We start from the raw sequence: 72,089 nt of genomic DNA on the forward strand, positions 1-72,089 counted from the left end.
TGTGTTCTCCACCAGCATCGGTGAATCTATGGCAGATAGGCTCAGGACCACGCAAGCAGGGTAAAACTTCAGACTCTACACAGTCCTCTACAAGACTGTATCTAGTGATCCTCCAGTCTTCTCCCCCTTAAATCAAGAAAATCCTCATCGCAGAGCAGGGTCTCCATAAAAACAGCCATGACAAGAAGAGCAGCAACCGATTTTCAACATTCAGATTTGGAAGTCACACTTTCACTAAAGGTTAAAAACTCAGCCTTTTGAGATATTCAAAATCTCATCAATCAAATTTCTGAAAAACTATTAATTGTGTGACTTAAATTAGTATTGAGTCAGTAAATTGTGGGGCTTCCCTGGTGACTCAGATGATAAAGAATCTGCCTGTAATGCAAGAGACTCAGCTTTGATCCCTGCGTGGGGAAGATTCCCTGGAGAAGGGAATGGCTACCCACTCCAGTATTCTTGCCTGGAGAATCCCATGAAAAGAATAACCTGGGGGGCATAGGGTTGCAAAAGAATTGAACATGACTGAGTGACTAACACTTTCTTTTCAATAATTGTAACGGTTGAGAACATGAATTCTGAGGTCAAACCAATGGCCTTGGTTCAAATTCTAGCTTCCATATTAGCATCTGGGTGACTTGGGGCAGGTTTCATAACCCCTCTGTTCTTTAGTTTTCTTAACGGTAAAATGAAGGTAAAGGCAGTAACTTACTTCATGGGGTTGTTGTAAGGATTAAATGAGTGTATTTATATAAAGCACTCAAACCAATGCCAAGGACACATGTAATATTATTACTGTACAGCTGCCACTTCAAATGCAACTGCACATCCCAAAGGCACCAAAATTACTTTAAAAACTCCAGCTTTATTAGATCTGCGGATTGCAGATGATTTCCTGAGATGGACTGAAGCATTTCACCATCATAAATGAAGGAGGCTTGTCCTAGGACAAAACTGTGCAGCTCCATTGTAAAAGCCTGGTACTCAATGAAGGATGGAAACCTTTGCCAAAATTTTTATGGGCCATGGTGATGACTGTCATCACTCAAATACTGTTCATGAGGCAGTTATTTTGGGCCCATGTTGTTTTTAGAATCCCTCATTGTTTGACAAGGCAACACCAAACTCACAAACCTCAGCTAGTCTGTAGCTGCTCAAGGAAGTTCCCGTGGTTCAGGGATCTCCTGATTCAGAATGTACATGATCATCAGGGGAAGATAAAAAGGTCAGTATCAGCAATCAGTCAGGGGTGGAAGAGGTTACTCTTGACCTCAGAGCACTAAGGGCATTTAATATCATTCTGAGGAGCCAACACAAATTTATCAGGCAAAGGATGAGGTGACGAGCAAGAAGATGGTAAGTCTGAATCATCTGGCTTACTGTCCACATTATTCAGATTCACTAAATACATGCCAAGGCTTCAGTTCTTCTTATCTAGAAAGCTTAGCCAAGAGTGCAATACTGGTTAATGGAAAGAAGAGGAAAATAATGTTTATTGAGCCCCCACTATGCATCTTTGGGCTTCCCTTGTGGCTCAACTGGTAAAGAATCTGCCTGCAAAGGGGGAGACCTGGGTTTGATCCCTGCATTGGGAAGATCTCCTGGAGAAGGGAAAGGCTACCCACTCTAGTATTCCATGGACTGTATAGTCCTTGGGGTCACAAAGAGTCGGACACGACTGAGCAACTTTCACTTTCTTTTCATGCATCTTTAATGTGCATTATCTGAACCTTGTGAAATGGGCTGGATTAGCCCCTTTTGACTTGTTGAGAAAACAGAGGTCTTCAGACAGGTTCAATCACCTAACCACGATCAGAGAAGTAAGTGATGAAGCCAGACCCTCAATAAGGTCCATACTCCAAGGCTTGTGCTCTCTTATTTATTTATTTTTTTGGCTGTGTCACATGGCATGTGGGATCTTAGTTCCCCAACCAGGGATCCAACATGTGCTCCCAGCAGTTGAAGCTCGGAGTCTTAACCACAGGACCACCAGGGAAATCCCTCCAAGGCTTGTACCCTGTTCCTGCTCTCCCTCGGACACCTCAGCTCAGTTGCCCATTCCATTACACCATGAGCTTCCTGGAAGCAGGATCTGTGTCCTTTTCACATGTATATCAGAATATACAGATATATGTATTAAATAAATATATATTAATATAGAGCCCTTAATAAACTTACATTGAACAAGTGAAATTGTAAATCAGGCAAAACCATAAGTAATCTGGATCCTTGAAAGCAATCATACAGAATAAGCACTCGAGTGAGTGAGTACTCAGTCATGTCCAACCCTTTTGTGACCCTATGGACTATAGCCCACCAGGCTCCTCTGTCCATGGAATTTTCCAGACAAGAATACTGGAGTAGGTTGTCATTCCTTTTTCCAAGGAACTTCCCAACCCAGGGATCAAAACTGCGTCTCTGCATCGCCTGCATTGGCAGGTGGATTCTTTCCCACTGAGCTACCTGAAAAGCTCTAAGAGCTCTAGGGTCCTCTTACAACAATCTAAGAAACTACCACAAGTAACTACCCAATTCCACAAAGTCCCACCAAGAGCAGCTGGGACTGCTGGTTATAACTGCTAGTTATACTGGAGGTCCCAAGAATATGCAAAGGGAAGGGTGGTCCATTCAAAACCCTACTACCCATCATGCATTTTCTTAGGTTTGACCCTGGGCTCCTACTGTTAGCTGATAACTCTTGCTATGAAGCCTGGAGTGAAGTCTAATTGGTCCTACATCAATCAGCTGAGCTCATGGATTTTAACAGCCAGAAATGTCATTTCTCCCTGCAGAACTTTCAGGGGGTTGGGCTGATCCCTGGCTGGTCAGGGTTTGGGGTTTTCCTAAGAGGCCAGCTGGGGGTAGATTCACATTAAAAATGGTTTGAAATGAACAGACAAATATACAGAGGGTATGAGAGCAAATTATGTGAGGAACAGAGAAATCTCTTGCCAAGATCCACATTACTTTGCCAACAAAGGTCCGTCTAGTCAAGCCTATGGTTTTTTCCAGTAGTCATGTATGGATGTGAGAGTTGGACTATAAAGAAAGCTAAGCACTGAAGAATTGATGCTTTTAAACTGTGATGTTGGAGACTCTTGAGAGTCCCTTGAACTGCAAGGAGATCAAACCTGTCCATCCTAAAGGAAATCAGTCCTGAATGTTTACTGGAAAGACTGATGTTGAAGCTGAAACTCCAATACTTTGGCCACCTGATGCGAAGAACTGACTCATTGGAAAAGGCCCTGATGCTGGGAAAGATTGAAGGCGAGAAGAGAAGGGGACGACAGAGGATGAGATGGTTGGATGGCATCACCTACTCAATGGACATGAGTTTGAGTCATCTGGGAGTTGTTGATGGACAGGGAGGCCTGGTGTGCTGCAGTCCATGGGGTTGTAAAGAGTCAGACATGACTGAGTGACTGAACTGAACTGAACTGATAGGAAGATGATAAACAAAAGCCAAACCTGAGAGTCAAGAGCCAGATCACACCCAGATCCATTGGAAGCTGGAAGGGACCAGTGAAGAGGGCCTGAGTCTGTTGCTGTGAACAAGAGGGTCTGGGTCAATGGCTGTGAACTTTTATAGTTCACTTTCATGAGCTAGGCAGCTGGGTTGGCCAGAAAAAGGAATAGAAACTGTGAACCACTCTTGCCCCTATCCTAACAGAGCCAACCCCCTTGAGAACCTGAAAAGCATTCAAATGTCCTGGTCTTTGCAGATCCCAGCCCCCAGCATGGCAGCGAAATATATCTGAGATGGTTCTGAAAGCTCTCTTGCTGGGCAATGGCAGGGATGAAGATGAATACTGTAAGTGAGCTGACCTTCCATGATCCATCTTCTCTATGTCATCAAGGACTCTACACTATGACTCTTCCCTTGCTTCCGGAATCTGCTGGGATTGATCCAGGGAAGAATGGGCCAAGAGTCTGATCTGGGTCCTTGCACTTAATTCAGTCCACAATCAGAACTGCACGTCCTAGAATCATTACCTTCCATGGAGACAATCCCATGCAGCAATAACTCTGCTGACAGAATTTATGAATCCATCATTAGTTCTCCAGAAACAATAAGGCTGTTTCTTGCCAGTACTCAGGGATGAAAGTATGTGCTGTGCATGCTGACAAACATCTTTTACAGTTTATAAATACCACAGCACGTGCTCCCTACTCCAATGGGAACAGATCCGGTTTGCCTGCTGCAGACAAGGCGCAATTTCATCAGATAATTGCTACTGGAAAAAGAGCTCTCTGCGTGCTTCATACATCTGGCCTTACAGCACCATGGAACTTCACAATAAAATGTATACTCACATTGGTAGCTTGCAGGATTCATTTGAAAAGAAAGCTGTGTTCAAATAAAGCTACGCAAAGCTTCAGGAGCCATGTTCATTGATTTTCTTTTTTTTAATGAGGCAGTAAAGTCCATCATAGATAGACACCATGTGTAGTTGCTTCTCTCTCTTGCTTATAAAAAGGCCTCATGATAGCTTCTTACTATGCAGTGTTTGTGGAACATAAGTGAAGCATTTTACATCCTCACAACCATGACCTTGTTCCCTTTTCATACATTAAGACAATGAGGCTTAGAGAGGTGAAGTGGCTTTCCAAGTCCATTCAGAAAGAAATCAGCAGATCTGGATGTGAACAAAGGGTATTCTGACTCCAGGTCCAATGCTTTTTTTTCATCTTCAAATTCATTACATCTCAGTGACATTTTGTTTTCCTAAAGCCCTTACTATCTACTTAAAAGTTGACCTAACATTAAATGTGATTCTTCTGTTTTAGATTTATATGTCTTGATTTTGTATTAGCTTCAGTGTCTTTTCACACAATACTACTTCATAAATAATTTTTCTGCTGACACCTGTAAATGTCTTACAGGTGTCAGTAGAAATTGTATTTGATTTCATTAATGTACTACATCAGACGGAAAATACCAGGTCCTGCCTGGGTACCACTTGAGATAAATCAAAAGATGCCTTGCACTAAAATAACATGGAAGACCATTTACCGGGTGTATCCTATATGCCAGGCACTGCACCAGAAAGTTTATATTGACTAGCCAATTTAATCCTTATACTATCTCTCTGAGAAGATCCCCATGCATAGATGAAAAGATGAGACTCAAGAGAGGTTAAAGAGCTTGTCTATGATTACAGACCAGGCTAGGATTAGAGCTCAAGCTTATCGGATACCAAAACCCATGTTCTTATCCAATGTTCCTTTCTCCCAACCAATAAGATTATTGATATTAGCATATGATTGAAATGAAGGCTTCTTGGACTTCCCTGGTGGTGCAGTGGATAACAAAGTCCACCTGCCAATGCAGGGGATGTAGGTTCAACCCCTGGTCCGGGAAGATTACACATGCCGTGGAGCAAATAAGCTTTGCACCATAACTGAGTCTGTGCTCTAGAGCCCACCAGCTGCAAACTACTGAAGTCCTTGTGCCTAGTCTGTGCTCCACAACAAGAAAAGCCACCACAATGAGAACCCCATGCACTGCAAGGAAGAGTAGCCTCTGCTGGCCACAACTTGAGAATGTCTCAGCAAAGAAACAAAGACCCAGTGCGGCCATAAATCAATAAATGAAATGAAAGCTTCTCAGTAACAGTGTAATTTTTGGTATAGTAGACTGAAATGGGCCCTGGAAGATATCCAAGACCTCATTCCTGGCAGCTGGAACCTTACAGGGAAAGGTACTTCCAGCTTTGGTTAAACTGGAGATCTTGACATGGGGAGATTACCCTGAATTATCTGAGTGGATTCTAACAGCAATCACAAAGTGAAAGTCACTCAGCTGTGTCTGACTATTTGTGACCCCATGGACTATATGGAAATCTCCAGGCAGAGTACCAGAGTGGGTAGCCTTTCCCTTCTCCCAGGCATCTTCCCAAACCAGGGATCGAACCCAGGTCTCCCGCATTGCAGGCAGATTCTTCACCAGCTGAGCCACAGGGGAAGCTCTGTAATCACAAGCGTCCTTATAAATGGGAGGCAGAGAGAAGTGTAACACAGAAGAGGAGGCAATGTGATCACACTGGCAGAGACTGGAGTGGTGCACCCACAAGCTGAGGCAGCCATGAGAGGCTGGAAGATGCACAGAATTGACCCCCACTTCCCCAAGCCCAGGGCCTCCAGAAGCAGCAGCTCTGCCAGCACCTCAATTTTAGCCTCTTTTAGACTAAGTTCAAATTTCCAGCCTCCAGAACTGGGACAGAATCCATTTCTATTGTTTTAAGTCACCCAGTTGGTGATGGTTTGTCACAGCAGCCTCAGGAAACTATCACTCTTGGGAAAGTTGTTTAAGCACTCCACTAAAATACCTTCCTTCATTTGACCGTTGTTCAAATTGAGTAACACCTAATAAATATTTTATCTTCTTCTCTTACCTTCCTGGAAAAAAACTGAGTTAAGTTTTCAAAACTGGGATCCTTTAGAGAACTCAGGATGAGTTTAGAGATTTTTAAGAAGAGAACTCAGGATGGAAACTGAATAGCTCAGACACAGACATTCCTTATTCAGGGGCAGCTGTAGTTGGTTCCACCTTTAGGGAGAGTGAAACAAGGATGAAAGAACTTGAAACTGCTGTTAACAAGTGTTGAACGTGTTAGTTGCTCACTCTTTTGCGACGCCACAGACTGTAGCCTGCCAGGCTCCTCTGTCCATGGAATTTCCCAGGCAACAATACTACAGTGGGTAGCCACGCCCCTCTCTAGGGGATTTTCCTAACCCAGGGATCAAGTTCAGGTCTCCATTACAGGCAGATTCTTTACCATCTGAGCCGCCATGTTGGCAACATTTAGCTATAAGCTGTAACATTAAACGTAAGCTGTAAGGTGTGCTCTCAGCTGTAAGCTGAGCCTCTGGAGATTTTTAAATCTGGAGGAAATAGTTGTGTCTCAGATAATTTGCAGGTCTAAGCAGAAGTCACTTCAATTACTTCTTGAGGCTCCTTGCTTTCCTGTGACTCTTCTAGCCTTGATTTGTAGAAATTCTTACCTGAACCAGGTGTTCAAAGATGCCAGGAAACTGGAAAGTAATGGCTCTGCAGTATCTTCTAAGACTGTATCATTCAGAGTACTGAGAAATTATTTTTAAGTTTTCTAATGGCCCTGCAATTGTGTTTAGAAAAAATGTATTCTTTTAAATATACTGAAATACTTATGGATTCAATGATATGCCTGACAATTGCTTCAAAATAACCTGAGGAGGAGAGGAAGTGAATTGAGGAAGAGAAAATGTTTTGATAATAGCAGAAGCTGAATAGCAGGCTCATAATGCAGAAGACCTGGGTTCGATTCCTGGGTCAGGAAGATCCCATGGAGAAGGAAATGGCAACCCACTCCAGCATTCTTGCCTGGAGAACCCCATGGACAGAGGAGCCTGGCAGGCTACAGTCCATGGGGTCGCAAGAGTCGGACATGACTTAGCGACTAAACCACTACTACTATAGCTACATGATGGGCATCCCAGGGGACCTGGGCATGCACTCAGTCATGTCCGACTCTTTGTAACCCCATGGACTGCAGCCCACCAGGCTTCTCTGTCCATGGGACTCTCCAGACAAGAATACTGGAGTATTCATACCCTCCTCCAGGGTATCTTCCTGACCCAGGGATCGAACCCCTGTCTCCTACATTGGCAGGCAGGTTCTTTATCACTAACACTGTCTGGGAAGCCCCTCTTGATGCCCACTTCTTCCTTAAACTAGACATACAGATGGGACCAGCCACAGAGTTTGCCTAAGAAATTGAGAAATTCCTTTTTGCTAACACAAGGCAAACTTTTAACCTTAAACTGGACCATATTGAAACTGCTATTATTCTAAGTCAAAATAATAGCATGAATAATCCCTTTCTGGACGTTAGAAAACCTTCTTCAATAACATCAATCAATCTCTATAAAACAGGACAGGGATTTCTGAGCATGGAAGTCCCAAGGCAATGGCTCATCTTGATCCTCTAGACAGGGACAATACCAAGTGCCCCCAAAACTCTAAGTTAAATATCAGATCAACACAGGAGGAGGGGCTCAGGCTCATACAAAAGCAACTGTGACCAAATATTGCTGGCAACAGCAAACAAACCAAAGAGAGGACAAGCAAGCAAAGACACAAAGTCCACCTATATGGGCATCGCTAAAGCCCCACGGTAAAAAACGGGGATCATTGCAACTAAAGGCAGAAGATCCTTCAGCTAAAGAGGGGTGGTCAGCAGGGGTGGGGAAAGAAGCCCTGAAGGCAGAGATTAGCCCTGTCTGTGACTGGGACCTGTCCTCAATCAGTGAAGTTTTTATCCCTAAGACTGAACTGAACTCACCACGATCTGAGACCAATGATCCCCAACAGAGGATGTCACCTCCTCCAGGAAGCCTTCCTTCTCTCTTTCTCTCTCTCTCTCTCTCTCTCTCTCTCTCTCTCTCTCTCTCTCTCTCTCTCTCTCTCACATACACACACACACACATATGCAAGTCAATGGATTTATCCATCTCTCATCAGCCTTTTAAAGACTCCCTGAGGGCAATGACTGTCTCATTCTTATATTTTCAGTGCCTGCCCTGAGCACACACCCCAGTAAGCACTCATGTTGTGCTGAGTGGAGACACAGGAAACTAAAACTATTTCCAAAAGGGAAGGACTGGGAGGGAGGAAACCATGCCTGGTGGAATAGGTCCTTGGGTGCTCCAAGGACCTTCCAAAGCAACATAGGAACTGCTGTTGAGAATGAATCAACAAATCCAAGGAAATGGAGAAAGTGGCCACAGGGTAGGTACAGGAGTTTGAAAGAACGAGAAGACAAAATTCTACAAGGTTATCCGGTCCCACTGGAACAAATGAACCCCAGTGGCTGGGACTGATCAACTCCAAGAGAAGCCATGCCAGTTAGGGTAGGTTGCCTGGCTTCCTCCTCTACCCTCAGCACCCACTCCACCTCCAGAATCCCTATGCAGTGGGCATTCAGCCACTCACTCAGCTCCTCCCTCAAGAAGGAACCCCCATCTCACCACGTGGGAATGACCAACAGGTGACCTGAGTGCATCCCAGGAAAGCTGAGAGAGCCATAAACACAAGAAGAGTCTGCAGTTCAGTTGCTAGAGCCTTAACGATGAGGCACAAATTTCAACTGAAGAGCATGGCAGGGACTGAGGTGAGGCTCTGGGAGAGACAGTTCCAGCTGGCAAAGCCCTACCACTCACTCCACACGCCATCACGTGCTCTGGCCAGCCACCCCGAGGAATTAACGCATGATACCAGTGGAGATGGCTGGATAGCGTCACCGATTCAATGGACATGAACTTGGGCAAACTCCAGGAGATGGTAGGGGACAGGGAGGCCTGGCAAGCTGCAGTCCACGGTGTCACAGAGTCAGACACAACCAAGTGACTGAACAACAACAGGCAGAAACACAAGTCCTTTACAGCTTGTAAGAACTCAAGAGTAAAAGGATCCAGAAAGCTCTTCTTAAGGACCCACTAATTGGGAGATGCTCTGGATTCTTATAGAACCATAAGTTTCCCACTGCATCTGCCACTCAGGATCAGGGAAGGACCCTTAGAGGCTGCTTCAGCTTCTAGAAAACCCTGCTCTGTCAACAACTGTGTCAGCTTTGTGAGTCGGGAGGAGGAAGGTACACACGCCAGCATTTTCCCTTTCTACTCACGTACTGGAAAAATCAACATCTGACAGAGTTTGTTGCTTTTTGCCTCTTCAGATGCACACGGCCCTGACGCATCCTTAAATCCACTCCTGAACCCAGTGCAGCAGGAGGCAGTGCAGTTCAAGGGACAGGCTTCAGAATCTGGCTCCCAAGGTTCTGAGCCCAAGTCTGTTACTTGCCATGAGAACTCGAGCCATTTTCCTATGACCTGTGTCCTCATTTTTTAATTGTGGTAAAAGTCACATAACAGAAAATGTACTATTTTAACCATGTTTAACTGTACAGTAGCACTAAACACATTCATGTGGTTGTATAATTCTCACCATCACCCATCTCCTGAACTTTTCCTACACTGAAACTCTGTCCCTATTAAAACACTCACTCCCCACCCCCTCTCTGCTCTCCCCCATCCCCCAGACCCAACATTAATCAAATCTTGCTGCTAGGGACGTTGTAAGGAATAAATGAGATTATATAGGTAAAGCCTTTACATAGTAGCTTATTATTATTATTATTGCTGTTGCTGTTTATTACCACTACTATTGCTATTACTATGACTACTCCTATCACTATTACTATCTAAGCAGTCTTCAATTACTTCATTACTATTTAGGAAGTCTTAAATAAAATTGGGTTCCAAATCCTATTGCCATGCTTCAAAGTCAACATAATTATGCCAACATCAAAGGCATTTGGGAAAAAGGAAACATTTCTTCAAATGGGCAGTAGCCCACCAGGCTCCTCTGTCCACGAAATTCTCCAGGCAAGAATACTGGAGTGAGCCGCCTTTCCCTTCTCCAGGGGATCTTCCTGACCCAAGAATCAAACTCGGGTCTTCTGCATTGCAGGTGGATTCTTTACCAACTGAGCCACCAGAGAAGTCCCAGGAGATGACACATATACACGTAATAAGCCTTCAGATTTAAAAGTGACTATAAACCCTGTTAGTTGTAACCATCTCAAAAGTCAAAGAAACAGCAGGAGTGGTGAGTCAAAAAATTACCTTCATCAGATAACCTAGAGAGAACAACCTTCTTTCAACAAAACACATCTGCAAACCTAAAAAGTTGGAGCATAAATCCATGCAGCTCCTCCATTTAGAAGATCTCACAGGAAGAACCCAACCTGACAGCATGAGTTAGAGTCGCCATTGGTGGTGCTTACTAGCTCAGTCATGTCCGACTCTGTGACTGCATGGACTGTAGCCCGCCAGGCCCCTCTGTCCATGGGGATTCTCTAGGCAAGGAACTGGAGTGGACTGCCATGCCCTCCTCCAGGGGATCTTCCCAACCCAGGGATCAAACCCAGGTCTCCCTCATTGCAGGCAGATTCTTCACTGTCTGAGCCACCAGGGAAGCCATGCATCTCCAAAATTAAGATTTTAGCTACATTCTCTTCACATTGGCTAGAACTGCTGTCACTGCTCTGGAAATGAGTATGTACTAATATTTTTCTCCCATTATGAGGAGTAGAAACATAAGAGGTGGACATGACTGCCTCTCAGGCTATTTTTAAATATTGGCTCATTTCACAGCTGCTGGCATAGCTGTGTTCAGTGATTTAAGTCTCACTCCTCTGGCCACAGTGAGTCACATCTGTGGGTTTGGACAACATTTCTCTTTCCTTCCAGTCACTGAATGTTATCTCTGTCTGTGAATGTGTAGGTTCACTCTGCTCCACAATTTTCAGGTGATGAGGTTTTATTCTAGCAGTTGAAATTAGAAAATAAATACTGAAAATAGATCTGTAGGGGCACATGTTTTATGCACATATACCAATTTGAGTATGTCCTAAACGTGTACATGCATAATCAGGTTACACTGGAAAGTGTGGTTTAATCATGAACATGACCCTTCTACCTGCCAACCTCCACCAATGCTACTGAACAGAAGGACTAGCCCACTGCTGATGTATATCCAAAATTCAAAAACATACAGAAAGGGCTCTTGATGTGCTAAAAAGAGCATTTTCTCTACCAAGTCGACTGTGAACGTATTGAAATATAGTTACTTTACATCAAAACATACCACCAAGACATTCTCTGTACTGAATTAGGCAATTTATTAGGCTCCTATTGTCCATGTCTAGAGTGTGAACATGGATTGACATGCATTGTCTCATTTTGTGGATCTTACATGCATGTAGCCTCCAGCTTGGCCTTTGATTCTACTTGTCAGTTAGCTCAATGTGAGTAAATGATAAACACAGAATGATACAGAAGCCAGAGCAAGAAATCCCACCCAATACCATATACCATATTCTTTTTTTGCAAAATCAAAATCATATCACAACTCTCTTGTAAAAAATAAATTTCAGAGCAAGGCATTTCATTCGCCTCACTGAGAAAAATAAAGACGTTTCTATCATTTCAGAGCAATGAAATGTCCAACTATGGCTGAAGAGTACACCCTGAGAAGAAAATGATTTTAACGAACCCATTGAGGTTGATAAAGCTGTGTTAACCTAACATCGGGAAGGGACACAAGGTCCAGGCACAAAGTCCCTGCTCACGTTGGGGGTAAATTCTCCAAGGATGCTGTGTTATAAACATCCTCGTCTTCAATGCTTGAAGCATCTGTGGAGTCGGGGTCGCTCACCACGATTCCCACCGAAGAGAGACTGGTGATGAAGGCATGCATCCGCTGGGCATAAATGTCTCTAATGTTAAAGTAAGGGAGCTCCTGACACTTCTCTGGCGCGTCCTCACTACACTGGTCCACATCGATGTCCTTTTGCTTCTGGTAGTACTTGGAGAACTTGTTGAAGATAATGGTGATGGGAAGGGCCACCACCAAGATGCCACAGATGATGCATGTGCTGGCAATCAGCTTCCCCACCAAGGTGACCGGGTGGGTGTCTCCATAGCCCACAGTCGTCATGCTGATGGTGGCCCACCACCAGCAGACGGGGATGCTGGTGAGGCTGGAGGTGTGGTCGTCTTTCTCCACAGAGTAGATAAGCACAGAAAAGATGGAGATGCCCACCGACAGGAAGAGAAGCAGCAGGCCAACCTCATGGTAGCTATGCCTCAGTGTGGCACCAAGAGATCGAAGTCCCACTGAGTGCCGGGCAAGCTTGAGAATTCGGAAAATCCTCATGAGCCTGAGGATCTGGACCACCTTGCCCATGTTCTCAATGTCCTCACTCTCTTCCTCCTTGGTGTCTACAGCCAACGTGGCATAAAAGGGAACGATGGACACGAAGTCAATTATGTTCAGAGGGTTCTTCCAGAATTTCTTTTGACAGGGAGCGGTAACCAGCCGGATGGCCAGCTCGCCCGTGAACCAGGCGATGCACGCAATCTCCACGCCCTCCAGCACGGGGTCATCCACGTCCCCATCCTCGTTCTGGAATTCCGACATGCTGTGGATGCACATGGCCACGATGGAGGCCAGCACCACGCTCAGGGAGGAGATGGCAATGAGCTTGGCCGACAGGCAGTAGGCTGGGTTCTCCATCCGGATCCAGATCTTCTTCCGGAGCTGGCCGAATCGCAGCTTGTCAAACTTCTCCAGCTCCTTCTCAAAGAGAGACGACTCTTCGAAGGAGGAGTCGGTACTCACGTCGTTGCTCTTCTGGTCCCAGTCCTTCTCGTGGTTCTCCTCCTTGCGCTCCTGGTAGCGATTACTGCAGCAGGAATCCAGGAAGAGCTCGTTGATGCCCCAGTACTCAATCTCCTGGCAGAATGAGAACACGCACAGCTCCTCCATGACATGCAGCTTCCCTGTGTAATAGAAGTTCAAGACGTATCTGAACAGCGAGGGGTTGCGATCAAAGTAGTACTCTTTATCGGCCACGCTGTAGTCATCACACAGTTCCAGGATGGCCTCCTCCGAGTGGCAGCTGAGCAGTTTCCCGAGTCTGGTGTGAGGGAAGCGCAGGAGGGTGCTCTGGTCGACCGTCTGCTTAAAGCCCCCCACGTTCAAGTTGACAAGTTCCTCGTCTGGTCCCGGGCGATGGAAAAACTCACCAAACACCATGGTGGATCCAGGCAGTGGAGAGCTGGCTGGGAAGGGAGACGAGGGAGTTCACGCTGGCCCTGGAAGGAACACAAGATGGCGTGAGCCCTGTTCCGAGCAGCCCTGCCAAGCTTATTTTTAATCTGCCCTTTCCAGGATGATGGGCTACATTAAAAGCAAAAACAGAGGAACTTTCCTGGCGGTCCAGGCGTTGGGATGCCATGCCTCCAACGCAGGGGGTGCGGATTCGATCCCTGGTTGGGGAACTGAGATCCCACATGCCACATGACTCAACCAGAAAAAATAAATAAATGAAACAAAAGTCATCTTATTAAAAAAGAAAGACTACATACCAACAAAAAAAAAAAAAGTAAAATAGAAAACAGAATAAAAAAGAATACACTATCCCCCTTTGACTATAAGAAATTCAACATAAAATAGGGTTTTGGTTTTTTAAAAATGGGTTCATATATCCATTTTCTGGAAAAGACTGCCATGTAATTTTTATGAATTTCCAGTTCCTATTTCTCTATTTTTGAAGCATTCATAATAACATGCCATACCCCAAAAGCAATGCATTTGAGATCACTTACTCAATACAAGCATCTCCAGCCTCGACCATGAGGCTTCTTCATTTGGAAATGCTCAGTTCAGACATGGCAGGCTATTTGCTGCCTGGCTTGCAGCTCATCTCTCCTGTTCCCTATGGTTTGGTCAAGCACACTCAGAACCAGCTCTCTGCTCTCCACCTCAAACACAAGCCACACATCACTGGGGCTCAGATCAGCTCTTACAAAAGATGTAGGTTTCCTCTTATGTTCCCATGTTTCACTCCTTTTAGAGAAAGCTCTATTCCCCACATTTGGATATGGACAATCAAGAGGATATAATTACCTCCTTGTCCCATTAGTATCTTAAAGATACAGTTACACTTCATGGGATGGGGTTTCAGGTGCATCCACAAGGGAAGAAAGTGACTTAGGGAAACCTTTTTATGTTAATTGCAGTATCAGTTTCCTGACACAACTATGCTCTTCTCCTTCCTCCCTTCACAAACAGTCTCCTACACACTCCCAATCTTTGATACTCAAGTCTATATTGGCCCAGCATATACAGGCTATTTTAGTCTTGACTCTAACTAAAATGTACCAAAACTGTTTCTCAGAGAGAAAATAATAGGTTTTGACCATCATCCAATACAATGCTGATTCCTCAGAGCTGATGATGCAAATAAAAGAAAGGTAGGAGATTGTCATGTACTGCGTTCCAACCAAGCACTAATAAATTTTTGCATATATCATGTGATTTCATCCTTTCAATACTACACAGTAGACGTATAGGAAAGTAAACACTCAGAGAAGTCCAAGATCACAAGATAAGCAAATGGCAAAGCCATGATTTAAACCCAGGTTGATAAACTCCAAAGCCCACGCTATATCCACTACACACATACCCCTCCCACCTCTTTCTGGTTTTTTTCCTTATTATAACCCAATAACCCAATATAGGTAGTAGTATTATGACCAAAGTGAGTGAAGCATCTTTGGGTTTACTGGGGAACCACCAATGACCTCTGTCTAGAGAAGCTTCATAGCAGAAGTTCTATTTAAGTAAATGTTAAAGGTTTAAGCAGAGCTGAGCAATGAGGGCAAAGGACATTCCCAACATTGGGCATCAAAACGTGGGGACAAGTCAGACTGCAAAGACAACTGTGAATCAATCTAAAGAGTCTAGACATGGGACCTCCCTGGTGGTCCAGTGGCTAAGACTTCGCCTGCAGGCTGTGCAGGCTGGATCCCTGGTTGAGGAGCTAACATCCCACATGCCTTGTGGCAAGAAAAAACAAAACATAAGAGAAGCAATACTGTAACAAAATTCACTTAAGACTTTAAAAATGGTCCACATCAAAAAAATATATTTAACAAAATAAAATAAAGAGTCTGGACTTGATCCTGAAGATGAGACTGCTAAATCACCTTAATCAATAAGTGGACATGGCTGTATTTGTGACTATAACTTAGAAAGACCCCACTGACAGCAGGAGAGAAGACTGTTGGCAGGAATGACTGGTGCCAAGGGGATAGGGTTACAACAGAACAGGTGAGAGGACGCAAACTCATACAGCAATGATGTGTATAAAGAGGAGGTGACAAATTCAAGAATTTTATAGCTGTGAAAGGGTACCACTCAATATGCCAGCAAATTTGGAAAACTCAGCAGTGGCCACAGAACTGGAAAAAGGCCAGTTTTCATTCCAATCCCAAAGAAAGGCAATGCCAAAGAATGTTCAAATTACCATAAAACTGCACTCATTTCACATGCTAGCAAGGTAATGCTCAAAATTCTCCAACCTAGGCTTCAGCAGTATGTGAACACAGAACTTCCAGATGTTCAAGCTGGATTTAGAAAAGGCAAGAGGAATCAGAGATTAAATTGCCAACATCCACTATATCATAGAAAAAGCAAGGGAATCCCAAAAAACATCTACTTCTGCTTCATTTACTATGCTAAAGCCTTTGACCGTGTGGATCACAACAGACTGTGGAAAATTCTTAAAGAGATAGGAATATCAGATCACCTTACCTGCCCTCCTGCGAAACCTGTATGCAGGATAAGAAGGAACAGTTAGAACTGGACAAGGAACAATGGACTAGTTCAAAATTGGGAAAAGAGCATATCAATGCTGTATATTGTCACTCTGCTGATTTAACTTATATGCAGAGTACATCATATGAAATGCTAGGCTGGATGACTCAAACTGGAATCAAGACTGCCCAGAAATACCAATAACCTCAGACACGCAGATGATATCACTTTAATGGCAGAAAATGAAGATGAAAGAGGAGAGTGAAAAAGCTGGCTTAAAACTCAACATTCGAAAAACTAAGATCATAGCATTCAGTCCCATCACTTGATGCCAAATAGAAGGGTAAAAAGTGGAAACAGTGACAGATTTTATTTTTCTGGGCTCCAAAATCACCGCAGACCGTGACCATAGCCACAAAATTAAAAGACACTTGCTTTTTTCAAGAAAAGCTATGATAAACCTAGACAGGATATTAAGAAGCAGAGATATCACTTTGCCAACAAAGGGCCACATAGTCAAAGCTATGGTTTTTCCAGTAGTCATGTATGGATGTGAAAGTTGGACCATAAAGAAAGTTGATTGCCAAAGAATTGATGCTCTTGAACTGTGGTGCTGGAGAAGATTTAAGAGTACCTTGGACAACAAGGAGATCAAACCAGTCAATCCTAAAGGATATCAAAACTGAATATTCATTAGAAGGACTGATGCTGAAGCTGAAGCTCCAATACTTTAGCCATCTGATGTGAAGGGCTGACTCATTGGAAAAGACCTTGATGATGGGAAAGATTGAAGCAGGAGAAGGGGGTGACAGAGGATGACATGGTTGGATGGCATCACTGACTTAATGGATATGAGTTTGAGCAAGCTCTGGGAGATAGTGAAGGACAGGGAAGGCTGGCATGCTGAAGTTCATGGGGTTGCAAAGAGTCGAACATGACTTAGTGACTGAACAACAAATAAAGTGGAATCAAGAGGACTTGGTCATTGATTGGAAGGAAAAGATAAGGAAGAAGAAAGTCAAAGGAAGATGTGTTTTCTACTCTGCACAACCGGATGACATCATTAGAGGAAACATAAAGGTCAGGTAGGAATTTCTTGCCCTTATGTTTACAAAGAGACAAAGCTGTCAGCGAGACAAGAGAGTCCACCTCTGAAAAGGACACTCCAGAGAACACAGCCTGAAAACACAGCCCTCTGCCATCCACCCTAGGAGGAAGCTCACTGTGAGAGAGAATACAAGGCTATTTGCTCCATTTGCTCTGGACGCACCAGCACTGACAATGTTCCCATGAAACCAGAGACCACGGCCTGGCATAGCAAAACACTTCACAGATGTGCTGACCTCTCCAAAAGACATGATTTTTTTCCTGCCTCAGCTTTCTATTTTTAGTTAGAGATCTTCTTTGAAGGGCCTAAATCAAGAGCTCATGGCGTGGTCCAAATATTTATGGAACCTCAGATCTCTGAAAGCAGGCTTATGTTCGTGGCAAGTACAAGAGTAAAATGTTCCAAGGAATGAGTTTTAGCTAAGCTAGCATTAAGGCTTTCATGGACATTTTCTTCTGGTGGATTATTTTTTATCTCCTTAGCTTTCCCGGAAACCCACAGTGGTTGAAAGCCACTGTCTCCCTTCATGATACAACCTGCTGAAGTTAGTCTCATAATCAGAAAGTGTGCCATCCATTTCCCAACTGCTCCAAAATCACTTTTCCAAAGAACGTTGTTATCAACCATAATAGCCATCTTCCTGTTCTGTCCTCCTTGCTTTGTATTCACTCTATGCCAGTAAAAAGGAGCCTGTTCTGAGGTCCACACATTCCACAAAAAGTGTTAGTCACTCAGTCATGTCCAGCTCTTTTTGACCCCATGGACTATAGCCCACCAGGCTCCTCTGTCCATGGAATTCTCCAGGCAAGAATACTGAAGTGGGTTGCCATTCCCTCCTCCAGGGGAATCTTCCCAACCCAGGGATCAAACCTGGGTCTCCTGCTTGGCAGGCAGATTCTTTACCACCTGAGCCACCAGGAAAGCCCTCATTCCACAAAGCCTAATCACAAGGGCAACACACAGCATAAAACCAGGGATCTCTCATTATGGGACTTTTAGAGGAGAGAAAAAAGAAAGCATCTCTATATCAGATCAAAGGCTTCAGCTCAGAGGACAGGATGAGATTCTCCACATTATGGCTGCCAGAGTACACTGCTGATTTCTTTGGCTGCGTCTGGCCCACAGCACCCTATGGAGAGCAGGGAAGAAGAAGACCTCACCTTTATAAACTGTAGCAAGGTTCCCTTACATGAAGCTAGACCTTGCTCCTCACTATTACCTTGAGATTTTGCAGGTGAGGAAGCAGGATTAGAAGAGATGGGCATCACACAGCTATTAAGGGTTAGAGCAAAACTCAAGCCAGGGCTCCCTATGTCGGCCCCCCTGCTCTGCAGTGTGCTGGTTCACCCACTCGAAGGAGTAAGAAAAGCAGATAATGAACATCGTTATTTACAAGACTGCTATATTCAGGCCAGCATTTAACAGCATCGTTCATTCCCATTCAGAAAATACAATGCGTCAAAGGTATATTTATATATATATTCAATATATACCTATAGTATACTTTATATATAATTATCTTACATATATTTTATACATGAAGCTATACGTAAATGTACACATAAAGGAATGTATATAATATACATATAGTGTGAACCATATTTAGAGAAAGTTATACAAATACTAACTAAAGATTTGGGTCAATTTCTCTATAAGTGAGACAAATCTCTTTAATTTTGACTAAAAACACACAAAAAAACTTTTGATTATATACAAGTAAAATTTTGGTATGGAAAACTATGCCATAAGAAATGTTAAAAAAATATTTGCCACTTATATCACAAACAAGTGGTTAATATACCTAGCATATAAAAGGCTTTAGACTGAGAAGAAAAAGAGAAAAACAATATAGAAAAATGGGCCAGATATGAATAGACAGTTTACCAAAAAAAAAAAAAAGTCAATGGGTCTTAAAACAGGAAAACAATGTTCTACCTTGCTCGTAGTAAGATAAATGCACATTAAAATTACGGAGTAGTATTATATCTAATGGGCTTCCCAGGTGGTTCAATGGTAAAGAATTCACCTGCCAAGCAGGAGACATGAGTTCGATCCCTGGGTCGGAAAGATCCCCTGAAGAATGAAATGTCAACCCACTCCAGTATTCTTGCCTGGGAAACCCCATGGAGAGAGGAGCCTGGAGGGCTTCAGACCATGGGGTCACAAAGAGTTGGACATGACTTAGCAACTAAACAACAACAAATCATATCTAATACCAAAATGGGAAAAAAATACAAAAACTGAGCTACATACTCTATTACTAAGTATGTGGGGAAGCAGGTACTTTTGCACACTGCAATTGGGGAAACAAAATGAAGGGAAACTCTTATGAAGGGGAATTTGGAAATATTGAGCAAAACTGCCCAAAAATTAGGAGAAAATATTTGCAAGTTGTTGGGCTTCCCTGGGATTCACTCAGATGGTAAAGAATCTGCCTCCAATGCAGGAGACACAAGTTCAATCCCTGGGTCAGGAAGATCCCCTGGAGAAGGGAATGGCAACCCACTCCAGAATTTTTAGCCTGGAGAATTCCATGGACAGAGGAGCCCGGTGGTCCATGAGGTCGCAAAGAGTCAGACACAACTGAGTGACTAACACTTGACTTGACTTGATAGATCTAATAGGAGTCTAGAATCCAAAACAGATTTAAAAAATAAAAAACTCTTACAACAGTAAAAAGACAAATGGGCAAAGGGTTTTATAGACATTTCTTCAAAGATACATAAATGGCCAAAAAAACACATGAAAAGATGCTCAACGTCATTGGTCACTAGGAAGCACAAGTCAGAGTCACAATGCGATACCATTTCACACAGCTAGGATGGATATAATCAGAAAGTAATAACAATACAAGTCTTATGTTACAACACAGTTAAGTGCTTGTGACGATGCAGAGAAATTAGAACCTTCAAACATAATGAGTAGTAGTGGAAAATGGTGTGACCAATTTGGAAAACAGTGAAGGAATGATAGAATTAAAATCTCACCATTGTGCAACTCATAATAAAATAACAGATCTGAATGTGCTCATAAATGGCTGCTAAAACCCAGTTAAAAAACGAATAGGGAACTCCACAATGGTTAGCTCAGAGGAAAAATACCTGAACTCACTGTTCAAGCCAGTGTAACAAAAAGAGACAAGACAGAATGTGCCTCCTGATGGAAACACGTACACAATTCTGAACTATCCCAGCCAAAAAATAAAATAAGACATAAATTTGATCTAGCTCTAGGTCTAACAGTTAAAATCAAATAGGATATTTCAGAGGAACATGTTCAAAGATACTATAGGGATGCGATCAGCAAAAACCAGACTGTGGGAAATTATACAGGACAAATGATGAATCAAATAAATGACACATCAAATAGATTCAGTGTGTGGCTTTGTGTGGATACTGATTCGAGCTAGCCAAATGCTTTCAAATATATATATATGAAAATCAGGAGTATCTGAACACTAAACTAAATACTTGATAATGTAAAATTAAATTGTTCAATTTTTGAATGTGCTAATGGTATTGCAATTATACTCTAAAAAAACCTTTATCTTTTGGAAATATATGCTAAGATTTTATGGATAAAATTTTACTGCATTGAGAATTTACTTCAAAATAATTCATTGGTGTGGGGCTGGGAGGACAGGGAGGAGTCACTGATCATACAAGATGGCTGCCGCTGCTGCTGCTAAGTCGCTTCAGTCGTGTCCAACTCTGTGCGACCCCATAGACGGCAGCCCATCAGGCTCCCCGACCCTGGGATTCTCCAGGCCAAGAATACTGGAGTGGGTTGCCATTTCCTTCTCCAAAGTGTGAAAATGAAGTCGCTCAGTTGTGCCCGACTCTTAGCGACCCCTTGGACTGCAGCCCACCAGGCTCCTCCGTCCATGGGATTTTCCAGGCAAGAGTACTGGAGTGGGGTGCCATTGCCTTCTCCACAAGATGGCTATGAATTAATAATTATGACAATTATTTTAGCTGAGTGACAGGTACAGAGCAATTTAATGAAATATTCTCTCTTTTTTTGTACATATACAAATTCTCCATCAAAAAATGTTTTAAGAAAAGTCTATTAAGCACCTAGTGTGGCTATGCACTGTGATACATGTTTTCATATACATTATTGTGCACCCTTTAACTCCCAGCAACTCATGTGGTACCTCAGTATAAGCAATGAGTAATTATCATTGAATGAATGACTTCATTTAATTCTCCTGCAGTCCTAGCAGTAGATGCTATACCCTGTGTCACAAATAGTTCTCTATTTAGAACTATATTCTCTATTTAGGATAGTTGGCTCAGGATTCAGCCAACATTATACAAATTTATAGGGCAAACTTTTTCCACTATGCTTCAAACATTTAACTTTTTTAACTGGAAGGAGGAAGATCTTTAACTGGCTGGTCTTCAATTTTATATATTTTATTAGTCAGCCTCAATAAAGAATGCTCTATACTCTGGTAGGGGATTTGGTACTAGCATGTCAAGGATACATGCAGTCTCTGATCAGGCACATCTATGTGTACCAAAGGCATCTGGCTACAGGGTAGAAAACTCAAGTGCTATTTTCATTCTCTTCCTCAAGAGCTTCACTTCATTGCATCAATCCTCCTGCCTACTATCGACACAAATCACAAATGGTGAGGACACCATATACTGTATTTGGCCACTTTGTGTCTCCTGGTGTTTGTCAGATTGAAAAGAAAGAAAAAAGATATCAAAAATCCAAGATATTCTCTGACAGTTTAAACTAAACTCCACATTGATCTACTTCTCTCCGAGTGGCATCCATAAAGCCTTTCCAAAGCCATTAACCTCTTACCACTCTCTTTGCTTTATGCTCTCAAACTCACTTTATAAATGCTCTCAAAACTGTGTATTTTAAAGGCTGACACATATCCATGCACACATGTGCATGGGGTGGCTTTGATAATGCACTTGATTTGCTCAAAAAAGTAAGAAAGGCATAACAAATAAAAGCCACTTCTACTTGCTTTATTGGGCAGAACCACTCTTCTAAATCAATTCCATAAAAGTAAACAAAAAAAACAAAAAAAAACCCTAGATTCTTTTGTCCTTCCCACTTGGCCAAAATCTACATTAGTCCTATCATCGAAGGAGAAGTCGGGGCCATTTTTCTGCATTAATACTGCAGTCTTTAAGGAATAATCATCTGGGAAAGCTGTATTTCATTCTATTAACTTTCAAAGAAAAATCATATATGTTTTTTAAAAAGGTGATGTGCTGTGCTTCAGTCGTGTCCACCTCTGCGTGACCTCATGGACTCTAGCCCACCGGGCTTCAAGGGAATTCTCCAGGCAAGAATACTGGAGTGGGTTGCCATGCCCTCCTCCAGGGGATCTTCCCAATGCAGGGATCGAACCCTGGTCTCCTGCACTGTGGGCAGATTCTTTACCATCATGCTAAATTCTATTTCCAGCCATGCTGTGTGAGAATATTCCAAATAAAATGAAACAAATGTAAACAGAAGTGAAAATCTAAATTCCATCCACATCCAAGTATTGAGCATCCTCTCACCAGGAACCTTCCCTGGTGATGACCTTCTCCCAGAGCAAGCGCCCCATGCACTGGGGTGGGTAGCATGTAAGGAAAAGAAAATCAGAAGTCAGCGTTGGGTCACAGAGGAGCAGAAAGTATAATGAAATGTCGGTGGCATTGCATGGTCCACCTTGACTGTGGATTTGGAAATGGAGATGCTAGTGGTCCTTGATTCAGATCTTTGTGGATCAGATGTCTTTTTACAGCACAATCCTGAAAAAGAAATAGCTCTTTATGAGACATAGAGGAGGACATGCCCAGAGCCAGTGTGCAGGCCATACAAAGCCTCAAAGACCCTTCTAGATTTAAGTCTTTGTTTGCAGGGATCAGCATTTCCTGGGTATCCTGAGGCTTCTAAGTGGAGCCAATCCCCCCCAGTAACCTTCCAAATGGCCCTTCCCAGCCCATGAGGAAGCCTGGATGTAAAGTGAGTCCCACTGGCCAAGCAGAGCAAGGAAACTCCCTCCGGGTCTCTTCCACAACCGTGTTCCAACAGCATTACGTGCAGCTGACAACACACCAGTGGCACAGGTCCCCAGTCACCCTAATTCAGAAGATTCATAACCCAAACGCAACTTTTAAATGTTGCACTGAAAGAAATGAACCCACCAGGTCCCCTTATCCATGCTGAACTATCAGAAGCACCTAAAGAAAAGAAGACAAGGCTAAGACTCTGAAAACTTGTGCCTGAAGTGCCACTTCCCAGCTCTGTGACCTTGGATGGGAGGTTCTTGCTCAATAAAAGATGATGTACACACTTTGATGATACGATAACAAACACAAAAGTCTTCTGAAAGCACAAAGCATAAGATACATGTAAAGTCTTATTTCAAAAATAAGAGATTAAGATAAGAGTCCCCTGGAGAAGGAAATGGCAACCCAATCCAGTATCCTTGCCTGGAAAATTCCATGGACAGAAGAGCCTGGTAGGGCTGTAGTCCATGGGGTCACAAGACGGAACACACATGCATGAGGTGGGTGGAGGGAGATGGGTTGGTAGCAATAAATAGGTAGAACTAAAAAAAAAAAAAAAGATGAGTCCCCCTACCTCCTTGTTCCTGCCCCTACTTACTCCTCTCCCTCTCTTGCCACCTCCATCTGGACAGTCATACTAGAGAGGTGCTCATTTCCTCCGGATTCCATTTAGAATGGCTGACTCCCTTGGCAAACTCCAGGGATCCCTGTAACTCACCCAGCTCATCTCTAAGCAGGAGAGCTGCTTTAGAAGGCTAATTCAGTGAACCCAAAAGCCAGAAATCTGTCCTATTTGTAAAAAGCAAAGAACCAGAGGTGAAAGATATTCAACTAGAAATTGGAAAAATGTGGACTTTGCCACAAGAGGGGAGACTTAACTCTCCAGTAGCTACCTCATCACATCTACAACTGAGTCACATTACATAGAGGAACCCTCATGCAGACAGCTGGCCACCTGATGTGAAGAGCCAACTCACTGGAGAAGACCCTAAAAGACTGCTGTCAGGGTGATGCAATGAGGTCCAGAGGTGGAGTGCTGGAGCACTGAATGATCTGCACCACATGAATCATTCCCCCTGCCCTTACTTCCCAGCTCTGTTCACCTTCTCCCATAGCCTTTCAGGTGCATTTTTATCTGCACTAAACAACCCCATCCCCCCACCCCCACCCCGGCAAGGGATTACAGTGCCTTTATAGTTCTCTTTACCCTTAGTTATCTTTATATCCTTATAGTTATCTTTATCCTCTTTATCCTTCTCTTTATTGCCTTTATAGTTCTCTTTATCCTCCACAACTCTGACCATTACTGTCACCAGACTCCAAGCTTTTCCATGGAGGGGACTATGTCTTGTCATCACCACAGCCCCAGTCCCTTATGCTAACTGCTGCCCATGGTCTAGTGAAAGATATTCATTTTGATCTGGAAGAATCAATAAAAACTACCACTGTGATCAGATGGGGCACAGAGCATTCACGGGCAGTGAAACTATTCTATATGATGCTGTGATGGTCCATACACGCCACTATATGTTTGTCAAAACCCATAGAAAGTTCCACACCAAGAGTGAACCCTAATATGCACTATGGACTTAAGTCAATAATAATATGTCAGTATTGGCTATCAATTGTAATAAACACTGCACCAAGGCAAGATGTTAAAAGTAGCATGAACTGTGTGGATAAGGGGAGGGTGTACATGGGAACTCAGCAATTTCTACACAATTTTTCTGTAAACTGTTCTAAAAAAAAAACAAAAACTGTTTTTGTGAAAGAGCTAGCAGAAGGCTATAGATCAGGCATGGTGAAATGTCACATGTCTCCAGTGACCAAACAACCAAACAAGTAAGTTACACAAATGAAGTGGGCTGGTTGGGACTGTGGTGAACCACCCAGGCTTATCTCAGAGGCAAAGACTACTCGGCATGAGTCCTTTTTGAGAACAGAAGGCCAGTTTGGGTGTATCTTACAGCGTTCCTGGAAAACCCAGAAATCCTCATTTTTATTTGAAATATCTCAATCAGAATTGATCCAAAAAGTTTTTAACACTATAGGAAGTGTCAGTTGTGCAGTTGTGTCCAATTCTTTGGGACCCCATAAACTGTAGCCCACCAAGATCCTCTGTCTATGGGATTTCCCAGTCAAGAATACTGGAGGGGTTTGCCATTTCTTTCTCCAGTGGATCCTCTCAACCCAGGAATCAAACTCGGGTCTCCTGAATTGGAGGCAGATTCTTTACCATCTGAGCCACCTATATGGCTCAAGCAAAAGTGTGTCTCCAGGCCCAGTACTGCCAATAAGTCCTCAATCTGGGACTAGAGTGAGATTCTTCTCAGCTTCAGCACCATAGCACTCATTTCAGGCCAGGCTAACTCAAATGGACACAAACGGAACCTTGTCACAGTAAGGAGTGTCACTTCCTCAAGTCTGAATTACAACCACAGAAGACAGTGGGCCACGTGGACAACAGGATCTTCCAAAGTTGACCTGCTGTGTCTCCCAGCACACAGCAACCCAGTCCTTCCAGGCCAGCCCTCTCCCTTCCTTCCTCAGTCATCTACCCCAACTGCCCCATGGATTTTTACAAACAGAAGAGTCTCCCGGATGTTTAACCCTCATTTCTGTCACTAGGTTTTTCTCCCCTTCCTGTGGTAAATGCTGGCATCAGAGAAAACACCAGACAGGCAGCTCTTACCCTTGTGGTGTTGATGTCACACACTCTGCCCTCATCCTGCCCAGCGGAATATCCATCATCATCCAAGAAGCTCCAGCCTTCTCCCCTCACTGGAAAGTGTGGGGTACAGAGGCATTTAGCAGCCAAAAAGAAAAGAATCCTGTTCTCTGGTTGTACCGGCCGAAGCAATCGCTGGGAAATCACTCTCACCTGCAGAAAAAAGTATCAGTCATGTTGTAACTCCAAGGAGAAAACACATCCAAGAAGTTTCATCTCAGACTCAATGCTCTGGGCATTTTACTAATTAGACTCATATCGTAGAGCCCAATCAGACTCCCAGGACCCATCACTCCCCCTGGTCACGTGGCTAATGGAGACATCACGAAGTGATTCGCAAGCACTTTCAGGCTCCAGGACTCAGATCTTGACTGCAGTGGACACCTGGGGCATCTCCACTGACCCCAAAGCCAACAAAACATCCATAACATGAGGTCCTAGAATTAGGACATTAGTCACTCACCTCCCGCATTGTTTCTTCCAGGAGCATCATTTTCCTAGCTAATTCATCAAGGATATACTTTATGAAAAGACCCTGATGTTGGGAAAGATTGAGGGCAGAAGGGGGCAACAGGGGATGAGATGTTGGATACCATCACCAACTGCAGTTCACGGTGTCACAAAGAGTCAGACATGACTTAGCAACTGAACAACAACATATTTATAAACTTCTAATTGAATACCTTTAATCCATATTAGAGACCAACTTTTGAGTGTGACTGCACTAATAGAATGAATACTGCTGCTCTAATTTGAAATCGATAGGTTTCAAAGGCTGGCCAAATTCAATGTTGCTTCATTAGTCACTGTCGTCTTTCACAGATCAGAAATGACTACACAGGCTAGATCAAAGTTCTCTAGTTAAAGAGTGTGTGTGTGTGTGTGTGTGTGTGTGTGTGTGTGTGTGTGTTATGTATGAGGGAGAGTTAATATGAAAATAAAAGGAAATTTTTCATTTTTTCTCTCTGAATAAATGAAAGAAAGCAAAAAAAAAAAAAGTTACTTGCCAACAAGGTAAGCTTTGCCTCATGGTGGTACTTTCCCATGGTAGTATCTAAGCATCTACCTATCGATTTTCATGTTTTCCAATCAATGCTAAGTTCAAAGGGGAAATGGGGAAGATAAAGAAGAAAGGATTGATCCTGAGCTTCAGAAAAAGTGAAAGACATGCTTCCAGCTGCGTCAGTCACTGCAAACTTTCATTACAGCCGAAGCTCTGCCTGATATTATCTGGGCACTGGGATTACAAACAAGATGCAGCCCCTACCCTCGCCCCCATCTCGGAGCCCATAGGACTGAAGCCAAAGAACAAATACGCAGAGGTGTCCTACCAACACCCAGGGGGCAACGGGGCGGGAAGCAAAGCAGGAACCACAAGCCGGTCCCAGCAAGGGCCAGAGCAACCCTGCAGTGAATTTCCACCTCTAACAGAGATGACAATGAGGAAAGATACAGAAAAAGTGCAGCTCTACCCACACTGAACTTCTGTGATTGGGACCCTTGGCAAAGAGGTAGAGAAATTTCAACACGGATAAATAAAATTCAGGAGCTAGCCTCCTCCTCCATTCCTTCTGCCCTCCCCCTCCTCACCCCCTCCACCTCCTCCTTATTCTCCTCCTCCTCCCCCTCACGGTCCTCCCCCTTCCCCTCCTTTCCCCCCTCCCCCCTCCACCTCCTCCTTATTCTCCCCCTCCTCCCCCTTACCATTCTCCCCCTCCTCCTTCTCATCTTCCTCTTCCTCCTCATCCTTCCGCTCCCCCTTCTCCTCTCCCCCTCTCCATCTCCACCTCCTCCTCTTCCTTATTCTCTCCCTCCTCCCCCTTAACGTCCTCCTCCTCATCTTCCACGGCCTCCCGGCAGCACCTCAAAGGGTTAGCCTCAGATATTTGTGTTCCACTGGAAGTGTAGAAATGTCGTGCCTTTTTTAAAGGGTACAGCACACAAATATAGGCTTCCTTTCCCTACCAGACACCTTTCCAAAAGTAGCACATTTTAAAGGAAGGTAAGATTAATCTGGCTAGGAGATAATTAACTAACTACAAATAGCTTTGATATGACTACATTAATTACTGAAGAAAAAAAAAATCAACAAAGTCCTTAGGCTATTCAGCACTTCTGAGAAACCTCAGCACTGCTGGACACTGGCTCATCACCTTCTCAGGATGGGGCTGGTCCAGGGACAGACTGTGACCTTACCCAAATGTATGATTTTTACAGAAACTGGTGCCCAGTGGGCATCAATGTCTGATGCATGAACAACATCCTAAGCTGTCTTTTTCTCTCTTCTTCCCCTGAAAATTAGAATTCTTGTGCCTTGCCTCATTTCCCCTCACCATGATTTCTGTCCAAAAGACTGGGTTTTTCAAAAACACGTAAACTCAATCAATATTTCTCTATATGAATTTATGTAAGTTTGGGCATCTCTATAGTGGGGTTAATGGTGACCTCTTCCAAGAGGACTTATGCCATACCCACACCCAGAGGCCCTGTCCCTGAGGCAGAGCACTGCCGACCCATACCTCCAAAGGAGACGCTCAAACACAGTTCTGTCTCAGTCTCATTTGAATAGAGTTCTAAAGAATATCAAGGAGAGCTAAGAAAGTCTTCCTCAGTGATCAGTGCAAAGAAATAGAGGAAAAGAACAGAATGGGAAAGACTAGAGATCTCTTCAAGAAAATTAGAGATACCAAGGGAACATTTCATGCAAAGATGTGCTCAATAAAGGACAGAAATGGTATGGACCTAACAGAAGCAGAAGATATTAAGAAGAGGTGGCAAGAATACAAAGAAGAACTGTACAAAAAAGATCTTCACGACCCAGAAAATCACGATGGTGTGATCACTCACTTAGAGCCAGACATCTTGGAATGTGAAGTCAAGTGGGCCTTAACAAGCATCACTATGAACAAAGCTAGTGGAAGTGATGGAATTCCAGTGGAGCTGTTTCAAAGCCTAAAAGATGATACTGTGAAAGGGCTGCACTCAATATGCCAGCAAATGTGGAAAACTCAGCAGTGGCCACAGGACTGGAAAAGGTCAGTTTTCATTCCAATCCCAAAAAAAGGCAATGCCAAAGAATGCTCAAATGACCACACAATTCCACTCATCTCACACACTAGTAATGTAATGCTCAAAATTTTCCAAGCCAGGCTTCAACAATACATGAACCATGAACTTCCAGATGTTTAAGCTGGTTTTAGAAAAGGCAGAGGAACCAGAGATCAAATTGCCAACATCCGCTGGATCATGGAAAAAGCAAGAGAGTTCCAGAAAAACATCTATTTCTGCTTTATTGACTATGCCAAAGCCTTCGACCGTGTGCATCACAGTAAACTGTAGAAAATTCTTGAAGAGATGGGAATACCAGACCACCTGACTTGCCTCTTGAGAAATCTATAAGCAGGTCAGGAAGCAACAGTTAGAACTGGACACGGAACAACAGACTGGTTCCAAATAGGAAAAGGAGTACATCAAGGCTGTATATTGTCACCCTGCTTATTTAACTTATATGCAGAGTATATCATGAGAAACACTGGGCTGGATGAATCCAGATTGCCGGGAGAAATATCAATCACCTCAGATATGCAGATGACACCACCCTTATGGCAGAAAGTGAAGAAGAACTAAAGAGTCTCTTGATGAAAGTGAAAGAGGAGAGTGAAAAGGTTGGCTTAAAGCTCAACATTCAGAAAACTAAGATCATGGCATCCAGTCCCATCACTTCATGGCAAATAGATGGAGAAACAGTGGAAACAGTGTCAGACTTTATTTTTTGGGCTCCAAAATCACTGCAGATGGTGACTGCAGCCATGAAATTAAAAGATACTTACTCTTTGGAAGAAAAGTTATGACCAACCTAGACAAAATGTTAAAAAGCAGAGACATTACTTTGCCAACAAAGGTCTGTGTAGTCAAGGCTATGGTTTTTCCAGTGGTCATGAGAGTTGGACTGTGAAGAAAGCTGAGCGCCAAAGAATTGATGCTTTTGAACTGTGGTGTTGGAGAAGAGTCCCTTGGACTGCGAGGAGATCCAACCAGTCAATCCTCCAGGAAATCGGTCCTGAATGTTCATTGGAAGGACTGATGTTGAAGCTGAAGCTCCAATACTTTGGCCTCCTGATGTGAAGAACTGATTCATTGGAAAAGACCCTGATGCTGGGAAAGATTGAAGGCAGGAGAAGAAGGGGATGATAGAGGATAGAGATGGTTGGATGGCATCACCAACTCAATGGACATGAGTTTGAGTAAACTCTGGGAGTTGGGTGATGGACAGGGAGGCCTGGCGTGCTGCAGTCCATGGGGTCACAAAGAGTCAGACAAGACTGAGTGACTGAACTGAAGTGATGCGAATTTACGTCAGTTCCCCCCCTGCTTACAGCATTCATACACTGGGTGTGACCTTTCCATGTAAAATGATAACTAGCATTTTCTGAGTCCCTACAACACACCAGGAACCTTCCCATTTTACTTGTGGGACACTGAGGTTCAAAGACACTGTTTGCCCAAAGCTCCACATCTGTGAGTACCAGAGATGGGATTCAAACTCAGGTAGGTCTGCCTGATTTCAATGAGTATAGAAAATCAAGATCCTCTTCTAGCCCTTGGGGGAAAATAAGGAAGGGTTGGGAGAGATGGCAGACGTGGCCCAAACCAGCAGGTTTGAGGGGAAGAAAAATGTGTACACCTGACACATTCCCCTCTTCCTGCTGAACAATCCCACCAACTGGCTCTGTTTCTGTGTTCCCAGCATCCCTATCTGTGTGCAACTGTTCAAAAAAAGAAAAAGACTGGAGCATTCATGATTTTGCACTTATGCACTTATGCTAGTTTCTGACTTTGTTGAGTGATTCAGCAGGATCCTGGCAAAACACATCAACCTCATTCAAGTATCTCCAGCCTCCACAGAATTCCTCTCTTTACAGGACAAAGGGAGACCCTCGGTGGCATCCTTGGGCTCCCGTCCAGCCTGGCTATATTTCCTCCTGGGCTAAGTACAGCTTTCAAAAATGAACACGATGACTGCCTCCAATACTGAGAGGGGAAAGGTGAAGATTAAGTGGCAGATCGGACTCTTTCATCATCCGGAGGCCTGACATCCAGTCTTGGAACAGAACGAGGAGAATCAAACGGACGAGCAGACAGTACACAAGACTGCTAATGATGCCCTGCATCATTCTCCCGGAGAATCACAGGACTAATGTTGCTCTCCCAAAATTAAACTTTAAAACCAGCGCCTGAGAACTTAGAGCAGCATGCCAAGTGACACTGCCACCTAGGTCTGTGTCCTCTGAGTGTATAGAGAATGCTGAGAGCACCTGTCACTGCCCTGCTCACATTCTTCTGAAATGTCACTTCAGTGCCACCCACAAGACTGAGAAGCCTGCAGCTAGGGACAGTATCCTAATATCAATCTTCAAATTAATTGTCTCTGTTATACAACGACACCGGACAGGTTTTTGTTTTTATTTTTGTTTTTAGCCAATTCCTCTCCCCCAGGCCAACAAGACTAAAGAGTAAATTAATTAAAAGAATCAATATGGATAATGAAAGGCAGAGGATCAGCAATGGAAGCAGAGGAAGAAAGTGTCAAAGATCAAAATTGGTTGCCAAGATCCATTCCAGCACTTTCTAAAGGAGAAGAGTTTTATCCTGAAGACACAGCATCTCCAACACTGATATGATACATCTTAAGTGGGGTTTTAAGTCTCCAGAGCTCAGAGTCTCAGGTATCATTACATACTCCCAAACCTCCCCTTGTTCTGCCTCTCAGCTCCTTGAGGCACCTGCTGGAGATTTCAGTTCTCAGCTTCCTTGCCAACACAGAGCAAATAAGCTATGCGGCTGACACAAGTGTCCACTCTGTCCACCACTTCTATTTAAAGAGTGGAACTTAGTAAAGCAAACAGAAGTTTATTTACTCAGCTCTGGGACACCTGAGTTTCTGAAGTCGCAAGTCTGAGACAGAGCTGACTCCGATCTGTGATAAGGTTACCAGGTAAATGACACCTTGGAGCACCCGCCCCTAGCAACCGGCCAACTTCCCTGGAGACATGCTGACCTTGCAAACTTCTATAGCAGGGACTCTTAGCCTCAGCATTACTGACATTGAGGCCAGATAATTCTTTTTTTCCTGGGGGATGGCCTATGCACTACAGGACATTTAGCAGCATCTCTGGCCTCTACCCAAAGGCTTCCCAGGTGTCTCAGTCACAAAGAATCCACCTGGCAATGCAGGAGACACAGGTGTGATCCCTGGGTAGGGAAGATGCCCTAGAGGAGCAAGATCCTTCCTGGAGGAGCGAATGGCAACCCACTCCAGGATTCTTGCCTGGGAAATTCCACAGACAGAGGAGCCTGGTGGGCTACAGACCATGGGGTCACAGGAGTCAGGCATAACTGAGCAACTGAGTATGCAGACATGCCTGGACGCTACCTGCTAGATGCCAGCAGTATACCTCCTTACTGCCCCCAGGGTGTGACAATCAAAATGTCTCCATATACTGCCAAATGTCCCCCCAGAGCAAAATCAACAAGCAGCGTGAAAAACACGTCAGACACCTATATGGGAGCTGGAAGTTCAGAAAGGTCAGAATGACAGATTGTACTAATACTTCATCTGTTGACAGGGGCTGGGGAAATTTCCCCAAAACACATATTCTTTTAGAATTCAGTGCTGGCATTTCTGGTGTCAAACAAGCAAAATTTTGCAAATGAGGAAAGATAAAAGCAAGGTTAACCTTTTGTTGAAAGTCAAAGCATGCGTCACACAACTTGAATCTTGAGTCTAGTGTAAAGATTAGTGATTTTCTCAGAGTCAGTCTTCTGTTTGCTAATATTTTCAGTGCTAGAATAACACCCAGGGCCACACATTCATACAGTTTCAACGATATGGCCTACTTCCTGTGGGCTGGGTGCTCCTGCTGGCCACACCCACTCCTAATCAAATCTGCCAATCTTGTGGAAACTCTGATCTGCCACAAAATATCAGTTTGGTAGTCTTGCCCCTATTTATCATCTACAGACCAATTTCCCATAAAATTTAAGAGTAATGATGCGATTCAAGTACAAAGAAAAGGTAAACGCTGACCCTACCTCTAGCTTGCTTCATTAGTAAGAACTGTGGTCAAGGATTTTGCTTAAATAAAGCTAAAATAACACAATCAGGCCACCATAGTAGAATTTAATGTGCCGGTAAAATCATATTTAAATCCTATAATCCAAAGCAACCAGAATAATACAACCCTGTCTAGTCAACTCAGAAAGTAGTTTACTAAGAATATCTATCTCCAAATGACTTATTTTTTCCAAATTATCAAATTTCAGTGGAGAATGAACATGTGGACTGGGAAGGGGAGGGTGGGACAAACTGGGAGACTAGCGCTGACATATATACCTACCATGTGTAAAAACAGCTAGTGTGAAGCTGCTGAGTAGCACAGGAAGCTGGTACTCTAATGACCTGGAGGGGTGGGATGGGGGAAGTGAGAGGGAGGCTCAAGAGGGAAGGGATATATGTGTATATATATATAGATGATTCACTTTGTCGTACAGCAGAAACTAATACAACATTATAAAGCGATTATACTCCAATAATAAAATAATAAATGAATAAAATATGAAAGTGATAGTGAAAGTCGCTCAGTCATGTCTGACTCTTTGTGACCCCACAGACTATACAGTCCATGGAATTCTCCAGGCCAGAATACTGGAGTGGGTAGCCTTTCCCTTCACCAGGGGATCTTTCCAACCAAGGGATCAAACCCAGGTCTCCCACATTGCAGGTAGATTCTTTACCACCTGAGCCACAAGGGAAGCCTAAAATATAAAATAGAGAGGCCATTAAAAAAGCAATACCTTAAGTCAATAGGAAAAATCCTTAAATTAACAAAGTTTTTTTTTTCCTTCCTTTTGCTCTGTCTCAAGAGGAAAATGAAAGCTTCCCAGGGTCTAAATATTCAGGAATTAAAAATAAATTGATAGGAATTCTGGTATTCAGAGAGAAAACCAGTAAGTGCTTGCTAAAGCAAGGCCTCTAAATGATATTTGAAAGATTAATACAAATTATACTTCTCTTGGCCACCCAGAATGAGTGAATGCAATAGCATCCCCAGAAATCCCAAGGGCTGCAAGTGTGGTAACTGAACACCACTGTCCTCCCCCAGGGTTATGTTCCTAGACGACCTCCCCTGGGGAGCAGTAAAAGGCAGCAGGCCGCTGCTGAGTCATCTTCAAACACAACCCACAAACAGGAAGGTAAGGAGGGTCCTGTGGAAGGCTGTGCACCTCATACGGAAAAGCAAAACCACACTGCCACTGACCCTAATGTGGTCCTCCTCCACGACTGCCACCATTCCACTGGCCCCGGGGAGGAATGCCCTGACTCCCTCCACTTTGCAGGAGTCCCCCAGCTTCATCGCTGACAAGCAGGGGTTCAGCCTGCAGCCAGGAAACAGGAAAATCATCCCACCTGGGGACTTTAGACTTTGAGTTCAGTCTTATCTGTCCCCACATTTGCAATGACACTACTGATGCCTCCAACATCTACACTAACACAGTGATAAGATGATCAACTGAAAGGAAACAGTTCTGTGAGTACAGGGCTTGGGCGGGGGGCGGGCGGGGGGCGGCAGGGTGGTGGGCGTGGAATCTATCATGCAATGATAGTAGCAGTGTCAATTGATTAAAGGAAATCTGGAGGACACTAGCAATGTATATCACAAAATCCCACAGTTTCACCCTTTGGAATGTATCCTAAGGAAATAAATCAGACACATGTCCAAGCATGTGGATACAACAATGTCACTGAATCATTAATTATTCATAAGAGTAAAAAAGCAACCTAAAAGTCCATTGATAGGGGAATGGTGAAATAAGATTAGGAGCGGGCCATGCCAAAGAATACTCTGTGGCCATTAAAAATGCTACATGATCATAATAGCTCCGCATACCAAGTCAGGCTCCTCGCTAAGTGTTTACACCTGAACCCATTCAATCCTCACAACACCTGGACTAGTAGTATTTCCACTGGGTTCATTTTACGGAGGGAGCAACTGGCAAACAGAGAAGTTAACTAGCTCTCCAGAGTCAGTAGCTCCTAAGTGATGTTTGGTGGTTTAAATTCAAATAATAATGCTCTAAAGCCCTGTTCATCCACTGGACTCCACTGCCCAGAGAGTCAAGAAAAGTAAGTCACAAAATGGTAAGTAAGAGAAGAAAATAATTATAATACAACAGTGTCATGATCTGATCTTTATAAACTATGTCTGCCTTTATGAAATGGGAAAAAAAAAAAAAAAAACTATACAAATATGCCCCAAAATGTTAAACACGTTCTCTCTGAATGATGGAATTTGGGGTGATTTTTGCCTTCTATTCTGTATCTCTCAGCATTCTGTGAATTTCTTTAAAGTATTACAAAAACACCGGAGAAAACAGTTATTTCTACTTGGGAAAATAAAAGGTCATAAGCAGCCTCGGTCAGTATTTGGGAAGGGAGGACAGACAGGCGAGCAGCCACTAAGTCAACTTACAGGTCCGGGTGAGACAGAGCCCTCTGCCGACGTGCTCTGGCGTCATGTGTAGGCTTACAAGCTTCTGCCTTTCATTCCGTCTGCTTTAAGGCAGGCCTGTCCTGGAAATAACGGAAGACAAAACACAACATGGCTCTTGCCCTCTGTGCTTAAGGAGCTTAGACAATGCTGGAGGAGAGTAAATAGGTAAATAAACAACTGCAAACCCAAGGCAGAATAGCAATACAAGAGGAGATACTGAGAAGGTGCTGCAGTTCAGAGGAGGCAAAGGGTCCCCTGGAACGGGGAAGCAGGGACACTGCCTGACCAGGTATATCAGAGCTGAGCCCTAAGAGTTGGGTCAGATACGAACAAGCAAAGGAGAACTGTTGAGAGTAAGGCTGCTCTCCAAGTAGAGGAAAGAATTCGTGTAATATGTGGGAACTAAAACGTCTATAGTAGGTAGAGAGCAGAAAATGGATGGACTCGCCCAAGATGTAGCCATATGACCTAGACTTCTTGATCTTACTTTTTTTTTTTTTTTGGCTGTGCCTTGTGACTTGTGGGATCTTAGTTCCCCAACCAGGGATTCCTCAATAGTGGAAGCTCAGAGTCCTAACCACTGGACTGCCAGGCAAGTCCCTGGACATATTTAAATAGATTCTTTCTTCTCAGAATATGAAGAACTTGTACTGGCCACACCTTGGTGAGCTGGGAGTTACCCAGGTGAGAGATGTCTCCATAGAAGCAAAATGGATTGCATGTGGCCATACAGAGAATCTGCTGAAACATCAGACCACACCGCAGGTGTCCTGAACTATTCAGTCACAAGGAACAGTCAGAGAAATTCAGCTTTCAGTTCAGTTGTTTAATCATGTCCGACTCTTTGTGACCCCATGGTCTGCAGCACGCCAGGCTTCCCTGTCCATCACCAACTCCTGGAGCTTGCTCAAACTCATGTTCATTGAGTTGGTGATGCCATCCAACCATCCCATCCTCTGTCGTCCCCTTCTGCTCCCGCCTTCAATCTTTCCCAGCATCAGAGTCTTTTCAAATGAGTCAATTCTTCGAATCAGGTGGCCAAAGTATTGGAGTTTCAGCTTTAACACCAGTCCTTCCAATGACTATTAAGGACTGATTTCCTTTAGGATGGACTGGGTAGGATCTCCTTGCAGTCCAAGGTATTCTCAAGAGTCTTCTCCAACACCACAGTTCAAAAGCATCAATTTTTCAGCTTTCTTTATAGTCCAACTCTCACATCCATACGTCACTACTGGAAAAACCATAGCTTTGACTATGCCAAAGCCTTTGACTGTGTGGATCACAACAAGCTGTGGAAAATTGTTAAAGAGATAGGAATACCAGACCACCTTACCTGCCTCCTAAGAAATCTGTGTGGAGGTCAAGAAGCAAGTTAGAACCAGACATGGAACAACAGACTGGTTCCAAATCAGAAAAGGAGTACGTCAAGGCTGTATATTGTCACCCTGTTTATTTAACTTCTATGCAGAGTACATCATGCGAAATACTGGGCTGGATAAAGCACAAGCTGGAATCAAGATTGCTGGTAGAAATATCAATAACCTCAGATATGCAGATGATACCACCCCTATGGCAGAAAGTGAGGAGAAACTGAAGAGCCTCTTGATGAAGGTGAAAGAGGACAGTGAAAAAGTTGGCTTAAAACTCAACATTCAGAAAACTAAGATCATGGTATCTGGTCCCATCACTTCATGGGAAATAGATGGGAAAACAGTGGAAACAGTGACAAACTTCATTTTGGGGGGGGGGGGGGGGCTCCAAAATCACTGCAGATGGTGACTGCAGCCATGAAATTAAAAGATGCTTGCTCCTTGGAAATAAAGTTAAGACCAACCTAGACACCTAGACAGCTTATTGGAGAAGGCAATGGCACCCCACTCCAGTACTCTTGCCTGGAAAATCCCATGGATGGAGGAGCCTGGTGGGCTGCAGTCCATGGGATCGCTGGGAGTCGGGCACGACTGAGAGACTTCACTTTCACTTTTCACTTTCATGCACTGGAGAGGGAAATGGCAACCCACTCCAGTGTTCTTGCCTGGAGAATCCCAGGGACAGGGGAGCCTGGTGGGCTGCCGTCTATGGGGTAGCACAGAGTCAGACACGACTGAAGTGACTTAGCAGCAATAGCAGACAGCTTACTAAAATGCAGAGACTTTACTTTGCCAACAAAGGTCCGTCTAGTCAAAGCTGTGGTCAGAGAAATTAAAACAAAAAACCCTTTGGCATTAACACTGTTCTAGAATATCTGAAAAATTAGAAGCTACCACTGAGTAGAACAGTGCACCAGGAACTGCAGTGATCCAAAATGGTTAGATCGTCTTTAATGAATTAACATAGAAGAACATATGTTGCTAAGTTATAAATTGGTTTTAATATTCTGGTAACTGTATTTCCATACAGTTGGATTCTTTTATATTCTATGGCTTTTTTTTTTTTTTTTTTTGCATTTAAAAATGCTATTTTGAAAAGTGGTCCATAGACGTCCCAGGACTGCCAGAGGATTCCATGGCACAAAAAAGTTAAGAATGTAAAATTGTCAATCACGTCATGTTACTCCGGTAGTAACTTCCATCTTACTCAGAGTAAAAGTTCCCTTCCCTGGCCTGACTCATCTGATTTCATCTCCTGCTCCTCTCACTCCCTTTCACTGCCATCTGGCATCAGTTCAGTTCAGTCGCTCAGTCGTGTCCTACTCTTTGCCACCCCATGAATCACAGCACACCAGGCCTCCCTGTCCATCACCATCTCCCAGAGTTCACTCAGACTCAACGTCCATTGAGTCCGTGATACCATCCAGCCATCTCATCCTCGGTCGTCCCCTTCTCCTCCTGCCCCCAATCCCTCCCAGCATCAGAGTCTTTCCCAATGAGTCAACTCTTCGCATGAGGTGGCCAAAGTACTGGAGCTTCAGCTTTAGCATCATTCCTGCCAAAGAAATCCCAGGGTTGATCTCCTTCAGAATGGACTGGTTAGATTTCCTTGCAGTCCAAGGGACTCTCAAGAGTCTTCTCCAACACCACAGTTCAAAAGCATCAATTCTTCAGTGCTCAGCCTTCTTCACAGTCCAACTCTCACATCCATACATGACCACAGGAAAAACCATAGCCTTGACTAGATGGACCTTAGTTGGCAAAGTAATGTCTCTGCTTTTGAATATACTATCTAGGTTTCTTCCAAGGAGTAAGTGTCTTTTAATTTCATGGCTGCAATCACCATCTGCAGTGATTTTGGAGCCCAAAAACATAAAGTCTGACACTGTTTCTACTGTTTCCCCATCTATTTCCCATGAAGTGATGGGACCAGATGCCATGATCTTCGTTTTCTGAATGTTGAGCTTTAAGCCAACTTTTTCACTCTCCTCTTTCACTTTCATCAAGAGGCTTTTTAGCTCCTCCTCACTTTCTGCCAGAAGGGTGGTGTCATCTGCATATCTGAGGTTATTGATATTTCTCCCAGCAATCTTGATTCCAGCTTGTGTTTCTTCCAGTCCAGCGTTTCTCATGATGTACTCTGCATAGAAGTTAAAGAAGCAGGGTGACAATATACAGCCTTGACGTACTCCTTTTCCTATTTGGAACCAGTCTGTTGTTCCATGTCCAGTTCTAACTGTTGCTTCCTGACCTGAATACAGATTTCTCAAGAGGCAGGTTAGGTGGTCTGGTGTTCCCATCTCTTTAACAATTTTCCACAGTTTATTGTGATCCACAGAGTCAAAGGCTTTGGCATAGTATGCCATCTGGCATATTGGTCTCTTTGGTTGCATGCTCAGTTGCTCAGCTGTGTCCAGCTCTGCGACCCATGGACTGTAGCCCGCCAGGCTCCTCTGTGAGTGGAATTTTCCAGGCAAGGATGCTGAAGTGAGTTGACATCTCCTTCTCCAGGGGATCTTCCCAATGCAAGTACTGGTCTCTGTAACAGTCCTTAATCCTGCCAAGTGAGGCACATTCCTGCCTCAGGGCCTTTGCACTGGTTGATCTTTGTGCCTCGAATGCTCTGCGTCCAGGTGATTGAATCCCACATCCTTCTTCCTCACATCCTTCAGGTCTTTACTCAAATAACAGCTTCTAAATGATGCTTTCCTTGTTTACCCTACCTAAAATATCCCTCGATGAAACTCCTAGCCCCCTTCCTTACTGTATTTTTTCTCCTTAGCATTTGTTAACCTGTAAAATACATAGAGATATATGCTTTGTTTCTCTATCTTATTTATAGTTTGTTTCCCCACTTGGATATGAGCCCCATAAAGGCAGAAATTTTTGTATTATGCTTCACTATCCCCAGCACCGTGAACCTCACATGACACATATGAGGTTCTCAAAATTTGCATACTGAATTGATTGATGCATCAATTAGTTGGTTAACATTTGTCACATATCTTGGCTACTGACTGCTTCCACACCATGTTGAATTTGAAAGTCTCTGTTGCCCACTGGGAAGAAAGAAAAATCTCACAAAATATGCTTTTGAAACTGTGGTCACCACAGATGAAAAGGAGCTTACTTATCAGCCACTGCAGATAGGAGATACATTTTTTTCCTTAATAAAAAGAGTTTTACATCAAAGACAAAATAGATAAGTTCTAACACACACAAGCTGTGAATCAAGTTATAGCATAACAAATACAAAAAAGTAAATAGAAAAATTGGCATATGGCATACAACCAATAAAAGCACACTAACTCAGAATGCAGTAGAAGTGATGCTGGTTGATATGATCATCACACAGATTTCACCTGGCAAATGATTTAAAAAAGGAAATGGACAGCTTACAAAGGCATGAGTAAATACACATAAGAAACCACTACATGGATACTGCTTGACTTAACCTGCTGCTTTTAAAATGCAGAATTACCCGTTTGAAGGCTTTGCTGCTTATCTATTAAAATAGCAAAGCTGCCTCTAATATTGATAAAATCTGAAGCTCACAGCGCTATCTTCGTAGACATATAAAGCACCTCACTCCATGCCACACACCAGGAGCATGTGGTTTTAATAAGAACAACCTTCCTCTTGTAGGATAATCTGCCAACCAGGCAATGTAAGACTGGACTTCCTGTAGTTATAAAAGGTAAGTCAAGGACAAATAAAAGAAGTTCTATTTTATATCACATACATCCCTATACAGACATGCTCAAGTCACTCACATATTAAAAAATAACACAAAATAGGGACTTCCCTGGTGGTCCAGTGGGTAAGACTCCACACTCCCAAAACAGGGGGCCCAGGTTCAATCCCTGGTCAGGGAACTATTTTCCCTCATGTCATAACTAAGACCAGGAACAGTCAAATAATTAAAAAAATAAAATACAAGAAATCTTCCAAATTCCTCCTTACAACACAGCTTTTCGAAAACAGTTTTTACACTCATCCTTCCTTCTTCTCCTATAATACTTGCCCTAATGCTGCACTGAGTGTTTTGCTAAAGGCACCTCCAAACAACCAAGGCCGAAGTTCGCGTCACATCTCTGGGTGACTTGCTTGTTGAAGGCATCCGTCACTGCCCACCTCCCAGCCCTTGCAGTTCACTGATGCCACTTCTCCAGCTACTTATTCTTGGTTTCCTATGAGACTCTGCTTCCTCTCCCCGAACCTTAAATCTGAGTTCACAAAATAAAGTACCTGCAGGGACTGGGTAGGATGAGAAAGGAGGTCACCTGGCCACTGTGACAACCTGGAGAGCACCAGTCCTGCCAGAAAAGAATCACTGCCCCTCATCTGTGAGCATCAGGTGGCCAGATGACCCCGCACTGTCAAGGATATCCATTAATCTTATTTTTATGGGAACTTTCCCAACTTTTTCAGTGTCATCAATTTCATGGTTAATGTTTTAATACTGTTAGCCAAATCAACAGATCTGTAGCCTGGATACAGCCTATGGACCTCAAATGTGTGTCATTTCCCCCATCCCATGGGTTTTTCATCTCGCTGTTCTTCTCCCTGAAAATTTCACTCGACTCAAGAGCCCAGGTGTGAAACTCCAGCTCAGAGCCCCCTCCTATCTTGTGGATTCACGGAACTGCCTACTGGATGTATCCATTCGAATGTCCTAATGGGATCTTGAAATAAAACATGTGTACACTTTCCCTTCATCCTCTGTTCCCAAGCATCTCTCAGGTCCCTTTCCTCCCCCTGTCTCTCCTGCCTCTGCTTCAATTCAGACACACAGTGTTTTCCATGGTTTACTCAATAGACTTCTGAATGCCCTCCCCACCCAGGCCTGTCTACGTTCTCTACTCTCAAATTCATTCTTCCATCCAAGCTAAAGCTACCTTCTAAAAGGCACAGCCTTGTATAACACAGGGAACTCAAACTGGTGCTCTGTGACAACCTAGAGGGGGTGGGGTACGGGAGGGAGTGGGTTCAAGAGGGAGCGGACACATGTACACTATGGCTGATTCACGCTGTCGTATAGCAGAAACCAACACAACATCGTGAAGCAATTATCCTCCAATTTAAGTTTTTTTTTTAAAGGAAAAAAGATAAATAAATAAAATGCACAACCTTAACATGCTCTGATGGCTCCTTGGCCTTCAGGATAAACTCTGGATCCACACTGCTTGAGTCTGAATCTGCCCAAAACTTAATCTAAGACCAAGGCCATGTGGGCTCAGTCATGTCCAACTCTTTCGTGACCCCATGGGCTGCAGCCCACCAGGCACCTCTGTCCATGGGATTTTTCAGGCCAGAATACTGGAGTGGGCTGCCATTTCCTCCTCCAGGGGATCCTCCTCACTCAGGGATAGAACCCACATCTCCTGCATTGACAGGTGTATTCTTTCCCATTACACCACCTAAGTAGAGCACTATGTAAATACTTATTATTCTATTTTATCATTAAGCATTGCCAGAGCCCTGAGTGTCATCGGAGTAAGACCTGGAATTCTAAGTACACAGAGACTGACCCATCTCTTTGATGCTACATTAACCCCCACCCCAGCCCCCCAGATAGACACACCTGCACCAGGTTCACCCACAGCAACAATGAGAGGCCAGCAAAATTCACCGGCAGAGCTTTAGTGTCCTGTGTCTCTTTCAGTGCACCCCTCACTCGCTTCCAGCCAACACCCTTCTTGCATTTGCCCTGTTCCCCTTTCAAAACCAGTAGGAAGTGCGGTGAGGTTAGTCTTCGTGCTCAGGTATGAAGTGAGGCCTCTGGACACTTCTCACAACACCAAGGGCTCTTTGGATACAAACAACAGCAACTGGGCTGGCTCACTGACAAATCCAATCTTTGAAGGCTCTTTGAAGCTCTGTGGGCCAAAGAGAAGCCTGAAGATGCACACGTGGCCACAGACAGGAGCCAGGGCACTTCTGAAGGACACGGAGACAGAAACAACTGACAGAAGAAGCAGTCTGGTCAGGGAGAGCAAGGAACACACCAGGAGGCTCCTCCATCCTGCCGTCCCTCCACTGACAGACGCCTGACAGGCTGGGCGAACCGTCTGTCCGTCCCATGGCTGGACTGGGGCAGAAGGAATCTCAGGGGCATCCTTAACAACCACCATCCCACCAAGACAACAACCAGACGGGAAGGAATAATTACCCAAAGGAAATGAGAGGGCTGCAGGAAGAGGAAACCGATGTGTGGCTGAAAAGTCCATTCAACTTTCCCACAGAGTTCTCTACTCTCGACCTTAGAACTATAACTATAAATATGAGTATGAATAATGTACGGGCTTCCCTGGTGTCTCAGTGGTAAAGAAGCCACCTGCCAATGCAGGAGACTTGGGTTCAATCCCTGGGGCAGGAAGAGCCCCTGGAGGAGGAAATGACAACCCCCTCCAGTATTCTTGCCTGGGAAATCCCATGGACAGAGGAGCCTGGTGGGCCACAGTCCATGGGGTCACAAAGAGTGGGACAGGACTGAGCAACTGAACAACATGAATACTGCAGAAGTCTAAGGAATTTCAGGTCTCAAGGAACAGGTCAAATTACCTCTGTGGGTGTCTGAGGTTCCTAACGCCCCAAATCCCATTCATAGTCAAGTCAGTGACAGCATCTCACCTCTACTTCTCATGAACATCCCTTCCCTCTCCACAAGCAGCCAGAGACTTTTCTAAACTACATGTCAGAATGTGTCTACACTTTCCATAAACCTACAGTAGCTCCCCAGTGTGTTCAGGACAGAGTTCAAACTTCTTTCCACAGATGTCAAAGCCAGAACATCCCCACCTGTATCTCTGACCACTGATCCACCATCTACTTCCAACCCCTCTTCCTGGGCTGTGACATATTCCTTCCCATCCCCAGCCATAGGGTACACTCTCTTTCCCAAATCTCACTGAAGCTGTCCCCTTGGTTCCCTCCTTTTTCAGTTAATTCCTGTTTGGTCTTCAAGAAATGAGCTCCAGTGTCATCTCTTCCAGGACACTCTCGTTGGAGGCACTGCACACATGTTCACGTGCCCACACATCCATGCACACACCTCTAGTTACACAGGCATGATAGTCGGTGCTTACAGATCTGTACTTCTCAGTAATATCACTGACACACAGTGATACCAGCACCCAATACACAACAGGCAAGTGGGAGATGCCTGGTGGGATCCTGACTAAATGAATGTTCCACCTAACGATTAAAAAAAAAAAAAAAACAAGGATTTTCCTGCTCAAGAGTGGAGAAGCCTGCTCAGAGGATGCCTTTACACCATCCAGTCTTCCCTGGAGGCTCCAGGATGTGGGATGAGAATGTTTGACCAAGTTATCATTTCTACCTAGTCTGTGCCCCTGATACATCAAGGTCTTTCCAAAGGATTGTAGAAAAGCATCTATTGCTGCTAGAAGTCACAGATTTTGCTAAATCATAAATCCTCAACATATTTACAACAAAACTCTGAGACAGCCAAATGTCTGTTGCTGTAGTAAGTTGTCACAGAGACTATTTATTTCATGGAGTGAAAAAAGAAGTTTCACTTAACATTTTAAATATGATGGTTTATGTAACATCTAATCCATTATTTGGAAGGGAGGAAAAATGTTTTTATGCTTCACAAATATCCACATCCAGCTCCTGGAAACCAAGCTGGGAGGACTTTTTTTTTTAACGCTTTGCCAAGAACTATCCACTATGACTCACTCCTAACTTTATCAATATAAAAAAATTATAAAATAATGAGATCCCCAGGGGATGCGAGTCAGAATCACGTGACTGAGTGGGAGATGCAGCTGGCTCCCACTGCCCAACATCATGAGAAAGAATCTAATGGCATATCCCGAGCCCACAAAAAAGACAAAATTCAAAATTCAAAGTATAGTTTCTATTAAATGTGTATTGCTTTCACACCATCATAAAACAGTAAGTCAAAATATCATGTCAGGACCATTTGTAGATATAACCAAAAATGCACGGTCCTCACATTCTAAAATACTACTATCTTGCCCTTCATAGAAAAAATTTGCCAACCCTGGAGTAAATAGTTAACACTCAAATAACAAAAATGCCAATAACATAGAGATCCCCATACTTGATTATAAACTCTTCCCTTTGATCCTATATGTGCATGCTAAGTCGCTTCAGTCATGTCCAACTCTGTGTGACCCTATGGGACTACAGCCTGCCAGACTCATCTGTCCATGGGATTCGCCAGGCAAGAATACTATAAGTGAGTGAATGAAGTCGCTCAGTCGTGTCCGACTCTTTGCGACCACATAGACTGTAGCCTACCAGGCGATTTTCCAGGCAATAGTACTGGAGTGGATTGCCATTTCCTTCTCCAGGGGATCTTCCAAACCCAGGGCACGAACCCAGGTCTCCCACATTGTAGACAGATGCTTTACTGTCTGAGCCACCAGGAAAGTCCAAACACACCATTGGCAGTGGTGGGATACCATAGTGGGTTGCCATTCCTACTCCAGGGGATTGTCCTGACGCACTGATCAAATCTGCGTCTCTTACATCTCCTGCATTGGCACGTGGGTTCTTTACCACTAGCACCACCCGGGAAGCCCCAGTTTGGAATTCTCCAGGCAAGAATCCTGGAGTGGGTTGCCATTCCCTTCTCCAAGGGATCTTCCCAACCCAGGGATTGAAACTGGGTCTCCTACATTTCAAGTAGATTCTTTACTGTCTGAGTCACCAAGGAAGCCCTATGATCATATATACCTGTCGCAAATTCAAACTGTAGACTAGCATTGAAATTAAAAATTCCTAAAATGCCCTAGAATTTCTTTCGTCAGATATGGGTAGAACAAATATTGTTTCCAATCCTGTGGTTGCTTTCATCAATTGTTATTGTTGCTGTTTCATTAAAAAGGGAGTTAAAAAAGAGTTTTCAATTTGACTATTAAAATTAATTTGCACACCTCTCCTTTCTCCAGTCTACATCCTAAGGGTGCTCACTTCTCTCTGAGTTTCAAAGTTCTCCATACAAGGAAGAACAAGGTGGGGTAGAACAGGAAGGAAGAAAAGGAGAGACCCCAAGCCCTCTAGCAAGCACAGCAGTGACATGGACAGAGCCCCAGAGATGGCTTTTGGCACCATCTCTGGACCAGTGCAGACTTTCTTCCTGACCTTCTAAGCAGAAGTCCTCACTCCACAGTAAACAGGAATGCACGCTTGAAAACAACAAATGATATCATACTTCTCTTTTTCAGGAGCCACATAGTTTTTTCACTTGAAATTGTAGATAAACAATACAGGGAACTGTGAAGGTCCAAAATCAGATAGTATGACATGAAAAGAGACAAAAACATATAACATAACCAAAAGTTTATTTGGCTGTGGATTTATTCTATAGCAGTAGTTCTCAAGTGATTCCCCGATGGCTCAGTGGTAAAGAATCCACCTGCCAATGTAGGAGATGTGAGTTCGATCCCTAGGTCAGGAAGATTCTTGGAGGAGGAAATGGCAACACACTCCATTTTTCTTGCCTGGGAAATCCCATGGACAGAGGAGACTGGCAGGCTATACAGTCCATGGGGTTGCAAAGAGTCGGGCATGACTGAGCATGCACGCAAGCCAGCCAAGTAGTTCTCAGTGTCGTCAGGAACCTCTGGAGTTCCTAAGATTCTTTAAAGGGTTCATAAGGTCAAACCTGTTTTCATAATAAACTAAGATGTTATTTTCCTGTTTCCTTCTCATTCTCTCACAAGTGTCCTATGGAGTTTTCCAGAGGATACAGGATGTTTGAGAACATAACAGACTTAGTAGAGAAGCAAAGCTAAGCATTCCATTGTGTTCTATTAACCTAGACAAATAAATTTGTAAAAGTGTAAAACAATGTCACTTATAATCTTTTTGTTTAAAAAAGATAGTTATTTTCCATAAAAATAAACCATTTGTGTTAACATGGTATGAGATTATTATTGTTAGTTTAAATGAATTAATGATTAATTTGAAATGTATCTATTTTCATTTCTAATATAAACATTACCTGGTAACTCAGTTGGTAAAGAATCTGCCTGCAATGCAGGAGACCCCGGTTCAACTCCCAGGTTGGGAAAAAGCCCCTGGAAAAGGGATAGGCTACCCACTTCAGTATTCTTGGGCTTCCCTGGTGGCTCAGGTTGGAAAGAATCTGCCTGCAATGTGGGAGACCTGGGTTCGATCCCTGGGTTGGGAAGCTGCCCTGGAGAAGGGAATAGCTACCTACCCCAGTATTCCAGCCTGAAGAATTCCATGGACTATATAGTCCATGGGGTTGCAAACAGTTCAACACGACTCAGTGACTTTCACATTAACAAAAGCTTAAAACAAAACCTCTTAAGCATATACAGGTCCTGAGACTAAAACATTTGAAAATACAATTTCACAGCAATATAATCTCAATTTCTTTTTTTTTCTGATTTTTTTATTGTTGTAAAATATACATGACCTAAAATTTACCCTCTCAACCATTCTGAAGTATACAGCTCAACAGTATTAAAAGCATTCATAATAACATGCAAACACCATCTGAAACTCCAGAACTCTTTTCATGCTTAGAACTGGAACTCTCTACCCAATACGGTACTTTTTGTGGATCTGTCTACTTCATCCAATCAGCTAATCAGTGCACACTAATGGGACCCTTCCTCCTCTAGGGTGTGTAGGGTGTGTAGCTGTGTAGATGAGTGTGTGGGGCAGGACCCTGTACCCAGGAGAGACAACTCCATCCCCTCCTATCTACACCACACAGTCCCAGATGTCCACTGCTAAAAACCACCTCCAGTTTCACTCCTCATGATTTAACTCTGCCTTCATGGGGCATTCTGAAACTTTACCCCAACATCTAATAGCATTTCAGTTCAGTTCAGTTCTGTCACTCAACCGTGTCCAACTCTTTGTGACCCCATGGACTGCAGCACTCCAGGCCTCTCTGTCTATCACCAACTCCCAAAGTTTACTCAAACTCATGTCCATTGAGTTGGTGATGCCATCCAACCATCTCATCCTCTGTTGTCCCCTTCTCCTCCCACTTTCAATCTTTCCCAGCATCAAGGTCTTTTCAAATGAGTCAGTTCTTCGCATCAGGTGGCCAAAGTATTGGAGCTTCAGCTTCAGCATCAGTCCTTCCAATGAATATTCAGGACTGGTTTCCTTTAGGATGGACTGGTTGGATCTCCTTGCAGGCCAAAGGACTCTCAAGAGTCTTTTCCAACACCACAGTTCAAAAGCATCAATTCTTTGGCACTCAGCTTTCTTTATAGTCCAACTCTCACATCCATATGTGACTACTGGAAAAACCATAGCTTTGACTAGACGGACCTTTGTTGACAAAGTAATGTCTCTGCTTTTTAATAAGCTGTCTAGGTTGGTCATAGCTTTTCTTCCAAGAAGCAAGCATCTTTTAATTTCATGGCTGCAGTCACCATCTGCAGAGATTTTGGAGATCAAACAAAACAAATAAATAAATATTAAGTCTGTCACTGTTTCCACTGTTTCCCCATCTATGTGCCATGAAGTGATGGGACCAGATGCCATGATCTTAGTTTTTTGAATGCTGAGTTTTAAGTCAACTTTTTCACTCTCCTCCTCTTTCACTTTCATCAAGAGACTCTACGGGCTTCCCGGGTGGCTCAGCAGTAAAAAGATCTGCCTGCGATGCAGGAGCCTTAAGAGATCTGGGTTCTTTCCCTGAGTCAGGAAGATCCCCTGGAGCTGGGCATGGCAACCCACTCCAGTATTCTTGCCTGAAGAATCCCATAGAGGAGCCTAGTGGGCTACAGTCCATGGGATCACAAGAGTCAGACATGACTGAAGCAACTGAGCACAAGACGCTCTTTAGTTCTTTAGTTATTCTTCACTTTGTTGCCATAAGGGTAGTGTTATCTGCATGTCTGAGATTATTGATATTACACCTGGCAATCTTGAGTCCAGCTTCCACAGAGTCTGAGACAGAACCGGCTTTTTTGTTTGTTTGTTTGGGTGTCTCCTGAGGAGGTACAGGTCAGCAGTGGACTGCTGTGGGGGTAGGGGCTCTGGGTGCAGCAGACCTGGGTATGGCATAAGCCCTCTTGGAGGAAGTCGCCATTAACCACCATAGAGCCACCAGAGCTTACACAGGACTGGGGAAACAGACTCTTGGAGGGCACAAATAGAACCTTGGGGGCACCAGGACCCAGGAGAAAGGAGCAGTGACCCCACAAGAGACTGACCCAGACTTGCCCGTGAGTGTCCAGGAGTGTCAGGCAGAGGCGCAGGTTGGCAGTGGCCTGCTGCAGGGCTGGGGGCACTGAGTGCAGCCGTGCATGCAGGGGACCTTTCGAAGGAGGTCGCCGTTATCTTCCTTACCTCCACCATAGTTTGACCTCAGGTCACATAACAGGGAGGGAACACAGCCCTGCCCTGCAACAGAAATAGCATGTAAGTGGGGATTATTTCCAAGTTCGGAGAAGGCAATGGCACCCCACTCCATTACTTTCGCCTGGAAAATCCATGGACGGAGGAGCCTGGTAGGCTGCAGTCCATGGGGTCGCTAAGAGTCGGACACGACTGAGTGACTTCAATTTCACTTTTCTGTTTCATGCATTGGAGAAGGAAATGGCAGCCCACTCCAGTGCTCCTGCCTGGAGAATCCCAGGGATGGCGGAGCCCGGTGGGCTGCCGTCTATGGGGTCGCACAGAGTCGGACACGACTGAAGCGACTTAGCAGTAGCAGTACTTCCAAGTTGCTGATACTAACTTACAAATGAAGGGTTTGCTGGTGTGCCCTTATCTGCTGATGTGGGTGAGAGAAGCAACTGGTAAAAAAGCAGCTAAAAGCTAACTCAGGAGCTGTGCGGGTCCCGTTACATGACTGGACATCCTACTCTCTACTTCAAAGCCCCGAATAAAAGACACGAGATGAGAAGGCAAAGTGTGCTGCAGCCTCCACATTTTACGCCTGGAGGAGCTGGAAGAAGAGAAGTCAGGGCTCATGACCAAAAAGAGGCACCACGCTGACATTTGATTTCTAATTAGATCCAGAAGCTTGGGGAAACGGCTTAAAGGTAAAGCTCTCAGGCACCATATGAACTTTCATGAGATTCCTATTTTTGCATATCCGGAGCGCCTACACCATAGGATGTGTGATTTAGGGAGGTGATGAGAAGGTATGAGGATACTGATACCTTTTTATACTTCCTCAAAGACAGAAAGATAGATAGACACTGTTACATGATGACCCTTTGTATTTACACATTTAGGGAGGAGGAGACAAGCTTCACCAAGAAGGTTCAACCCTGAAAGAGCCAAGGGGCTAAATCTTAGCCAGGCAAGAGCTAGTCACCAAGAGAAGGAGGGTGGGCAGGGTCCACATGAGGTGGTGTTGTTTAGACCTCAGGTGTGTCACTCTCTGCGACCCCGCGAACTGTTACCCACCAGGCTCCTGTGTCCATGGAATTCTCCAGGCGAGAATACTGGAATGGGTTGCCATTTCCTTCTCCAGGGGATCTTCCCTACCCAGGGATCGACCCCGCATCTCCTGCATTGGCAGGTGGATTCTCATGACACCCCCTCATGAAGGTACCACACTTAGAAAACTGGGATCTTAAGAACCCACCATCCGGAAGGTATGATTTATTGACCTCAAAGACCAACATGCTGAAATACCCTTGCAGAATCCAGGCATCTCTTCGCAATCCAAATATGCAAACTACAGTCTTTAACCCTGGAGTTCTCCCATCTCTTTAGCCAATAAATTTGTTACCATAAGTAAACCATTAAGTGTTAACTGATAGTCACTCAGTTGTGTCCAACTCTTTGTGACCCCATGGACTGTAGTCCGCCAGGCTCCTCTGTCCATGAAAGAATACTGGAGTGGGTAGCCCCTCCCTTCTCCAGAGGATCTTCCCAACCCAGGAAACGAACTGGGGTCTCCTGCATTGCAGGCAGATTCTTTACCATCTGAGCCACTAGGGAAGCCCAAGTACATGATTTTAGGTTCACCTTGGCAGGCTGATCAGAACTTAGGAAAGCCAAACAAGATGACAGAAGAATGAAAGCAAACAAAAAAGCAAACATGTTCAAGCCCAAAATGTTAGTCTGCTGGCATTCTTTTATCTGAACACACTAATGATTTGTCAGGATATAAGTCAGCGCTACTGAAAGCAGCCTTCAAGAGGCAGATGCCTCTTCACTGATCTTTGGAGTAATTTTCAATTCCACTGTCCTGTTTATGCTGTCATCTCCCTTCAACGATTGATTGGTCACTGGGCAGTCCATCATTTCTTCAAGACTCCATCAGGCTCCCTGTGATGTTCCTTGTTGATCTACAGGCCAGCATATTCTGCTACACGTGGGTTCCCAGATGATAGACCATATGTCACTCTCTTGCATCTTTTTACAGGATCCCCGTGGGTACAAAGGAAGAGTCCCATGTGATGAGGAAGACCCGGTAAAGAAGGATTCCACTGAGATGCAGAAAGCTGGCTTCCAGCCATGCCTGACGCTCCCCATCAGGCCTCGCCCCCATACATCTTGGGAGAGGCTCCACATCTCCCCGGCAGCACGCTGATCACGGATGTCTTTTCCATTTAAGTCAGTTTGAAAGCAGCTTGCTGGTGATCATCAAAGACCAAATGCTTAGAATCTCACCACAAATGTTCCCACATACCCACTCATAGTTCTCCTAATTCAATTTATAAAAATGATCCAAATTAACACATCTAAATGACTCTATGGAAGAAGAATATTTGTAGAAAGATCATCTATTTTTTTAATCATAAAATTGCCAGGTTGTGGGGAGAAAAGCAGGGAAGGACAAGTAACACACTCAAACTTAGCGACTGGAGACAAAGCCAGAGGAATGTCTAATCTTCTAGAAGTGCTAGTATTGTATAACTCCCCATTCAGAGATGGGTGCGTGTTGGTTTACCAAGGAGCTGGCTTCAGCTCCCTAACCTTGGCCACAGTCGCCTTCCACACGGACAGACACAGACGCCAAGCCTCCCCTGCCCTCACCCCTGTGTTTGTTCCCTTTGATAACTGGCCTACACCTGTAGGATCTCCACTTCCTCACTCCCTATTCATTCTCACTCAGTCCCAGCTGGCTTGAGGTCTCACCTCTCCAACATGCCTCTAACTAGCCTCCCAATGGCCACGCCAGAACCTCTCCAATCTCTTCATCTCTGCTCTCATTTTCACAGCCTTCACGGGTGATCTTCTAGAAACATAAACTGGCTCCTGACACTGCCCTGCCACAAATCCATGAACTCCTCCCCAGAGCCCTGGTGATAAGCTCTTAAGATCCTGAACTTGGCCCTAAGTGCACAGCGTGACCTGGCCCCTGCCTTCCTCTCTGAACTCCTCCCAGCACCTTGGCCAATTCTCCTAGAGTTCCTCCAACTGTCCAGGTTCATTCCTGTCTTAGAATCTTCACACCCTCCGCAGCCTGGAAATCTCTCTCTCTCTGCCTTTTCAATGTAATAAACTCCTCTTCACCTCTCAGAAAGAAAAGTCTCTTCCTCAGTACGGTCTTCCCAGCTCCCCCACCTAAACGAGCACCCGCAACCCCATCCCTGCTACTCTCCCAAATGCAATTCTTTGGAACTCTTGCCACTCCTTAAGTGTTTGCATTTATTTGTTTAACATCTGTCTTCTCACCAGCCCCAGCCTAGTACATAACCCAGGGTAGATACTCAAATACTTGTTGAATAAATGCTTGTGCAAATGTGTATATGTAAAGAGGATATATACACGACAACAGAAGCTAATCATTAAGTCAACGTGGTTGAGCATCTGCTGGGTGCTCAGTTGGCTCAGGTGATCTGCTCAGGACATCAGCAGGATGCTTCATTTGTTGGGAACTTCAGCAAGCACACTGAAGCCAGCTGCTATCAGCACTAACTGCTTATCTATAATGCTAAGTCACTTCAGTCGTTTCCAACTCTGGGATCCCATGGACTGTAGCCCGCCAGGCTGCTCTGTCCATGAGATTCTCCAGGCAAGAACACTGAAGCGAATTGCTTATCTATAGTGTTACTGGCTAAAAGGAGGTCTTGGGTCATTATCATCCAACATGGGTGCAATTAAAGACAAATTTTATAAGGTATCTACTCCAAACAAACTATGGTGCAGGAAGGAACTTTGCTCAATATTATGTAACAACCTAAACAGGAAAATAAATTTTTAAAAAAGAATAGACACATATCTATGTGTAACTGAATCACTTTACTGTACCCCTGAAACTAACACAACATTGTTACTCAACTATACAACAATTAAAAAGCTTAATAATTATATTTAATTTTTAAATAAAAGGCTGCTTTCTTTCTCTGCCTCTTACACAATTCTGGCCAATAGCATGTAAGCAGAAATGTGCTGGAAAAACTTTTGAAAAAAATAACAAACAACAGGCAAGGCTCTGCAGGATCCCAAAGAGAGCAAGACCCCCTTGTCTGCAAACAAAAAAATACTACAAACTAATCTAGGAACTACCTAGAGCTTAGCAAGAAGCCCATAGATGTATGTTACAAAGTTGCAAAGGCTCATCTTAAGAAATGATAAAGGAAAACAAGGATGAACTTTCTCTAAATCAGCTTCTACATTTGACTGCACACTCCAAATATTGTTGTGTTCATCACAATTGTGATTTCTCTCCAAGTTTCACCTACCAGGTCACTGAATGCAAAAATAAAACAACAACAGTAAAAGGTACTTTCTTCTTCTCCCCTGCCCCAACTAAGCATTCTCGCTAGCCAAGAGTAACGGCCAAAATCCAGCTTCAGGATGAAATTCAAACTCCACCACTTCCAGGGACCCTCCCCATCTACTGCCCTCCTTGTGAGATACAAAAATGATGGACCTGGAGTCAGAAGACTCCTGTGTGTGTTGCTAGCTCAGGCATGTCCAATTCTTTGCAGCCTCGTGGGCTGTAGCCTGCCAGGCTCCTCTGTCCATAAGATTTCCCGGGCAAGAATACTGGACTGGGATGCCATTTCCTAGAAATGGCCAAATCCAAGTCTCACTCACTTTGCTTTATTTTTTTCGTCTGCAACTTGAACTTCCTAACCTTCCCTCAGCCTGTCACTTATTGCACTCGATTACTGTGAGAACTGAAATGAGATAACCTTGTGAGGTTTCTGCAAACTACAATAGGCTAGACAGAGATAACAAAGTCAGTGTGATTTTTATCAGGACTCATATTTAGCATCTTGGTGGTTCTGTCTTATGCATGCTAATCTTGAGTCTCCAAGTCTGCTATAAGTTCAAGCTTGCAGAATATATCTTAGATTCTGCCTGTCTTTAGTGCCTGCAGTACTAGACACAAGGTGGTGGTGGTTGTTGTTGTTTAGTCACTAAGTCATGTATTTAGTGATTCTTGGTGAACCAATGGACTGTAGTTCGCCATGCTTCTCCATCCTCCACTATCTCACAGAGATAGTTTGATCAAATTCACATCCATTGAGTCGGTGATGCCATCTCACCATCTCATCCTCTGCTGCTTGCTTCTCCTTTTGCCTTCAACCTCTTCCAGCATCAGGTAATCACACAATAATGTTTTGTGAGTTGGTTACTGGCTGGCTTTTTTAATGGATTTGACAGAAAGTGCACTGTCCTCTGATTTTCCTGAATTTCTCACTGATAATAAACAACCTTTCTGGAAATAGCCATAATGTTTACCTACCCCATGACCTTTATGGTCTGTTTCCCTTTTTCCCAACCAGCTGGGCAGAGTTCCACCGGAGAGAGGATAACATTGGCCAAAGAAAAAAGAATATTTTTCTAGCATAGTTTTCAAGTTTCTTTTCAAGGGGAGATGGGGAGAATGGGGATGGAGAGATGGGGAGTTTCAAGGGGAGAAGCAACCAAAAAGTTGCTTCGTAACAGCAAGCCACCTCTCAAGGTCACCATCCAACAAGCTCAGCCTGAGTCCTACTAAGCGCAGGGCAGAGGGAGACACAAAAAGGAATCGAGCAGTGGCTCCAGCTCCACAGCCAGACTGCAAGGGACAGAATTCTAGCTTCCCATCATCCTCATTATGTGACTTTGCACATGATGCTCAGTTGTCTTTTTTTCTCATCTACAATAGGGTGATTCATGGGGGCAGAGATCAGAGCTATGTAGCAATAAGCCAAGGGATGCCTGGAGCCACCCAAAACTGGACTAGACCAGGAACAGATTCCCCTTGCCTGTGGGCAAACTTGATTTGGGTCTGCTAGCCTCCAGAATGGAGAAGGCAATGGCACCCCACTCCAGTACCCTTGCCTGGAAAATCCCATGGACGGAGGAGCCTGGTAGGCTGCAGTCCATAAGGTCGCTAAGAGTCGGACACGACTGAGTGACTTCACTTTCACTTTTCACTTTCATGCATTGGAGAAGGAAATGGCAACCCACTCCCGTGTTCTTGCCTGGAGAATCCCAGGGACAGGGGAGCCTGGTAGCAGGCCATCTATGGGGTCACATAGAGTTGGACACGACTGAAGTGACTTAGCAGCAGCAGCAGCCTCCAGAACTGTAGAAGAATATTTTTTTCTGTTGTTTTAAGCCAGTAAAATAAAAAATGGAGTGTTAAAACAGCCTATCTCCTAAGGTTGTCATCAGGATGAAATGAGTTAATGCATCAAGAGCTTTCAACCTGGTGCTTCATTCAGGGTAACAACAATGTCCAGCAGCAAGATCCTCACAGCTAAATGAGAAGCAAAGTAAGTCTAGGAGCCATGAGCAGGTAGAAATCAGGCTGGAACCCAGGTCCCCAGTCTTAGTAGGTTTTACACACAAGTGGTACTTGGGCAGATCTACATTCTTGATAATTGATCAGCAGGGACTGTAAGCACACCCACCCTTCCCTCTGCCTCCAACACCCCTGGGTAGCTGTCCTTGCCTGCTAATGAGACCTTGGGTCAAGCCCCATCCTGCGGTCTCCCATTAGCTCAGAGCGCCCTGCAGGGGCTCCATGTATTGCTGGCTCCCACAGATACACTGTGACCAAGAAAGGAAGCCTCACTTCCCAATGGGAGTGTTTTGAGGATTAAATGAGATAATGCCTGGAAAAGTGCCAAGCAAAGTAGCTGGCATAGGTATCCAGCCAAGAATGCTATTGTTTATATAGATAGATATTGTGATAAAAAGTGAATGTCGCTCAGTCGTGTCCAATTCTTTGCGACCCCATGCAGTCCAGGGAATTCTCCAGGCCAGAATACTGGGGTGGATAGCCTTTCCCTTTTCCAGGGGATTGCCTCAACCCAGGGATCAAACCCAGGTCTCCCACATTGCAGGATAAAGAAGAGGACTTCTCTGGCAGTCCAGTGGTTAAGACTCCACACTTCCACTGCAGCGGGCCTGGGTTCCATCCCTTGTCTGAAGAACTGGAGAATGAAGATCCTGCATGCCTCAAGGCATGGCCAAAAAAAAAAAAAGAGGAGGAGGAAAACCCTTGTGATGCCTGCTCTCTTGGAGCTGACACACATCCCAGCCCCAACTGCCAGACACAGGGCAAATGGAGAACTCTGGTAGAACAGGGAGGCAGTCTCTGAAGGATGAAATTCACTGGACACAGAAGAAGTGGCTGAAGTGCCCACTCTTCCCTCCCTTTCTTTAAAATACTACAGAAGAAGAAAAAAACTTAGCCGGTGCTTTGCTGGCAGGCTCAAGTGTCAGAGCATTGGCTTTTTAATATTTTAATATTTCTGAACAGAACAAAGATTGCTTCCAACCTCCCCATTTGCTCTCACATACTTGACCAGGAAAACCTTAGCTTTGCTGCATTCATTAAGGGCTTTTCTTGTTCAGGCTGATTTTCCAGGTAATGATGGCTCAGACACAAGACAGAGGCAAAACAGATTCTGCAAGTCTCCTTAAAATATTCACAGCAAGCTCTGGATTCTGAGTTTCTGAGCACTTCATGATCATCTTTTCCCTACCCCAATACTGATCATTCCTAGTTCTGAAATGACTAATTTAATATTAGAACAGGAGAAGAAAGGAATCTGGTGAGAAATGAAAAAAAAAAACAAAACTGGGAGCAGAAACTTCACCTTACTGCATATGACCAAGGCCTGGCCCAACCCCTGTGGTCTGGTTGTAAACACATACTGAGTGAATCAATGTCCTTAAGCAGTTTACCACCCGGGGAAAGAGTGAGACCTACCTAGTACAGCAAGTTCAACCACAGAATCAATGCCACCCTCTCTCAGCCTGAGACATGTGCAGAGGGAAGGACTAGGGCATCTGCCTTTAGCAAGAGGGCAGGTGCTCAGCAAACGCTTGCATTCTGTTTACCTGGGCAGGTATTTGCAAGTAGTCAGAAAGGGGAGCAAAAGGGGGTAACTTACCCAGTTCTAAGCGAATGCTTATGCAAATCCCTTAAGCAAATACATGAAAAGGGATGGGAAGGTTTCTGATCTGGTTTTTCTCACCTGCCCTACTCTGGGGGCCTGTGAGATGAAAGACAAAAATCAAGTCAGAGGGCGATGAGAAACAATACCTCCACACCCCAGCCTCAAACCAGGTCTTCCAGGGTGATTCTGGCGTGTAGAGAGGTGTTTCTCTGTTGCCCTCCACCCTCGTCCTGGGTTGCCAGAGTTAGGCTACCGTCTCAGGGTCCCCAGCCGAGACGATCAGTCACCAATGGCGCAAAGGGTGCTCCTTTCCCACAAGAGACCACAAGAGGCAGAGCAGGAGAAGCGCGCGGGGCAGGGAAGGCGGGGGTGGGGGGGGGGGGGGGTGGGGGGGAGGTGCGTGGGGGGGTGGAGGGGGGTGCGTGGGGGGGGCGGGGGAGGTTGTTCAAAATGATCCCTGCAATGCGAAAGGCGCCCAGCCCGGCTCGCCGCGGCCCCTGCCAGCAGGTCTGGCTCGCTCGCCAGCCGATTCACCTCGAGAAGTCGGGCAGCCAACCAGCCGAGCGCGGGAAATGGAAGTTTGCGACCCCGAAGTACCCACTCCCATCACGAGCACTAATCCAGACGCACGGTCGGCGGGCGACCTGACACGGGCCGGGCCCTGCCAGCCCCAAGCGGCTCCCAGCCGGAGCGCGCCGGCAGTCCCCGGGCGCAGCGCGGCACCGGAGCCAGCTCCCTGCGCCCCGGGTGCGCTCATCCCAGCAACTGTCGCGGGGCGCCCTGCACTGCTGCGGGGCAAAGGGGAGGGAAGAGTGACAGGGAAGAAGGCGGAGCAGGCGGCCAGGGAAGCACTTACAGCCGTCCGGAAAGCGCCTCCTCCTCTTCTCTAGGAAGAGAAGGAACGGCTTCCAGGCTAAGGAAACGCCCCAGGGCTGCCCCTCCGCGAAGTGCCTTTCCGCGGCTCCTCGCTTCTCCCGCCTCCGTCCGTCCCCCACCCGGCGCCCAAGAATGGATTCTAGACCCCCTCCCTGCGGCTTTCCGAGGGACCCAGACACTGTCTCGGCTGCCGGCGGCTCGCGCAACAGGCGGATCCTTAGGGCTCCAGCGACGACGGGCTCTGGGGACCGGAGGATGGAGCGCGCCGGAGAGAGGCGCGCCCGGCAGGACTCCAAGTGGCCTGCAGGTGTAGGTCTGCGGGGGTCGTGCACTCGTGACCTGGGCCATGGCGGGGCTGGGCAGCAGATGATGGGGAAAGTTGCAGGGTCGCACGGAGAAGTCTCCGGAGTGCGCGGGGAGGAGGGGACACGAGCATGTACCTGCAGGCGTCCCGGCGCCTTTGGCTGGTTCCGCTCCGCGGCCGCCCGCCCGCGCTGCAGATATCAGGCGTCCCCGCGCGGCCCCGCGCCCGCCGCACCGGCGGCGAGGAGAGCCCGGTGGCCCGCGTCGGTCGGTCTGTCCGTCCAGTCCGGCAGGAGCGCGGCGCCCGGGAGCCGCCGGCGGGGCGGGGCGGGGCGGGGCCCCCCGCTCGGCCGCCACCCCATTGGTCGCAGCCCCGTCCGCCGCCTGGCTTCAGGCTCCCAGTCGGCGCTCCGGGCCGAGGGCGCGGCGCGGTGCCGCGGGCGATCGCTGGCTGCGGAACTCAGGCTGCGCGACGAGCGGACTGTTGGATGGACCGAGAGGCGGCCCCGCGGGGCGCGCGCCCCCGCCCGGACCCAAGTGCAGAGTCACCCCTGGGGCGGCGCGCCGGGTCCAGGCGGGAGCAGCAGGAGCGCGCCCCGCGCCTCCCACCTGCGCGCCCTCCGGGGATGAGTGCACCTTGACCCTGCGGGAGACCGGTGACCTCCTCTGCGGCCCCAGCGGCCCCCGCAACGCCTCTCCGCCCGCCAGCAAAGCTCTGCGAATTTGCTAGAATTTTCTTCCCAAGGACTGCGGCCCCCAACTTGTTTTAAAACAAGTGCGAAGGAAGCAGCCCCAGGTCCTGCCTGTTTGCCACCAGCCCGGCTGCCTGAAGACTTGTGCAGTGTCTTCAAGATTGTTTTACACGCTCCGTTTCTCCACTTACCATGTTAGAAGAGCTGGCGGACACGTGCACTGAGCGGAAGGAAGACGAGTCAGCCCCCCTTCTCTAAGGATGGACGAGGGGTTTGGAGGGAGATACCTCGGAACAAACCCAGAACCCCGGCGAGGGCGGCGTGTGGTCCAGAAGGCCTCGCCCGCCCCTCCGCACTGAGCTAGGACGCTCAGCCAACCGCCCGGAGGCGAAATGGGACGCTCGGGGACCCACCCCCGCGCTCCCCCGCCCGCCCCCAAACTGCAGATTTTTAAGTTGTGCAGACTTGCAATAATTTTTCGGAGCCAGCTGCTCCGAGCTGTAGGCGCCCAGTGTTCCTCGGATTCCCGCCCCATATCTCGCAGTCTGCCAACCGCCCGCAGCCCAGCACCCTCTCTCCCATCACTTGTCCCAGACCAGCACCTAGCAAGACCACACACACATAGTTAAGTTCCAGGCCCTGAGCCAGGCCCTTGCGAGGGGATGAGGGCAAATGGGTGTGAAGAAAGAGTGAAAGACACTTTCTCTGACCTCACCGAAGTACCCCCATGGCGTCTTTGGGGTTTTTCTCGTCATTTATGGTTGATCAAAGCCTACAGAGGGAGTCAGATAAGGGAACAGTACTTACAAAGTCTGGTAGGCTTCTAGAAGGAGGTCAAACCTGAACCTTACAGGGCGGTTTGGCTAAAGGAGAGGATGGTGGCCAGCAGGAATGGCTGAGGAGAAGAGAAAGTTGTCTGCCCTCAGCCTCCACCATTTTCATTTGGCAAGGAAAGGATGCTGGATTCAAGGAAGGCGAGATGGACATGCAGATGACTGGAGAACAGGTGTTTTGGGGGGAGCTCTCTGACCCTGATCCCATCACTCTTTGAACCCTCTAGGCTGCCCCATCTCTTATGGAAGAGGATTCAAAGCATTTATCTACACTGCCTTAGCAAGTGGACTGGAAAGGTAAATTTTCATGCAGCATCCATTATCTTATCATGAAAGCAAAGATTATTCTAAAAATATATTTACTTTGTATCAGCACCTGAGAAGAATGCTTCCAGGTCTCTCCAGCAGTTAGCAGTTTAATCATTTTCAAATCACCAAGTTTATCCCAAAAGTCCAGCATTGTTTACTTGAGGATGAAGTATGTTCCGTATCTCTAAGCACTGCAGAAGGCATCTGCAGTGCAGAAGAGTCTGAGTGAGTTCCTTCCCGTGGGGTCTGGCTGGCACATGTGAACTGAAGGGAAGGCACACACAGGGGGCTCTTTGGCGTCTGTGAGACCTCAGGACAGAAAGGACAGGCCTCCACTCTGGGCATATTTAGGGGAGAGGTTAGGTTAAAAGGGGCACAGATTTGAGAGCCAGACAGAGTTCTCATCCTGCTGTACCCTGTGGGGAACCCTGAGAGCAAGTCACTTGGCTTTTCAGCCCTAGTTTATTCATCTATAAGAAAAGTTTCTCCCTCAAAGGGTGATCATGTGAAGCCAATGAAATAACAGGAAAGCTTTACATGGACCATAAAAAGCATGTCTATTTCCTATTCCAAGGTTGAGCCAGGCCAAGTGGTAAATGCACACACATTCAGCCACACACACAGCCACACTTTTGCCCCCCTCCCCAAATCTAGAGCCCCTTCCTCTGACCACAGTCTCCATCACTAAAGTCCACGCTCTGATCTGTCTGACCGCTTCTTTCCTCCCACACGCCCACCTCCCACCCCACCAAAATGTCTTTTTGCCCCATGATATGACACCCCATTTTCTTTTCACTAACCCTGCCCACAGGGAAGCACCTGGGCAAGCAATGCATCAGCCTGGAAGCGGTTAATCACCATCTGATACTAGTACTCACCCCTCCATGATTTCAGAGAAGATTTCAGGAGTTAGTGGAGGTGTCTCAAGCAAGTAGGCCTCATGCAGCCTGTCTTCAGGGCTCCATATTCTCCTTGCTCTTGATACCTCCCATTTTCAGGGTCTCCTCTCACCCACTTACTCCCAAGTCTATGTGATCTCTTCCCTCTCCCCGCCCAAAGCTGTCCTTGACCTTCCATTCTCAGGAAAGTAGACAGAAAACAGCTGGGTGGCATCCCTGGAGGCAAGAGCAGTACACCTTTGTTTTTAAATCGGGACACGTCTACAGGTGAAAAGAAGAGGCTCTCATCTCTGGCAGCAAGGTGAAGAGTGAGAGGGTATCAGGAATGATGGGCAACATTTACACATTTGGTGGCTCTTATTTGCTAGTCTTTATCCAGCAGTTTCAATGTCAGTCCAGCCAATCTAAGCACATTAAACACTTAAATTCCTTAAACTCACCAGCCATTTTCATGTTGTCCCACCTTCACACTGGTGCTTCCTCTCCTTAAACCCTCTACCAAATCTTTCTTTGCTCAGCAAACTCCCCTTCTGTTAGCACACCATTCAACTGATCATCACTACCCTCAGGAAAACCACCCCTTTCCTGTCCTGAATGATACATCTCCTCTCCCTTTGGAAACAGTAACAGACTTTGTTTTCTTGGGCTCCAAAATCACTGCAGATGGTGACTGCAGCCATGAAATTAAAAGGCGGTTGCTCTTTGGAAGAAAAGCTATGACCAACCTAGACAGCATATTAAAAAGCTGTCATATTAAAAAGAGACATTACTTTGGCAACAAAGGTCCATCTAGTCCAAGCTATGGTTTTTCCAGTAGTCATGTATGGGTGTGAGAGTTGGACCATAAAAAAAGCTGAGCACAAAAGAACTGGTGCATTTGAATTGTGGTGTTGGAGAAGACTCTTGAGAATCCCTTGGACTGCAAGGAGATCAAACCAGTCAATCCTAAAGGAAATCAGTCCTGAATACTCATTTGAAGGGACTGATGTTGAAGCTGAAGCTCCAATACTTTGGCCACCTGATGCAAATAACTTATTCATTGGAAAAGACCGTGATGCTGGGAAAAATGGAAGGCAGGAGGAGAAGGGGCCAACAGAGGATGAGATGGTTGGATGGCATCACCAACTCAATGGAGATGAGTTTGAGCAAGCTCTAGGAGTTGGTGATGGACAGGGAAGCCTGGCGTGCTGCAGTCCATGGGGTGGCAAAGAGTTAGACACGACTGAGCAACTGAATTGAAATCTGGTGACTGATGGCTATAGTCACCACCTGCAGTGATTTTGGAGCCCAAGAAAATAGTCTTTCACTGTTTCCATTGTTTCCCCATCTATTTGCCATGAAGTGATGGGACCAGATGGCATGATCTTAGTTCTCTGAATGTTGAGTTTTAAGCCAACTTTTTCACTCTCCTCTTTCACTTTTATCGAGAGGCTCTTTAGTTCCTCTTCACTTTCTGCCACAAGGGTGGTATCATCTGCATATCTGAGGTTATTGATATTTCTCTCAGCAATCTTGATTCCAGCTTGCGCTTCATCCAGCTCAGCATTTCTCATGATGTACTTTGCATAGAAGTTAAATAAGCAGGGTGGCAATATACAGCCTTGATGTATTCCTTTCCCAATTTGGAACCAGTCCATTGTTCCATGTCCGACTCTAACTGTTGCTTCTTGACCTGCGTATTCAGATTTCTCAGGAGGTAGGTCAGATGGTCTGGTATTCTCATCTCTTTAAGAATCTTCCACAGTTTGTTGAGATCCACACATTCAAAGGCTTTGGTGTAGTCAATAAAGCAGAAGTAGATGTTTTTCTGGAATTCCCTTGCTTTTTCTATGATCCAGTGGATGTTGGCAATTTATTTATTTATTTATTGGTTTTTACCATGCAACAACATGAATTGGCCATAGGCATATGTATGTCCCCTCCCTCCTGAATCCTCCCCCACCTCCCTCCCAACCCACCCCACCCCAGGTTGTCACAGACCACCACTGGCTTTGGGTTCCCTACATCATACATCAAACTCCCACTGGCTATCTGTTTTACATATGATAATGTATATGTTTCAATGCTATTCTCTCAAGTATGTTTTAGTTTTTTGACCACAAGAAATATGGAACCTTAGCTCCCCCACCAGGAATTGAACCCACACCCCCTGTGTTGGAAGGCTAAGTCTTAACCACTAGACAAGGGAAGTTCCTCCATATTGAGGTTTGTGTGTGTGTGTGTGTGAGCATACTTTTTATTTATTGTATTATTTTTTAAATTAACTTATTTATTTTAATTGGAGGCTAATTACTTTACAATATTGTAGTGGTTTTTGCCATACATCGACATGAATCAGCCATGGGTATACATGTGTTCCCCATCCTGAACCTGCCTCCCACCTCCCTCCTTATCCCATCCCTCAGGGTCATCTCAGTGCACCAGCCCTGAGCACCCTGTCTCATGCATTGAACCTGGACTGGCGATCTGTTTCACATATGATAATATACATGTTTCAATGCTATTCTCTCAAATCATCCCACTCTCGCCTTCTCCCACAGAGTCCAAAAGACTGTTCTTTATATCTGTGTCTCTTTTGCTCTCTCACATATAGGGTCATCATTACCATCTTTCTAAATTCCATGTATATGCATTAATATACTGTATTGGTGTTTTTCTTTCTGACTTACTTCACTCTGTATAATAGGCTCCAGTTTCATCCACCTCATTAGAACTGATTCAAATGTATTCTTTTTAATGGCTGAGTAATATTACATTGTGTATATGTACCACAGCTTTCTTATCCACTCATCTGCTGATGGACATCTAGGTTGCTTCCATGTCCTGGCTATTATAAACAGTGCTGCAATGAACATTGGGGTACATGTACCTCTTTCAATTCTGATTTCCTTGGTGTGTATGCCCAGCAGTGGGATTGCTGGGTCTTATGGCAGTTCTATTTGCAGTTTTTTAAGGAATCTCCACACTGTTCTCCATAGTGGCTGTACTAGTTTGCATTCCCACCAACGGTGTAAGAGGGTTCTCTTTTCTCCACACCCTCTCCAGCATTTATTGCTTGCAGACTTTTGGATAGCAGCCATTCTCACCGGTGTGAGATGGTACCTCATTGTGGTTTTGATTTGCATTTCTCTGCTAATGAGTGATGTTGAGCATTTCTCATGTGTTTGTTAGCCATCTGTATGTCTTCTTTGGAGAAATGTCTGTTTAGTTCTTGGGCCCATTTTTTGATTGGGTCATTTTTTTTCTGGGATTGAACTGCAGGAGCTACTTGTATATTTTTGAGATTAATTCTTTGTCAGTTGCTTCATTTGCTATTATTTTCTGCCATTCTGAAGGCTGTCTTTTCACCTTGCTTATAGTTTCCTTCATTGTGCAAAAGTTTTAAGTTTATATAGGTCCCATTTGTTTATTTTTGCTTTTATTTCTACTACTCTGGGAGGTGGGTCATAGATGATCCTGCTGTGATTTATGTCAGAGAGTGTTTTGCCTATGTTTTCCTCTAGGAGTTTTATAGTTTCTGGTCTTACATTTAGATCTTTAATCCATTTTGAGTTTATTTTTGTGTATGGTGTTAGAAAATGTTCTAGTTTCATTCTTTTACAAGTGGTTGACCAGTTTTCCCAGCACCATTTGTTAAAGAGATTGTCTTTTCTCCATTGTATATTCTTGCCTCCTTGGTCAAAAATAAGTTTTAATTGTTTATGCTCAACCAGGCAATGAGGGCCTTGAAGACTGAATTTCCACAATCTTCTCTAGGGTATGCATATTTGGGAAATGAATTACACTGGCTTTGTCATAGGATTGCTCAACTCAATCTGCTCCTAGAAGGAACTGACATTCTTGTTTTCCTCTGTTACCTTTTATCAGGTTAAAATAAACATATAAACTTTCACATTGATGTCTTTGCTTGGATGCCAGGCAGCTCAAGACTAAATCTTGTTAATTAACTAGAATGCTTTTATTCCAGGTTATTACTACAATCATCGCTCTTCTTTCACAAAGTCACTTGTATGCTTACTTTAAATGCCCTCTGTCATATTAATTTTGAAAATGCCTTAAATATTTATAGCCTTAAAGTTCAAAGACTTGAATTCTAATCCACTTCAGCCTTTGAGCAGGACAGTGATATCTCCTTTTCAGTTCTCTTTGGACTTGGATTAGATAATGTCTAAAGTCCTTGTGCAGAGAAGGCAATGGCAATTGCCTTTCTTGCCTGAAAAATCCCATGGACGGAGGAGCCTGGTAGGCTGCAGTCCATGGGGTCACTAAGAGTCAGACACAACTGAGTGACTTCACTTTCCCTTTTCACTTTCATGCATTAGAGAAGGAAATGGCAACCCACTCCAGTGTTCTTGCCTGGAGAATCCCAGGGACGGGGGAGCCTGGTGGGCTGCTGTCTATGAGGTCACACAGAGTCAGACACGACTGAAGTGACTTAGCAGCAGCAGCGGCAGCAAAGTCCTTGTGAGTTCTAAAAGCTTACAGTTCTACAGATAAAGGGACATGGTTTATACTTTATTAAAGGAAAAAAACCCTGTGACAGAATGTGACTTAAATCTCTAGGCACAAAGGAATGCTCTCCTAGGTACTTGGAGATTTTCTTTGAGAATCCCCAAGGTGAGTTCCATGGAACATCTGTGCCTGGTCAAAGGCTTTGGTCAAATGCATACTGCATCCCACTTGTCAATACACACAGTACAGTTTAGTACAGTAAAGGCTCTGTCTAAGAAGTTTAGGTCATAGGAATACTGCAAGGGATGGACTTCTAGATTGCTCGTTATCTGGCCAAGACCTACCTTTTCAGCCAATGACAGTGTCACACTCTTTTCTCTGCCTTGTCCATTCCTATACATCTTCCCCCACTCCAACATACTTCTCACTCTTGCAATCCAGCCTAACATGTGAGCTCCATCCTTCCCCTGGGCTCTTCATGTGCTCTCTGAGCCTTTGCTCTACGTACTCTATTTTGATAATGCCTCCTTCTTTATCCGGCAAATGCCAATGCAACCTCCAGTATCATTATCACCCATTCTCTGAGGCTTTCCTTTAACCCACAAAACCAATTTAGTTGTTCCTTCCACTGGGTCCCATTTTGCTTTGTACAGTTATACTCCTATACTACTGTAGCCTCCTTGAATTGAGTCTCCTGTGTTAAACCATAGCTCCTTGAAGGTTGACATTATGTGGTATTATTCAGCTCAATAACACAAAGCCTGGCCCATTACAGATGCTCTGTGACTGCTTTAAGCATAAAAGAATGAGATGGATGGATGGATGGATGGATGGATGGATGGATGATGGATACAAGGATGGAATACAGGCTTTCAGGCTTCAGGGAGGGGTCAGCAAAGCAAATTCAGAGGCACCAAAGACCACCTCTGATGTGTGAACCTGGTGGGTTTTCCTTTGGGGGACTCCTGCACCTGTTTTAATAATCGTTCATTTGTATGATATAACTTAGGGGTCTAGCCTTCATTTCCAACTAGAAGAAGGAAGATTTTTCTCTGTGATGGAGACTGCTAGGAACAACCTCGTGATCTTTTCTCTTCTGCTTCCTCAGTAGTAATATCCCCAATGGTTACCTGAGTCATAAGGTAACCAACTCTTCCTGGTTTTCCTGGGCTTGTTCCAGTTTTAAAACTGAAAGTCCAGTGTCCCAGGAACCTCCCCAGTCCAAACAAACCAGGAGAGTTGCTCAGCCTACAGGTTACACTGCTGGCCAGGGATAAAGTCTACATGTCCAAGCCTCTTGTGCCGCTAAGGGAGAGCATACAACTGAGGTCTTTCCAATGGGATGTCAGTGGAAGTGACCCATTCAGTCACTGTGCTTAGTTGTTCCGTCATGTCCGACTCTGCAACCCCATGGACTGGAGCCCACCAAGCTCTTCTGTCCATGAAATTTCCCAGGCAAGAATACTGGAGTGGATTGTCATTTCCTTCTCCAGGGATCTTCCTGGCCCAGGGATCGAACCATGTCTCTTGTGTCTACTGCTTTGCGGGCAGATTCTTTACCCATTGAGCCATTTGGGAAGCCACATTCAGCCACTGGGACAGGAGAAATTTTCTATTAAAATTTATTTTGAAAAAAAAAATCACAGCTTTTACCATAATAATAAGGCAGTCCTACCCTAACAAGACATGGTAGTGCAAAGGAACCAAAAGATCTTTCCGGATCTTTCAAATGCACCCATGCTTCCTCTTTAAATTTAACTGCAGTCACCTATGAGTGCTGGTCAGCTCAACTAACTAGTCATCTTTCTTTCCTCTTTTACAGAAAGCTACATTACTCATACTCCTCAGTTACATCATATTATCATCATTAGCACTCAAGGCCTCTCTCCTGTTCTACTTGTTTATTTTGCCTTTATCCCTGCTTCCACACTGACACTGCCACCTGCTCTCCGTAGGCTGCCATTCTAATGAGCTCATTGATTGCCTTCGTTTCCATGTGTCCTTGCAAAATATGTATGGCTGTTTTGAATGCATGCATATAAAATGTATGCAAATAGTCATTTGGCCTTTATCTCAATCTTCTCATGTGTTTCATTCCATATGGTGCTGTGGTTTTCACCTCCATCCCCATTGGTCTGTGTGTATCTCCATTTTATTACTGTGTACATTATCCACTCTCCAATGATGGGCACCCAGAATAGCAGAAAGTCCCCATCACCATAAACATCACTGGGAGGAACAACCTCTCTCATGTCAACCTTATGGACCTGGGAAAAATTAAGCATGGTAATATATTACCAGGGTTTCTGGTTGTAGAGTACAGAGAGGACAGATACAGAAATACTGAAATGCTTCTAGGCCGGTTGGTAAGTAGCTCTGCCCCCAGGATCCTTGAATATCTTTCTTGTTACCCCAGGAACCCTTAGAAATTTTCACCATCTGCCAACTAAAGGGTTAATGCCTGGGCCAGTGAAAACTGACAGTCTCTCTAGCAATTGATGAGTATTTTAAATATTACCCCTGTATACACATATAGTTAATTTAATGGTCCCCAGACATGACTGAAGTGACTCAGCAGCAGCAGCCATTATTTTTCCATACAGCAAACAAAACAAATAAAAACCCCTTTACCTAAATGAAACCTGGGGCCCTCACCACTTCACAGAGCTATTATATCAACGGCTGCACTTCTTTTACTTGAGAGAAAAATAAGTAATTTATTTGTATGTCTATGTGTGTGTCTGTATTAATGCAACCAATACTAATCTCAATTGAGACAACAAATATTTAGTATTAATAAATATTACATAGTTACTATTTTATTCAGTTCCTAAAGAACTTATGAGATTTTTTTAAAACATAAGACTCTTCAAAGATTCAAGAATTTATTTTAGCTTCTGAAATGTCAGGTTTCATGGTGGCATAGCATTGTATTGAAAGTATTTTCACAACCAGGCGAGCCAGATCAAGGTTTGGGTTCAGATCATTTTAAGACTGAAAAATCTGGAAAATTCTGTCTACTGAATTAGGAGTAGATTTCTGGGACCATAAATCTGCCATCCAGGACTTGGGGCCACAGGCACTGTTATCCACATGCCTATACACTCACAGGCACACACCTGCATGGGCACACACATATTCTCAGGAAATTGCTTACATGCATCACACACACTCAACAGCCACACACAGGTAACATCCTCATATCCACACCCAGTGACAGCTCTGGTAGTTCCCTGTGATTGTGAAAGCCCCATATTTCTCCAGAGCACTAAACTCTTATATGAGTTAGTATTTTCAATAACCTGTATCCTGGGCTGGAAGTGGGATGCTGAGTCATAAGGAGGAAGAAAGCTTGAGAAGTCAGCCCTTGACCATGGAGACGCACTCATGGTGAAGCAGTAAGAAGAGGGTCCCCTCCCTCACTCCAGATCAGGGTCAGAAGGAAAATTCTGGTGAGCCAGGGGCAATCTGGACTCCATGAAGCCTTACCTTCATGGAGGATACCTCCTTGAGCCTGCAAGTTAAGCTCCTACCTGAGTCTCCATCCTTCTCTCTCCAGGGCTGTTCCTCTAAATGAGCATATTGATTGAGTCAACCCCAGCTTATATGTCTAAAGCCCACCCTCTGGCTCTGATACCAGTCCTCTGAGAGCCTGCTCAGCACTGCACATTGTGTGAAGGGCTTCGGAAAACACAAGATGAAGAAACGTAGTCCTTGCTCTCAAGAGGTGGGCATTCTATCCAATAGTCAACTGAGAAACGAATATAGAGAGCAGACTCCATAAAAATATACAGGTAATTACAGAAGTTGACGTGAATCTAAAATGCCACTTACTGCCTTTAGAAATGGAGCTTCCCTGGTGAGCTCAGATAGGTTCAGAATCTGCCTGCAATGCAGGAGAGCCAATTTTGATGTGTGCATTGGGGAGATCCCCTGGAAGGAAATGGCAATCTGCTCCAGCATCCTTGCCTGGAGAATTCCATGGACAGAGAAGCGTGGCAAGCTACAGTCCATGGGGTTGCAAAGAACTGGACATGACTGAGTGACTAACACTTTTCACTTTTTTCCCCTTTAGAATCTTGAGAAATTCTTAAGTTTTCTCATTCACAAGTTGGGAATAATTTAATTATTTTGGGATTCCCCCACTGGTACTCAGCAAATCTTTTATTCCACTTTAATTTTATCTTAATTGAAATATAGTTGATTTACAATACTGGGTCAGCTTCAAGTGTAACAGCAAAGTGATTCAGTTAATTATATATATTCTTTTTCAGATTCTTCTCCATTATATAGGTACAAGATATTGAATATAGTTCCCAATGTTATTAATCCCAAACTCCTGTTTATCCCCTCCTTTCCCCTTTGATGGGGGCTTCCCTGGTGGCTCAGAGGGTAAAGCATCTGCCTGCAATGCGGGAGACCCAGGTTCAATCCCTGGGTCGGGAAGATCCCCTGGAGAAGGAAATGGCAACCCACTCCACTATTCTTTCCTGGAGAACCCCACGGATGGAGGAACCTAGTAGGCTACAGTCCATGGGCTCTCAAAGAGTCGGACACAACTGAGTGACTTCACTTTCTTTCCCCTTTGATAACTACAAGTTTGTTTTCAATATCTGTAAGTCTATTTCTGTTTTGTAAATAAGTTCATTTGCATAATATCACATATGAAACGAATCGCCAGTCCAGGTTCAATGCATGATACTAGATGCTTGGGGTACGGGGAGGGAGGAGGGAAGGGGGTTCATGATGGGGAACACGTGTATACCTGTGGCAGATTCATGTTGATGTATGGCAAAACCAATAAAATATTGTAAAGTAATTAACCTCCAATTAAAATAAATAAATTTATATTTTAAAAAATAATAAAATAAAAACAGCACTAGTCTTCCTTAAAAAAATAAGTTCATTTGTATCATTTTTTAAGATTCTATATATAAGCCATATCATAAAATATTTGTCTTTGTCTGACTTCACTTCATATGGTAATCTCTAGGTACATCCATGTTGCTGCAAATGGCATGATTTCATTCATTTTTATGGTTGAGCAACATTCCTTTGTACATATATACCATGTCTTATTTATCTAGTCATCTGTCGATGGACATTTAAGCTGCTTCCATGTCTTGACTACTGCAAATTTAACTCTAATTTCAAACAAGTCTCATAGAACCCCCCTCCAAATCGTCTCCAGTCTAAGTCCTGGAATGTCTCGATCCCAACCCAATCTCTAGGTGTAATCCTTAGCATATGACCTGGCCACCTTAATTACTGACAAGATAGAGGCCATGAAGTTGTGGTCCCTCAACTTCCGTCTTGTTCACCTGGAAGTCTCTCTGAGGCTTCATGCATCTTCCCTTTCTCTCTTGCTTCCAGGAAGGATGCTTAGACCCAAATACTTTAGAGACAAAAGAATGGTGACCAAGAGATCCACGATTACAGAGAAAGAAGGTTTTAATCGTCACCAAGAAGTTAATTCACAAGCCTAGGATGCACATCATAGCATCATGGAAACATTGGTTTCAAAAGTGTTTCCACTTAACCACCTGTGCTGCCTTAAGCATGTGACTCAACTTTCATTTATGAATTCCTTCAAGCAACATTTGAAGGTCTATTGAGTGCCAAGGGTACTCACCACAGCTACAATTTAACTATTATAAAATAGGGTAATAATAGTGCCAACTTCAAAGTGTATGGCAAGACTTTAGAGCCCTTCAAGTACAAGAGGGAGTAATAAATGTGAATTATCTTCCACTTCCCTCCTGGTCCTTAGTACCCATGTTCCTATTCTGTATAGAAGAGGAATTTCTCATAACCAAAATAAATTCTTAGTTGGATAAGAAGAAGAATCAATATAAATCCCACATAAACTTCGAAGCACACCATTCCGTCCTCACAATAAAGTACTAGGTTGTATGTAACTGCATTCTGTAGCAACTGTAGGTTGCTGCATTCTCATTATATACAATCCATCTCAGGGCAGAGTTTGCAAGTCCTTCCAAATGACAAGAGTTCAGTTCAGTTCAGTTCAGTTCAGTTGCTCATTCGTGTCTGACTCTTTGCAACCCCATGAATCGCAGCACGCCAGGCCTCCCAGAGTTCATTCAAACTCACCTCCAATCCAGTTGGTGGTGCCATCCAGCCACCTCATCCTTAGTTGTCCCCTTCTCCTCCTGCCCCCAATCCCTCCTAGCATCAGTCTTTTCCAATGAGTCAACTCTTTGCTTGAGGTGGCCAAAGTACTGGAGTTTCAGCTTTAGCATCATTCCTTCCAAAGAACACCCAGGACTGGTTTCCTTTAGGATGGACTGGTTGGATCTCCTTGCAGGCCAAGGGACTCTCAAGAGTCTTCTCCAACACCACAGTTCTAAAGCGTCAATTCTTCAGTGCTCAGCATTCTTCACAGTCCAACTCTCACATCCATACATG

At 44.6% G+C, this 72,089-nt stretch overlaps 1 protein-coding gene across 1 annotated transcript; it reads right to left on the minus strand.

Moving 5' to 3' along the window:
• Window positions 1–11,674: 11,674 nt before the first annotated feature.
• On the minus strand, window positions 11,675–58,649 carry KCNS3 (potassium voltage-gated channel modifier subfamily S member 3). The gene is made up of 4 exons (XM_052648932.1): window positions 58,616–58,649; window positions 35,603–35,703; window positions 26,037–26,225; window positions 11,675–13,701 (listed from the first exon to the last, which is right to left on the minus strand). Exon 4 carries the CDS (start codon window positions 13,640–13,642, stop codon window positions 12,170–12,172), a length of 1,473 nt encoding a protein of 490 aa, XP_052504892.1. The 5' UTR covers window positions 13,643–13,701; window positions 26,037–26,225; window positions 35,603–35,703; window positions 58,616–58,649; the 3' UTR covers window positions 11,675–12,169.
• Window positions 58,650–72,089: the final 13,440 nt, after the last annotated feature.

The sequence above is a fragment of the Budorcas taxicolor genome, chromosome 11 (assembly GCF_023091745.1).
Source record: "Budorcas taxicolor isolate Tak-1 chromosome 11, Takin1.1, whole genome shotgun sequence".
Classification (NCBI taxonomy): Eukaryota; Metazoa; Chordata; class Mammalia; order Artiodactyla; family Bovidae; genus Budorcas; species Budorcas taxicolor.

Excerpts from the sequence above, each read along its gene's own strand:
- KCNS3 (XM_052648932.1), bottom strand. The coding sequence starts at position 13,642 with ATGGTGTTTGGTGAGTTTTTCCATCGCCCGGGACCAGACGAGGAACTT.